Source organism: Gossypium raimondii, chromosome 1, assembly GCF_025698545.1.
Source record: "Gossypium raimondii isolate GPD5lz chromosome 1, ASM2569854v1, whole genome shotgun sequence".
Taxonomy (NCBI): Eukaryota; Viridiplantae; Streptophyta; class Magnoliopsida; order Malvales; family Malvaceae; genus Gossypium; species Gossypium raimondii.
This window is the reverse complement of record NC_068565.1, coordinates 14,472,842-14,538,161: the sequence shown is the minus strand read 5'-3', so window position 1 is coordinate 14,538,161 and position 65,320 is coordinate 14,472,842. Positions and strand designations below refer to the sequence as shown.

The window sequence follows — 65,320 nt, the reverse complement described above, 5'->3', positions numbered from 1 at the left end:
TTTCTTTTTTGCTACAAATAAGAGAAGAAGATGATTGAAATGTCATCTTTTTCTTTTATTTTTTTTCTTTTATACCTTAATTAAAACTAATTAATTATACTTTATTTAATTAAACCTTAACTAACAAAACTAAATATTAATTAACTAAATTGGTGGATGAAAGATGTCATTCACCACAGTTTGGCTAAGTAATAATGGTTTATTTACTCATTTAGTCTTTCAATTAATTAAAATTCATACCAATTAACTTTTACCTCTTTTACAAAATTATTGTACCTTAATTAACTATCAATTTGACAAAATTAAGGGGCCAAACTTCAATTAATCTTTACACTAACCTCGTAAATATTAAATAAATAATATTTATAGACTCGAACATCGAGAATAGAGTTCCAAAACTGTCATTTCTAACATAATTGAAAAACGAGCTGTTACACTTTGTCTGAAGCATCGGAGCGGATGACTCCCAGAAGATAGAGACATAGATGTAACTGACTAGATTGATGGTATATCGGACATGACCCAAGAAGAATAGGTCTTAAACTTTTTTTTTGTGAATTTATTCACTTGTGATGTTTATAGTGTGGCATACTTTAGTCTTGAGTGGATGATGGACTATGTATCGTGACTCGTATACTTCGATGTAAGTAAAAGCTTGAGGTAAAATTGATAAGAAACCATAAGTTGATGCATTGGATATACGACTTCTTCAGTGTTTAGCACCATTCACAATAGTGGAATTCATAGCCTAAGACATGGGTAAATGATATCCTCTCATTGGCATTACATGATAGATGAAAAGTAAACGTGGCCACGGGTCGTTTGTCTTTGTGATAAATGACTTAATTACTATTTGATAGTAATTGACTTTTCATGAAAGAAGATGTAATGGTTACCATGAGATAAAAGAGGATCATATTGGGAGAACGAATTTATCCCAAATAGATTAATGATATCCTATGAGGGTAACACATTTATGACAATGTCATTAGAGAACCACTGATCAAGTAACTTTCGTAATTGTATGTAATTGGGGAGAGCTCAGTCATGATACTAAAGTAGAATGACTTTGTGACTAAATGAGTTTATAATTAATAGGTGAAAAGTTGGAACTTAATTATAAATCATTTAAGTCCTAATCACATATGTCAATTTGGTCCCTCCGCTAGCTCGTTGAAACCAAAAAATGAATTGCATGTTGAATCAAACGAACAAAAATAAATAAAAATGATAAAGTTAAAGAAATGAGAAACATTGGAAATGAACATAAATGGATAAAAACGCATTTTACTAATTCAACTAGGGTTTCACTTCCTCTCCCTATAAATAGATGGCACCAGTAGAGCTAAAAACATAAGAAGTGATATACAACTTTGAGATACTGTTATTCTGCTCGAAAATAGTGAGAATTTATTTCTAAGTATAAATTCTATTTTTCGAGAAAAATAATTCTACCGATTTCTATAAGAGAGTGATTTGCTTTCCTACTAAAATTAAAGGAAATATTTCTAATTTTGTGTTTAATTCAAAATTGTGTAAGCCCACACTCGAAGCAGTTTGTGGCATGAGAATAGCCGAGAAGGTTATTCCGTTGAAAGTTGGGAACAACAAGGATTCGTCTCGCTCAAAGCACAAGTATATTTCGGGAAAAAGCTTATTACTATAAATATCACAAATAGTCTCGATTTTCAAACCAGATTTTTTCCAACAATTCGGTGGGTGAGTTATTATAAAGGTCAAATTGCTGAAGCTTTTCACAAAAGTGCTAAGACTCAAATTCAAAATGTGGAGAACATAAGCCTATTTATATTAACAATTAATGAAGAATATTCGGTTGCCTCTCAAACTTTACAGGTTTTCTCAGTACTTATAGGCATAACGGTTGTAGCCAACAATACAACTAAAGCCTTTGGAGTAGTGGTTGCAATAACATCGGAGAATCCTCACTTTTAATAATAGGAAACACACTTATGGTGAATAGTTTAAGGCATTGCCATTTGTTAATACTATGACAAGTTTTGGGTTAGCTAGGAGATATAAAACTCAATGAGGTCACTATTATTACTAGGAATAAAAAATGAAAGAAATTATTATGTATTTCAAATTCAGTGTATTAAAAATTAGAGATATTACATTCATATATTGCTCATTTTCGAATCTATTCCAAATATCAATTGAATGGAAAATACATCCACTATCAAGAGAGACAATAAGATTAATATGCTATAAGAGGAAGTACCATGTTTCAATTCCATGGCATTAACTATGTTTGTTTATATTTTCGTTAGATGTACTAAATATATATATATATATGTTTTTTTTTAATTTTGTAGTTTTTTTTATGAATTATAAAAGGAGGACAAAGCTTAACAATAATGTGACTAGTGCGACTTAAACTCAGTCCACACCTGAGATGATGAACACCTTAACTATCATACCAACATACAAAATTCAGTTTTGTAATTATTTTTAAGGCGGAAGAACATGAGACCAGAACAAATGGAAAAGATACAATAGGCAAGCCTACATAAAAAAAAGTTTCTAGACTTCTCTAGTCAATAAACTAGATTCACAAGTCGATTTTTAAATGTCAATAAAATTTTTCGATCATATAACACCAAAGAAAAAGAGAAAATATCACGCATTTCCATTTTGTACTTATTGTAGGGATAAAAAGAAAAAAAAAGAAGAAAAAAAAGTGTGATTCTTTTAGTTACACGCGACGTAAGAAAAGCAAGCAAAATTTGCAACTAACACTAACACAAAATCTATAATATATGTTCCCATTTTAATGGTCTTGATATTTTGTAAAATGATGTATTTTTCAAACAAGGTTTGTTGTGTTCTTTTAATAAATGTGGGTCCCAGGCTAATAATCTGTCGTGTGGCTAACCATAGCTGAAGGTCCCATTATAATCTTATCAGCATATTCCCCAATGTTACCGCTTTCACACTATCTTCAGAATCTTCCTTTCAATCTATCCACTTGGATTTACAATTAAAAATTATTAATATTTATTGGATTATAATACAAATTTGTATGAGAAATGAATTTTGTCATGAATTAGAAATAAATTTATTATTGTACAAATTTTATTGTTTCACTTCTATTTGATTGAATTTTATACTTTTTTTCTTTTATGATATATGAGTTTTATTTTTTCATTTTTTATTTCATTAAATAGAAATTATAATTTAATTTATTAATTTTTAATATTTATAAGTTAAATTATTTTTAACTACTAAAATAAAATATTTGAAAGTATTTTTTCTTTTTAAATTATGTTTTCATATCATTAAATTTAATATTGTGTGGTAAAATTTAATTAAAAAATTAAATTTGGTTTAATAAAATTTAAGAATTAATAGTAAAATTAAATCATATAAGAGTTAAATGATAAATTTACTTATATTTTTAAAATATAATAGTAAATATCAATAAAAATATAATATGATGACAATTTTATACTTTAAACCATTTTTATTTCAATAATAAAACTAAATTAAACATCATAAATTATGTAAACTTAACAATTAAATTTTAATGAAATTTTATTCATTTGATAGCTTAATTTTGAATTAAATCCGGCCAGGCCAAGGCCAGATAGATGCTTAAGTTTAAAGAAAATTTCAATGATGTTGATTAAAGTGGATATTATCGACTGCTTGGTTTTTAAATCAATATATATATCCTTTATAATAATAAATTAAATTAAATATATATATTTTTACTATTATTATTTTAAAATATTATTAAAAACAAATATTTTTTAATGATACTTATCCTAAGATAAGAGATAAAAGCTGAAATTACAGCACACGTTTCAAGGAGTTTAGTGAAGACGTGTCATAAGAAGAGTGGCCCATTTCACCTCCAGCCATAAGTGGTGTACGAATTGGGTCTAGCAAAATTCCAAATTTTGGATAAGGAAACATAAACTGCTGCACTTCTCATATATATTTTAATTTTTAATTATTTCCTTTTTCTTGCATTTCTATATTTCTTTGCCATTAAAAAGTCTGTAATATCACCGCTGGACCCCATCTTTTCCCAATTTCTCGTCATTCTTTACGATAAATATGTTCTCTCTTCTATGATTATATCATTTTTTCTTTCATATTTTGACATCTTTATTGGATAGTATCGTTTTGTATTGATATTGGTATGTATTATTATAGGTTTATTTTAGTGTATTATTTCGAATTTATTGTTATTTTTAAAATATTTAATATATGTATATTAAAAGGATTTAAAAATATTAAATAATCTCAAGTACAAAATAATTATAAAAATTAAAGTTTTGGCTGAAGTGAGAAATAAAAGATTTTAAAAATAAAGCTTGAGTTTAAATCTTATTATATGTAAATTTTAAAACATAAAAGATACTCATCAATTATATAAAATAATTTTAATAAGTTTCAAACATACCATTTATCATTAAACAAATTCAAAATAAAAAGTTAAAAATTATTCCATAAATCATACAATAAAATCATCTCATACCAATATAACAATTCAAATTCAACAAATTTAAAATAAATAAATAAAATTTAAATTTAAAATATATTTTATAATGATTTTTTGGTACAAATAAATAATAATAAAATTAAAATAGATTTTAAAACAATTATTTTTACAAATAAATAATAAAAAATTAAATATAAATATAAATTTATTTTAGAATTAATTTTTTTTGGCATCGACTGGTACGAATGGAATCAATCGATACGCACCAATACGGTCAATATTGACCGAAATTTGCACCAAAAAAAATTTAAAATATTTTGTTCCGATTTACTACCAGAATAGAATATTCCGACCAACAAGACGATGTCGAAACAATACTGACCACCATGATATCAACATATAAATGAGATATAAAATATATATTTATTTAAGACATAACAAATTTTCGTCGAATTTTATAATTAGTTAATTTAGACTTTCTCGATAAAACATTTGAACTTAAAAAATTAAAATAAAATAAACGTTGTTAAAAATTATAATAACTAAGTAAAAAATAGAGTAAAAATATAATAAATATCACATTCAAAATAACAGACAATTGTTGAGATTAATAAAATATAATGTATAGTAATATGAATAATTAATAGCTAATAAAATAATTTCCAGCACATTAAACATATAACTTCAATAAAATATTGTTGAAAACAAAAATAATAAATTTTTATTTATTTTAATTAAAACTTGAGAAAGACCTTTAATTTTGTTGCGGGCATTCGGCGAGACGTTAAATTGGGTGGGAGATATTGAAAGTATAGGGATTCGGGAGGGAAATGAAGTCACTGTATGTTTTAGATAAAAGCGGAGAGATACAAAAATAGAAAGGCCAGCCACGTTCGCTCTATAAATAATCATCTCCTTTCTATCGACACACGACCCTTCCGTTACGTCTCAAGCTCTCTCTTCCTGTCTTCGTCTACTTCGCCTCTTTCTCCATGGATCCCTACAAGGCACCCTATCTTTTCTCCCTTTTTATTATGATTTTCATTATTAATCAATTGCGCTATTTCTTTCTGATTCTATTGATTTATTTATTTTTTAAATCGAATCGAATATGATGTATTTGTATGTCTTCTTTGATTCTTGATGATTTTTTTTTTTGTTGATTTCAATCCTGTATATTCTTTAAGATTTGTTCCTTATCTTGGGCTATTAGAAATTAGATGATAAATCATGAAATTTATTTGACAAGCATTGCAAATAATTATCTGTAGTTTGCGAATAATCGTTCTTTTTTGGTATTCTAAATTGGTTGACACAGCACCGTCCATCAAGTGCTTTCAATTCACCATTCTGGACTACCAATTCTGGCGCTCCAGTTTGGAATAACAATTCATCACTCACTGTTGGACCCAGAGGTATATATGAGTTTCCCCCCTTATTATTATGATGAAATTCCTGAGCTACTGACTGTTTATTAGTCATGATTTATCTTCCATAATAAGCATCCTCGTTGTTTTGGTGTACTTATGTTGTTCGTATTTCATCATATGGTTACCATAACCAAAAAATCTTCTTTTTTACTTTTGGGCGGGTGCCTGGGTTTTCTCTTGGCATTTTGTGGGGGTCAATTGTAAAACTTGATCACTATGTTGAAGTTTTTGTGAGAGGAATATTTTGTCTTTTTAGTAGAAGGTGTTGACAAGTTGGAGCGCACTGTTTTATTTGACAGGTCCAATTCTGCTTGAGGACTATCATCTGGTGGAAAAGCTTGCCAATTTTGACAGGGAGCGGATTCCAGAACGTGTTGTCCATGCTAGGGGAGCAAGCGCAAAGGGTTTCTTCGAGGTTACCCATGACATTTCTCACCTTACATGTGCTGATTTTCTGCGAGCACCTGGAGTTCAAACCCCTGTTATCGTGCGATTTTCAACCGTCATCCATGAGCGTGGAAGCCCTGAAACCCTCAGGGATCCTCGTGGTTTTGCAGTGAAGTTCTACACCCGGGAGGTATGAGTTCACCTGCCACCTCCTTTTGTCACTAAGCTCCTTTGGTGCGTTGTAATTTGTACAGGAAAAAGAGGTTTAGAGCACTTGTAACTTCGGTTATTAGCAAAAACATGCTCTGAAGAAATGTATGTGCATATGCATGTATTACATTCATAATTGTCTTCTTTTGGTAAAAGTCTTAGTTCGTGAATGAAGTCCTGAGTTTATTATGCATTACTTTTATAAATGTTATTTATTTGCCAATGTGTTGATCAGTTCTTGTTCTGAACTTTTTATATGAACTCAGGGTAATTTTGATCTTGTGGGAAACAATTTCCCAGTCTTCTTTATTCGTGATGGAATGAAATTCCCTGATATGGTCCATGCTCTTAAGCCCAACCCTAAGTCCCATATTCAGGAGAATTGGAGGATCCTTGATTTCTTCTCACACCATCCTGAGAGCTTGCATATGTTTACTTTCCTCTTTGATGATTTGGGTGTTCCACAAGATTACAGACACATGGAAGGTTCTGGTGTAAACACATACACTCTGATTAACAAGGCTGGCAAAGCACACTATGTGAAATTCCACTGGAAGCCCACTTGTGGGGTCAAATGCTTGCTGGAAGATGAGGCAATCAAGGTTGGAGGAGCTAATCACAGCCATGCCACTCAGGATCTCTATGACTCAATTGCTGCTGGCAACTATCCTGAGTGGAAGCTCTTCATCCAGACAATTGATCCTGACCATGAAGATAAATTTGACTTTGACCCTCTTGATGTGACTAAGACCTGGCCTGAGGACATCTTGCCCCTGCAGCCTGTTGGCCGCTTGGTTTTGAATAAGAACATTGACAACTTCTTCGCCGAAAATGAACAGCTTGCATTTTGCCCTGCCATTGTGGTTCCTGGAATCTACTACTCAGATGATAAGTTGCTCCAGACTCGTATATTCTCCTACTCTGATACCCAGAGGCACAGACTTGGGCCAAACTATCTGCAACTCCCAGCCAATGCTCCCAAGTGTGCTCATCACAACAATCACCACGAAGGTTTTATGAATTTCATGCACAGGGATGAGGAGGTACTTTGCTCTTTTCCATTAATTTCTCCTAGCACAATAATGGATTCCTGAATGTCTAAAATGTGCTGAACTAAATATATATATGCTTCTTCTAAAGAGCAACATTGGTTTTAATGCATGCTATAAGTCATAATGGCCGGAGTTCTGATCCAATGCTATGACACTGTTTTCCAGATAAATTACTTCCCTTCAAGGTACGATCCTGTTCGTCATGCAGAGATGTTCCCTATCCCACCTGCTGTTTGCACTGGAAGGCGAGAGAAGGTCAGTTCCTGTACTTTCTTGTGTCTTATTTCAAAGTAATGTCTTTAATTTCAACCGTGTTTAGCAATGCAGTTCATGTTTGTTCAAGTTTATTAGCCTATAATGTATGTTTTGTTTTTTGTGCAATCTGATTTGACACAACAATTTGCTTGATTTTGATGGTTAAAATTTAGATATAAAAATGCAAAAAGGAGTTTGGAGAAAAATCATGGTTTAAAGCAGTAGCAAAACAGCATGTTTCGGGCTTTTTCTTGGTTTAGGATAGAGGATAGAGACGATATTTACTCTTTACTTTTCAAGCTTTGCTTTGTCATTTAAACATTTAGTAGCAGTTTTCGGTTTTATCTACAAATTGCTCTACCTTTTGTTTGAGAGTAATGTACTTACTAAGTCTTATGGTCACAGTGCATCATTGAGAAGGAGAACAACTTCAAACAGCCCGGAGAGAGATACAGGTCCTGGGCAGCAGACAGGTATAATTGGGTTCTCTGCTTTGTTAAATTAAAATAAATGCATGTATTGGACTTCTGATCGCTAACTTCTTATTTTCTGCTTTGCCTTGCTGTAACCAGGCAAGAACGATTCATCTGCCGCTGGGTTGATGCCTTGTCTGATCCACGTGTGACTCATGAAATTCGCAGCATATGGATCTCATACTGGTCTCAGGTAAAAACACTCTTTCCTGCCACTTCACAAAGTATATATCCGTTTGAGCTTCATAGGTCCAATCTTTAGAATTAGATTTACTGATAGTTTCATGGATGACTGGCATGTGATACAGGCTGATAAATCAGTGGGTCAGAAGTTAGCATCTCGCCTCAATGTGAGACCCAGCATTTAGACATGGAGTTGCGGAGGATGAGTAAAGGACTGAAATGTAGAAAGGCCATCATCTAGTTGTTTCGGAAGCATAAACTTATTGTTGATCCTTTTGATCTGTGTGCCATAACCGAAATAAAGTCTCATATACTATAAGTTTTACGCTTATGGTCCTAATTAATAAATGCCGTTTTATGTGTACTAGTATTATTTATGAAAGCTGGAGAGATGCAAGAGAGGAGATAATTAGGATAATAAAACAGCAAATCCCATTGGGCTGGACCGTCAAATTTAGAGAAGGGGAAACTTGGATCCGTTTTTCACGGATATTACAAATTATTTATCCAAATAAATTATTAGTATTTATTTGAATACTTGAATCTGCATCATCAAATACTGAAAGTGTTGGTATTGGGATGAATCGAAACATTTTTTAATCAACCATAGTAAAATAAAAGCTAACCGCTAGTTGAAGTAAGTAGGTTAGGGATGTAGACAATAGACAGAGCTTATAGGGTATGTGGGTTAGAATAAAAAATATACTTTGTCAGTGTCACGCACCGCGCTTGTACGTTTCTTCCAAGTTGCTGCGCTCAACCCAACTTGTCTTTGTGGATTGTAGTCGCCTACTCTCTCGCTTCCCTTTCTCATACCGCACCCCAGCCACAAATTTTATACACATTAATCTTTGCCCTTTTTAGGCTTAATTAAAAAGTTACCCTTCAACTGTACCAAATAAATATTGCTGGTATCTATTTACTCTCAGATATTTTCTTTTTTGAAATTTTATATGAAAATCGGAAAAGAAAAAAAATGATTTTTAATTAACTTTATTACAATAATAATTGGAGTTTTACCCAAAAAGAAACCAGATTATTTTTAAAAAAATCACAATGATTCTGTAAAATAATCATCTAATCTCATTAACCACCACTTTTATTTATTTATTTAAATTTGGAAAAAAAGAGAGTTAGGTTTTTTTAGCTCACTAAGATTCCATTCGATTGGTTAAAACCCTAACCTTAGGACCAAGAAGCAAAGAATAAGACTGTCCTCTGGCGAGCTTGAAATCGCGAACAAGAATCACCTACTCTTAACACCATAACAAAAGAGAAAGCTTTGGCAAAGATTACCAACGGCGTTGGCCATACAGGACTCATCAGCATGGTCACACGACGGGTCATCGCCACTCGCCGCCGTCCTTAGACGCCTCTGCAGCTCCTATATTGCCCTTCTCAATTAGTCATCGTCGCTCCGCCTCTGCGCTGTTGACATTTTAAATTCAATAATAAGTTGATTATTTTTAACTAACTTTATTACAGTAACAATTTTTTTTTCCTTTTTCTAATTTTCATGTACAATTTCAAAAGAAGATAAAGTTGTATGGTGACGTTGCAGGCGTTAGTCAATTTTTTTTTGACAAGCTAAATAAGGCGTAAAAGCCGGGTTTTTTTAATTAGGCCTTTAGGACTTTTTTTAATTAAGGAAATAGGTTGGTTTTAGAAGAAAGAAATGAAAAGTGGGTGCATTTTCTGTATAGTTGGCAGGAAAGTGTGTCCAGCTAAACGCACTTTTCCTTTCTCTTTCCTCTCCTAGGTTAAGGTAATTTTCTTAGGGTTATGGTTTTTAGATTTATGAATTAAGATTTTTTATTGAAACCAAAAAAGTTCATAAGTAGATTTGAGCGGTCCGGGATGTGATAACGTGCCTCAGAACAAATACATTTCATATGTCATGGCAGGATAGGACCATCACCTCAAAAACTCATCGTGCGAAAATCAGGTTTCGGGATAATAATGCTTGATATGATCAATGGTCGAAGTCTAGGTGGAGGTCCCAGCCGGCGGCCGTGATGTGGCCACGGGTTCAAGTGGAACTGGGGTTTAGGTGACGGTCATTACATGGTCAAGAGTTTAAGTTTTTTGGATACCTGCAAATGGTGCCCTATATATACCAAACATAATATTGGGGTCATAATCATATGAAAAAACTTTGGGGACATCCAATGTAATCGATGTAACTTTTTTTTCTCTATTTCCAAGTAGTCAGTATCTTTAACATTTTATTCTTATCCAAAGGCTAACACCGAGCTGGACAGAAGAAGGCTCTCAGGAGAGTGGATATTTTGGCACAGTAGAGGTCAAACTAGGTTGGCACGGCAGCGAATGTAGTTAAGGGTGAGAAAATTTCGATTTGACTCGAAAAAATCGAAAAAAAATTAAATTTCGAGTTAAACGAATCAAGTTATTTAAATTAATCGAGTTATTCGAGTCAACTCAATTTTTTTTTGAATTTCGAGTTCGAATTGAGTTTGGTTTTTGAACTAGAATAATTCAAATAAACCGAATATCAAATTATAATATTTTACATTTTTATCCCAAACTCCCAGACCTTTTTACTTTCCCTCCAAAACTTTTACTCCCGTCCCCTACCTCCTACTACCCCAAACCCATTCCACCCTTCCCTCCCCCCCCCCCCCCAAATTTTACTCTCCATTTACTTTCTCCCCCAAAATTTACTCCTTCAACCCACAAAACTTTTTATTTTCCCCTTAAAGTTTTACTTCTCACATTTTATCCCCAAATCAAAAATTAAAATCATCCAAAAAAAAAACCTAAACCTAAATAGTAATAATTTTATTTATATCTACTATTTATATTATTAAATTAAATTTTACATTTTGTACTATTTATATTATTGAATTGTTTAGTCATATTGAATCTTTATAAATTTTTGTTAAAATTGAATTATTGATGATGCCATAAAATATTCGTGTTAAAATTTTATGTTGGTATCAATTTCACATTTTATCTTTAAGATAACTTTTATTAAAAATCACATTTTTACATTTAATATATATTTTTAATTTCAAAATACATAGTGACAAGAAATGAAGTTAATTCAAGCAACTAATAGGGTAAAGAAGCTAACCCATATATAAAAGATTAATAAATAAATTATGAGGGGGTGAAGTTAATAACAAATTTAATTACGGTGGAAAATTGTGATTACGGTGAGTGACAGTGATTACAATGATCCAAAATATATATTTTTAATTTAACTTAAACAAATATATTCGATCCGAATTCTATTTCACTTGACTCGATTCAAGAAAATTTCAAATCAAGTTAGGATGATAAGATAGGATTCGTCAACTCGATTAACTCAAAATTTTTTCATTCGGTTCGATCCGATTCGATTGAACGCTCACCCCTAGTTGTAATTATTAATGGGTTGTTTAATAACGATAATTGTTGTCACCCCGAAAGGAGCTTCACCTTTACTGCACTGCAACAACCGCTCCCCACCTGAGAGTCCTCTTACGTCCACAATGGTGCCGACCTTCGAATAAGAAGGAAGGTTAAAGGTACTAATTGCCTGAAAATAGAGAAAAAAACTACACCAATTATAGCGAAAATCCACAGAGTTTTTTCGTATAAATATGCCCTCAAACTTCTATTTGGCATTTATAGGGCATCATTTTCAGGTATCTGAAAAAATTGAGCTTGTAATCGCATAACGACCGTCAACTGGCTCTCTCGTTATATTCCGGTCCATTACCACATAACAGTTGTCGATTGAGAAATCTACGTATTTCTCCATGCATAAAGCAAAATCACCTCTGAACCCGAATTCCCAAGATAGGTTCCGAAGATAATGGTCCTATCTCAGCAGGATATATGAAATGTGTGCGTCTCAAAGTGATACCACATCACCGACGATGCGTCAGGTACTTTTAGGCATGCTTTCTCTAATATTTTTATTCTGCCATACATTAAAGTAACCTTTGCAAAATACATGGGGAGCACGTTATGTGGTGGGTTGAAATTAAATGACTTCTGAATGCGTTTTGAATATTCCAATGCACTTGCAGCATACAAAATTAAACGAATGCGTGCATTCATGAACGGATTTTAAAGCACGTATTTCCTTTCTCCCTATATTATCCTCCTATAAAATTGATGTATTTTTAACAACTTAGACACACATGAAATAAATATCAAACAACGAGTAGTTACCTCGCGAGAGTTGTGTGTACTTCTATGGATATTCTTTTACTTATTTTTTTTCTTTTGTTAATCCAATTCGTGACTGATATTAAAATGAGTCGACAAGTGAAACCTGTTATTTACTACGATGGTCAAATCTGTAATACAGAGGTCAATGTGGTGTTTGTAGAAGCGAAGTTTGTGGAATTAGCATTCAATCCTACGATTAAATTGTGTGAACTACGGATTAGAATCAAGAGAAAAGTCAAGGGATTGACCCAGAGAAGAATTTTGAAGTTGCAATGCACACTTCTTGCCTCTGTTGACCAATATTGGTATGAGTTATTCAACATGATTGGCGAGGTCCATCTCGAGATGGTAATATCATCGCATTGCTCAAGCGAAAATATTGTAATGGAGTTATACGTCGAGTTCGCCGAAGCTGGTAGATCTAGCCCATCTTCGACCACCATTGCGGCAAATATGAGAACCGAAGCTGAAGCAAAAAGTCTTAGTACATAGTTGTGCGGTAGGTTCACTGGCCTGTTAAAAGCGGCTACTACGATGTTCTTGAAACATATATTGGCAGATGCTCATCAATCTCTGGCACGGATCGAAACTTTGGTGCCCAATATCGGTCGAGATTTGAGCATAACCCGTAGGCATATGTGACATTTCTTCTGTTAGAGCCGATGATGAACCCGTTGTGTGACTGCATCCCCTTTTACACTGTTACTAGGGCAGTCATTGTTGCCTCTTTGGCCAAATTTGCCTACTCCTCGCCTCTGATGATAGTAAATACGGCTTCCCGACAACTCTAAACTACGTAATGTAATCGGTATCTACTATCGTGTCTGCAAAGAAAAATGGTTCGTGGACGAGTAAAGATTCCATCCTACGATCTCAAGCCTGGATGTGCTCCTTGTGCTTCTCTGCCCAATCCTTGTCGTTCTTCCTCCGCATGTCCACATTATGTAGCTCCTTCATGTCTTGCGGTGGCAGTGGAATCCGTTTCCTCCACCCAAATTGCCGCAACAACCAATTCGGTTCGTGCATTTCCACCATGACGTACACTACCAATGACACTTTCGCGTTTCGCATATCCTAGCTTCCAAGCACTTCCGGTGATATGCAAATAACGTTACGTATGATTTTTTTACTAACCATTATGTAATTAATATAGGTTTGAAAGAATAAGTAACTAACGTCGACTTTGAAGCATTGATCTAATAGTAGCCTAAAATCTTCAAGCTCCTTCGACAATCCCACATAACTCGGCCCATGGTTTCATCTGTACAAGCGATATGTTAGTCGAAACATATAATAATAAAAACATTTACTGTACAAACTACATATTTATTAATAAATTTAAAATTTTTACCTTGTCACCAACAAAAACACGTATAAGTCGGTCACTTTGAGACGTAGAAACGATAATCGCCACTAGGCCTACGACTACAGTAGGAGCAGACAACCACCGATCGACATCGCATTCGGTACCGTGACTCGACATAGCTCCTGATATAACGTGGACAAGACGACAGACCTCCAACTTAGTTTTCTACATTCGATGAAGTCCACTAGATGTAGTAGCCACCTTACGTGCACCAAATTTTGAGATTTATCGGGCATTAAAATTCCTCCAATTAACCTCATGATGAATGCTCGGGCGTATTGTTCTATGACCTCCTTCGTTAGGTCTTTAGGAAGCTCTTTGAAATTATCCTCCAAGTGGTTGATCGATATTTAACCATCGTCAAACCTGTTCGAGACCTTCCTCAACATTGCTCTACAAAGGTCCACTTTACCGAGAATGACGGTTGATCCCGTGATGACTAGCCCATCCATCGGCAGACCCAATTGTAACGCTAAGTCCTCGAGTGTGATTGTACACTCGCCGCATGGAAGGTGGAAAGTGTGTGTTTTGGGCCACCATCTTTCCACCAACATGTTGATTATTGTAGGATCGAGTTTGCAGCCCCTGAGCACGTGAGATGTATGTAGGAATCCAGCCTCTTGCAAATAGCCACGAATTTGAGGGATCGGAAGCTTTCCCATATTATGTATAAACCCCTTCCAAAACATGATCATTCGTCTATTTATAACATAACAAAGTGTGTTCCAAATTATCAAAAAATAATTAATTAAATTTAACATAGTTGAAAATAACAAAATTTAAAATTTTGTCTTACCATTGCTGATATGGGTAATAGAAATATGCTTTTCGTAGAAACGAATTAGAGAGGTGGTCATTCGTGAAAAATTAATTTGAACGAAAAAATACGAGATAATTAAAAAATATATTTTTAAATGAGAATATTGATAAGTTTAGAACAAAAAGTTTGAGAGAGTTGAAAAAAGGATTTGAATGAAAAAAAAAATTTTGGGGGGTATTTATAGGGTAAAAAAAGTTACCATTGGCCCTATTAATTTTTTTTTACTGTTGGCGCGACAACATTTAAAAAACCGTTGATTTTTCACTGTTGAGGGAAAGCACGTCCAGTCGGGTGTGCTTACTTATCACCTATGTAAAAAGTACATTCAGCTGATCTATTTCCTTAATTTTAGAAAAAAACGAACCAAAGGCCTAATTAAAAAATAAAAACGGTTTTTACGCCTAGTTTTGCCGGTTAAATGGGTAACGACACACTAAATTAAGAATTAAAAACAGATATAATTTATGAGTAATTTTATAAATTTCTCATATAATAATATCTTATTTGATACTCTAGAAAAGGACTAGTTTTAGTTTTTTGGGTACATCAGAATACATTAGGTAACATAAGATTTTTGTTAATTTTTAAATGGTAATGAATCTTTCAAACTACACTGCTGATGTGTTTTGTTTGAATGTATGTAAACTAATGAAACTGAGACAACTTGTCCCCGTTCCACCATCTTCATTTCAAATTGAGTTTTGTTTTTCTTTAATAAATAAATAAATATGTACGTTTTTAATTTAATAATTGAGAAAATTACAAAACCTTTGTTTATTTTATTTTATTCAAACAATTTTTTAATTAACTCAAATAGCGTATTCGGTATAGCGAATATCACCTTTACATCACAAATAAAAATAAATCGATACATTTATTACAAATAAAAAAAGTATTTGATTTTATTGTGTTATTTTTTTGACACAATGTTTAGAAAGTTTATAATCCCTCATCAACTTATGAATATGAGGATAATATGCTTCAGCACACTTAAACTCACACATTAATGACAGTGCATATACCAATTGGACTAAGACTCAATCAACAATTTTAATGTGTTTAAAATGATTATAATATAAAAAGAAAATTTAATGTTATTTTAAATTGCATAAGAATTGCCTTGATTTGGATTTAGCATAATTAATATGATTTAAGAAATTATAAATTAAAAAATCAGTTTTAGAAAGCCAGCAAGACTGTTCACTCTAGTTAGCCTTAGAATAAAAGAAAAATCCAACACCAGGCTAGGCTAGGCTAGGCTAGTATTAAAACAGTTTAGCTGAGGTGAGCATCAATAATAATATTAAATAATAAAAAAAAAGGAAAGAAAAGAAGTAGAATCATCTTACTTTTTAATGAAAACAACCCCACCACTATGTTCCAAAATTCTATTTATTTACTGCATAAATCAGTCTTAATTCCTAAGTCATAACAATTAAACATTGCGTGTACTGTATTCCCACCCCATTACCATTTCTTTTTTAATTTTCTTAGTGATGAGGTAAAGTGTCAGATTAGAATGAGTTTTTATCAATTGAATCTCTTAATCATGCATTGAGATTGAGATTCCAATTTATTATACATTCCATTTACAAAAATAAGGATTTTAACTTTAAAGATAAAAAAAAAAGATTTGAAACGGTTTTAGGGTTTTAATTAAATATTGTTGGGAAAATTTATTTTTTTGAAAAGATTTTTTGAACCATCCTCCTCTCAACTTTCAACAATCAAAAGTATTGTTTTCGTATCGAATTTTTGTTTTTGAACTTTATAAAAAGTTGTGTACAATTAGGGGATATTCGTAAATTTATTACCTTTAAGCCTAGATTGGTGATTTAAGATATGGTGTGCCGAGATACTTCTATTATTATTTATACGCCTAATATTGTCATCTTTCCCGCGTCAAATATCTAATTCTATCAATCGAGACACCCCTTTTTGTAAATTGTACACGGCTCTCTGCAGATGTTAGGGACAAAGCCTCAACATGAAAATAACGTATTCTATTATTGGGGATTCGAGTTATGTGCTTGAAGGATGATACTTAGTCTATTGGAGCCAATTCCCCCTCAACAAATATGTTAAAATATATATTATTTTTAATGAAAGATAAACATAAGTCAATAAATTTTTTGAAAGAGTTGTATAAAAAAATAACAATTTTAGTTTTCAAAGGGCAGACTAGAAACAGTTTCCTGGGGAACACAGGAAAGAAAAGGAAAAGTCTAGGATGATGATGTTTCCAAGTTGGTCAAATTGATTGGAGAGGTCTTAGCCCTCACTAGCGTGGATGCCATAATTCTCCACTTGCATTTGCAACTATATTATATATAATTTTAGATCTTCAATTCTAAAATCCAATTTCTAAATGAAAATTCTTATTTTCTAAATAAATAGGATTGGAGTCTACTCAAGATTTTCACTTTTTAACATGGAAACTTCAACACACTGTTAAAACTAAGGAAATGAATGAACCCTTGGAAAGTACCACTCTTGTCTCTGAGTCCGACTCACTCGGTTGGAGGAGCCTTGGCCACCCATCGTGCACCAGTTGTTTACTGAATAAATAAATAAAAAGGGGATTGTTAATGTTTGTGGAAATAAATTAATGTAGAGAGGGAAGCTGGTGATGGTTAAGCAGAGCATCTCTATTCTCAAGGGACGTCCAAGTGGGTAAACACTCAGAAAGCAACCATTTTTTTTACCACTTGAAGGAAGAAAATCTGATTCCACTTCCCTTATTTTAGTAATTAAATAGTAAACTCCATTATTCGTCATCAAAGCATACTTGTTGTTCTTCTTCTTCACCAGCGGTGGGCTGGAAAAGGTTGACTTTTCATCGAGAATATCAAGGCCCAATGAAGGGGTTTGTTTATGTATGACGTGGGGTCAGTGCTTCAATGGCAACAGAATCTTCATTCATTCTCATTTAACCAGGAATCATATTGAGTCTATTCCAAGGCAGCCGCAGATAATAACTATGACCCCCAGACAGGTTTTTTCTTAGAGAGGTATGAACAGAGACAGTCTGTTTCAAGCTTTCTTTTTTTTTTTTTTATGAGATCTTTCTTTGTTGCTCCTCCACGTTCTTGTTTTTGCTTCTTCAGACAGTTTTTTTTTTTTTTTCTCTTTGAACTACTATTTCAACTTACAAGACACTAAAATAATAATAAATGTTCCAGAAAATAGAACATTTTGATATGGTGATGTAGTATCCGTTTGAGATTGGGGTATCTTCAAGAATCTCCGCCTAGTAAATATACAACATCTTGAGTTGCTGTCTTGTCTTTTTATTTTTAAAGAAAATGAAAATCTCTTGGTTTTAATGGTTAATGTTCTGGGCCATGTTACTCCATGTTATTCCCTTACGGTAAAGTGAGAATCTTGAACCAAAAGTGCTGAAGATATCAGCTGACCAACTGGGAAGAATATGTAGAAAGTGGGTTTTTTTTTTCAATGTTTGTTCTTTTATTCTCGCTATTTTGAATTTTCATCATGAAATATGGTGCTCCTTAGATTGGGATTTATCCTTTGATTGATTCTTGTTCTTATTTCTTGTATTTTTTTCCCCTTTCTTTTGAGTTGACTGATACTAGATGTGGAACAGCAAAAGAGAAGCCTAATCTTTATGTGACGCACATTAATTATTCCTTATCCTTTGACATAATCTTTTGCTGCTTAGAGTTCTCTGGAACTTCATTATTCTTATGATCTTGTCCTAGTTGGTGGTATTCCTCAAATATTTGATGGGTCATTATATTTTGAACAGATTCTCTGGTGAAGACTGGAATTGATACTGGAAGGTTTTTTTTTTTTTTTGCCATCCTCTTTGATTTCTAAATTGAGTGGAATAACGTTGCCATGGAAGATACCATTTTCTCACAAGGCACCATGCTGGGTGGACTACCAGATTCAGCAATGGATTTCGACTACATGGACGAATTGTTGTTAGATGGATGCTGGTTAGAGACAACACAGGGATCTGATTTCCTTAATCCTACTCTACCCTTTTCAAATAATTTCTTTGATCCTGCATTTACATGGCCTACTTCGGAGTCTAACGCGGGTGATTTGGGCGGTGGCCTCTCTCACCAAGGAGAGAACCAAAGATCATTGTTGTCTGGAAATTCACATTGGAATGAAGCTCAAGGTGAAAGTTTGGTCAGTCCTCATTTTAGCCAAAGTCACAGTCTAGATAGTGATTGTGTAACTGACGGTTCTGAGCCGAATCGAAGATGGTGGATTGGACCTAGAGTGAATTCAGGTCCTGCAACCAGTGTAATGCAGAGGTTAATTCAAGCACTTGGTTATATCAAAGCTTTTGGAAAAGAGAAAGATGTCCTTGTACAACTATGGTTGCCTGTAAATAGAGGAGGTAGACGCTTTCTAACTACCAGTGAGCAACCTTTTTCACTCGATCCAAACAGCCAAAAACTTGCAAGTTATAGGAACATCTCTGTCAAATATGATTTTCCAGCAGAGGAGGATTCCAAGGACATAGCAGGATTGCCTGGTCGGGTTTTCTTGAGTAAGGTTCCGGAGTGGACTCCTGATGTTCGATTCTTTAAAAGGGATGAATACCCAAGAGTAGGTCATGCTCAAGAACATGATGTTCGTGGTACCTTTGCCCTTCCTGTTTTCGAACAAGGTAGTGGAACTTGCTTGGGTGTTATTGAAGTTGTGATGACAACCGAGAAAATCAAGATTCAGCCTGAGCTCGAAAGTGTTTGCAAAGCATTAGAGGTCCTTTCCTTTACCTTGTGTTTTTTGTTTTGTTATGTACTTGGTTCTTGCTCAATAAACACTCCTTATCCTGTTTTTCTTTGCAAGCAGGCTGTCAATCTTCGGAGTTCTATAACTTCTAGAACTCAAAACATAAAGGTAATTGTGACAGTTATGGAATAAGTTCAATTGTTAAGAGTTCTAAACTTCTTGTTGTACTTATGGGTTGGACTTATGTTTTGTCAGGCTTACAATAATTGCTACCAAGCCGCCTTACCCGAGATCAAAGAACTTTTAAGGTGTGCTTGCGAGACACACAGATTACCCCTAGCTCAGGCTTGGGTTCCTTGTATCCAGCAAGGTAAAGAGGGTTGCCGGCATTCCTCTGAGAACTACGTTCATTGTGTGTCTACTGTGGATGATGCTTGCTGTATAGCTGATCCTAGTATCCAGGGTTTTCACGAGGCTTGCTCTGAGCATCACTTGTTAAAAGGTCAAGGTGTTATCGGGAGAGCATTTTTGACTAATCAGCCGTGCTTCTCGACTGACATAACTTCCTTTAAGAAGACTGAATATCCTCTTGCTCACCATGCAATGATGTTTAATTTGCATGCTGCCGTTGCTTTACGGTTCAGATCCATTCACACTGGTAAAGCAGACTTTGTCTTGGAGTTCTTCTTACCTGCGCACTGCAGAGATCCCGAGGGACAAAGGAAGATGCTTAATTCACTATCTATCATTATACAGCAAGTATGCTGTAGTTTGCGGGTTGTAACAGATAAGGAGCTAGTTGAAGAAACTGATTTGGCAGTTAGTGAAGTTGTAGCGCCTTCAGATGGCTTACCTATTAGAGAAGAGTCATCGAAACGGCAGTGCACTAATCATCATTCAAAGAAACTTTCTGGGGAAAGTTCATCTTGCCTCACTAAGGTTCAAAAGAGTAGTAACACTGCCTTGGTACTCGAGAAAGAAAAGCCAAGGCCGATGTTGGATGAAAAACTACCTGAGGTGGAGCAGCATCAACAACATATTAGCCTACAAGAAAGTGTTGAGTGCGGAGATTCTACTTTTAATGAGATTAGCTTTTCGAGTGTGACAATGGGAAAAACAAGTGAGAAGAGGCGTAGCAAGGCAGAAAAAACTATCACTTTACAAGTTCTCCGCCAATATTTTGCTGGAAGCCTAAAAGATGCAGCAAAAAGCCTTGGTGGTAAGTGTTACTCTGTAAAGCTAAAATTTATTAATGTTCGGTTGCTATTTTCTTTCTGGTTTATGGGCTTTATGTGTTTTGGAAAATCTCGTTTTATAGTATGGTCAAATAATGAAGATAAATGTTATATGTTCTCTATTATTTCCTTGTCATTTGATGCCATTTCCTGTTTTCCTTTGATTTCAGTGTGTCCCACTACCTTGAAAAGAATCTGTAGGCAACACGGAATAAAGCGCTGGCCATCTCGAAAAATCAAGAAAGTTGGACACTCCTTACAGAAACTCCAACATGTCATCGACTCAGTACAAGGTGCCTCTGGCGCTTTTCATATTAGTAACTTCTATGCAAATTTTCCCGAGTTGGCATCTCCAAAATTGTTAGGAAACAGTGCATTATCAACCTCACCACTGAATGATAAGCCAAAGCAAATAAACATACAGCCTGAGGGTGGTAATTTCCTGTCCCAAGCTGCTCTCTCAAATTCACCTTCCTCCTCGTGTAGTCAGAGCTCCAGTTCAAGTCATAGCTGTTCGAGTGGAACACATAGACCTTCAAATTTTAACATGTCTGGTAAGGAAGATCATATAATTGGAGACAACTCTGGGGATGGTGAACTGAAAAGGGTCAAAAGTGATGTAGAGTTGCATGCCTCAAGTCAAGAAGGACCAAAGCTGTTCCCAAGATCCCAGAGCCTTAGATCTCTTAAGGAACAGCTTATTTGTGACAATCTTCAACCCATATCTAAGAATACGAGCCCAATTGCTCATGATTTAGAAGCTCAAAGGGTAAAGGTCACATATGGAGATGAGAAAATCCGGTTCCGCATGCAGAGTAAATGGCGGTTTAAAGATTTATTGCATGAAATCGCAAGACGGTTCAATATAGATGATATAAGCAGATTTGATCTGAAGTACTTAGATGATGATTCTGAGTGGGTGCTATTAACATGTGATGCGGATATGGTGGAGTGTATTGATGTATGTGGATCGTCGCAGGGCAACACAATTAAGTTGTCCTTGCAAGTTTCACATCATCATTTGGACCAGTTTTCAGGTAGCACTGGATCTTGATGAAGATCTAAAGTTGTAGTATCAGCATGTAGTAGTGATATGAATGCATTCTCTCAATGATTCGGGTTTTTGGCTCTTAGTGTGATGTTTCCGAGAGCAGAAACCTTAATGCTCCTAGATGACGGTAACACTTTCGGATGCAGTGCACTGTATATTTTAGTGATGAGCAGAGCAGCAAAAGCTGCTATGTTACAAAGAATACTAGTAATAGTAGTAAAGAGGATATTTTTTTGCAAAGATTTTGATTCCTTTTATTGATAACCAACAAAATGTGGAATGGGTATTTAGTTTGTAAGGTAGGATTCTTTTTTTCTTGGTTATTGTTATGGTGACTATGGTGATGGAGCTAACATCTGTATAATCAGTTAATATTAAAAAAAAAAAAAACTATAGTTTTTGAAATATTGAAGCTTCGATTGGCCAATTTCAAAGGGGTGGAATGCTATCAGCTTGTATGGTTGGAGTATTAGAGGTGGGACTTCCAAATAAACTCATCCAATGGGAGATGTATTTATCGACAACAATATGTGTTTTGTGTTTCTTTGTGCTTTTCCATTGCATTAGGAATTGATGTTGCTATTTGTTGTATTTGTTATGCTTAATTTAACATTTGATATCTTCTAATTTGGTACTTAAATTTATTAAATATTATATAAATTACCCAAAATATTAACTGTATTAAATTTTTTGCTATGCTATAAAAATATTGTCAGTATTAGAGGAAATTCATGTTAAAAAAATAGGTATTGAACTATACTTAATTAATTAATATTAAATAAGAAAAAAGAGTTAAAACCCCAAATCAAAAGAAATTTATTATTTTCAATTAATAAAATAATTAATTAATTAATTAAAACTTAAAGTAATTGAACATATAAAATAAAAAAATCAGTTTTGTTACTATATTAGAGTAATTTGTAAACGTTTGACAAGTTCAATTACTAAATCGAACAAAAAAAAGATTAAGTAGTAAATTAGGAAAAAAAGTTGAGTTTAGGTACCAAATTGGACCCTAAAAAAGATTAAGTACCAACTTATGAAAAAGTGTACCAAATTAGGAAGAAATGTTATATTAACCCTATTTGTTACTGCAAAATAGACCTTCTTTCTGATTACTTTTATGTTGGCAATAAAAGTAATGTTGGGGTGGGAATTGTCTGATGGGTATGGTTATTGGGTTAGGAGGTCGTAGGGTGTAAGAGTATGGTTTTTATGGGTTGGGTCTGATTGGAGTCTAGTTCTAGGTTCAGCCCATCTTTATGCCAGCTCGGTCCATAAACCCGTTTTGTTATTAAAAAAATAAAAAAAATGTTTTATAACTAATATTTATATATTTTTATAATTAAATTTAAATTTAAAATAATTTTTATTATTTAAATTGTATTTGGTTGGACTTACTGGATTGAGCAGACTACCTAGCCATAGGTCTATTAGTAATTTGTATTTATTTTCATTTTTATTAGCTAACCTACAAACATCCCATTAACTATGGTTGTTACTAGTTTTTTACATTTTAGTTTCAAATTATAATTAATTAAAAGTTATATCATTAGATTATTAATCAAAAGTTATTACTATTCATAGAATGAGTTATGTCTCTTATTATTAAAAATTATGTTAATTATTAATAAAAGTTATAATTACTCAATTAATATGTAATGAATAATTACATTCATTCTTAATAGATGCGACTATCTAAATAGGCATTTATTGAATAGTTATATTTTTACGAAGAGATATAAGAATTCCTATAAGTAAAGGTGGAGTTTCATTTGCATGATATGTAAAAATGTTCTTTCTATTCTCCTCCATTTTCATATATTCAAATATAGTTCTATAAAGAATTATTACAAAAGTTCTTTGTAAAAATTGATACTCTTACTATAGTTCGCTTAATGCTCAGTGGATTGTTTGCCAGTGCAAAACACAAACGGTTAGTGTTCTTCATTGTGTCTTTGAGGTTCATTAGCTAATAACTCTTTTGCACATCAAAATATATGCGGAAGCAAATAAAACATTAAAGATAATGAACTGGTTACACGTCTTGAAGCCTTCAGTTAATTTCTCATAAGTTTATTTTATCTCTCCACACCAACAATTTTAAGATTTTACTTTCTGCAAATTCATGAGAAACTAGAGAAGGTATACCAATTCACCGCACGTTCACATGCCCTTATAAGCATGGCACTATGAGAATGACTATTAATAATGGAGCAACATTGAGGCCAATCATCTCATGAACTTTTTATTAAAAAAAAAAGATATTTATAGAACAAAATGTATGTAAAATTTATTGTTTTACTTCTTTTATTTGAATTATATTTCAATTTTATAATTTTATAGAAATATTACATAAAAAGTATCAGTGTCTCATGCATTAATTTTTATGAAAATCAAATGCTAATTTATTATATGCATGATATTTTTAATATGTATAGTTATGATTGGTATAGAATTATATATTATATATTATATACATTTATGTATATAACAATCGTGAAAGAAGAAAGAAAAAGTTAATGAAACTTTTAAGCAATGGAAGGAAATGATGTTTCGATTGGTATCTTAAGCTGAAAAATTATGTTTGTTAGGTGATTTCAAATATGAATAATCATGTTTATTTTGTAAACTTTCAAACATAAAATGTTATTTCTTTTTGAAAAGGCACTTATGTGTCCATTTAAAAGTATTGAAAGATTGTGTCACACCCCAAAAATGGTAGATTCGAAAGAAAGGCGAACAAATGCGAAGGTTTTCAGTCTTGGGGCACTTTGGTAGTTAGTCTGCCAATTTATAAGCTTCGGGCGAACTAATGTTTGGCGCATAGAGTATTCACCCACAAAAGTATCTAAGGATTTATTCTCGTAATATTCTTCAATTGAAGAAAGAGTACGACAAGTGAAGAGTATGCCTCAGAATGTTGGTTGAGCATGACGCGCCTACTAAGTATATGTTAAAGTTGTATGGGTTAAAGTGTTTTTAAGGCCACACCATATACGAGTTATTGCCATAGGTATGGTACACCAAGTTTGCTCGAAAGATAGGCAAGATGGGTTCTATAAAGTGATTGGTTGAGGGTCAACTGAATGGTTTGATCAGTCAAATAGCATCGGTATCAGATTTTCTTTTATATTTTCTCTGATTTTTGTAGGACATTTAAGGGACAAATTCTGTATGCATTTGACACTTGTCAAGATCCACTATGAGGTATTGAGTATATATATGGTAAGAAGGGGAACGTTTAGATGGTTTTTCTTCCTTCCGTTCTATGCTTTAGCTTTCTTAAGATTAAATATTCTCTTCTTTCTCGTTAAACTGGAAGCTAAGGTTTCTAGAGTCATCGGCGGATGTTTCAACCTCCTAATAAGTCTAGTATCTCTGCATGTTAGGATTTTGAAAGAGTAAAAATGTTATAAAGCATAAACAGTAATATATGAATAAGAGACCCTACATGGGGGTCGTTTATAAGTGAGATGATAACAAATTACCTATAAATGGGTTTTTAATGGTGAATCCATATTCTTTTAAGCAGTTGCTGTTGCTGATTCTTGAAGGACGTTCAGGTTTAGAACTTTGAGATGTAGTAAAGGTGAGTCTTTATCTTGACTCATGAGTAGTAATTTATAATGGAAAATTGGATGTAGATGTCGCAATAGATAACTTGTTTTTTAGTGGTGTCAAAAATAATAGTTTTAGGGCCACCAAATCTGACGAGTAAGTTTGTAAATATTATTATTTAATATTTACGAGTCAAATATATTTTTAAAAAGGTTTTTGATTTGATACATTATGTTATATAAGCTATTTATTAAGTTCAAGTGGTATAACCCTAAGGTCAAGTGGTTTTAAAAAAATGAGGTATCGTGATCTCGTTTCTAAAAATTGAGTCATAAATATTTTAGGAGTGTCATTAAGTTGGTATTAAAGTTTCGTCGAAAAATTTTAACGTTTCGATAGTTAATTAATTAAAAATGACTAAATCGTAAAAGATGTAAAATTTGATCACTATTTGATTTGAGTGATTAAATGGTTAATTGAATAAAGGAAAAGGGACTTAAATAATAATTAGACCATTCAAGGGTTGGTGGACGTTAGTGTGCTTATAAATTGTTAATGTTTGATCATAATTACAAGGGTAAAAGAGTAAATTATTAATTATGTATATTATAATCAAAACATGACAAAATTAATTATTTTCTTCATTTGAAGTTCTTCAAGTAAACCCTAAAACAGAAGGAAGTATATTCGGCCAAACTTCGGCTTGGTGATTAGGTAAGCAAACTTTGCCTATTTTTAGTAATTTTTATGTTTTTGAGATCGTTACAACTAGGTCCAGCTAGCCCATATCTTCGATTTTGAAATTGTTAAAGTTAAGTGATTTTTGATGAATTTTTTATTAGGGATTAAATTGTTAACATAGTAAAAATATAAGGGTTTGTTGTGAAATTATTGCAAAAATGGGCTGTATTGAATGCCATGAATATTTTGATAGCATGGGTTTGGTTAATTTGCATGTTTTAGACTCAGGGACCAAATTGAATAAAAGTAAAACTTTAAGGGCAATTTTGTAAAAATTTCAAAAATGACTAAATTGCATAAAATCTATTATTTTACTATCTAAATTAATAGATTGAATGAAGTTATTAATTTAGATCAAGATCGGGTGGAAAATCGAGGAGAATGAAAAATTACCAAAATGCTCTTGTATTTTGATATTTCTGCAATTTAGCCAGGTAAGTTCGTACGGTTAGAATTTAAAGTCAATATGAATTTTTGAGTAGATTAACATGATACAACTTGTTTATTTATTTTTAATTGTTGATAATTAATGGTAATTTGAGATATAATATTGAATTTGATTACTTAGATTGGATTGAACGCGAGACAGAGTACAATCGTGATTTGGTGTATTACGGGGGATTGGAATGGAGATGATTATGGGGTGATGTATATTCATATGACCTAAGTAAATCGAGGTTCAGCATTTTTTGCGAACTCTCGTGTTATACACTTTGTTTGGTGTGTTGGTTGGATTAGCTCTTACGAGCATTAGTGTGTTGGAGGGATTGACTCGTGTGAGCATCTAGTGTGTTTGTTTGGATTGATAATGTACTATTATTTATAATTCATTCTTCTTATAGAAAATCTTGATAAGGTAAATTATTTAATGAATTTGAAATATTTGTTATTTACTGACTTGAACATAAATGAATTCATTGATTGAGATTGTGGATGATGCTTAGGTTTGTGTTGAGCTTTTGGTTGCATTAGATCATGTTTAATATTAATGATATTCATTGAAATGGTAATTGGCCAAATGGAAATATACTTATGTTCATGAAAAGGTGGTAAGATTCAAAAAGTGTAATTTCTTATAACATAAATGAATTCATCGATTGAGATTGTGGATGATGCTTAGGTTTGTGTTGAGCTTTTGGTTGCATTAGATCATGTTTAATATTAATGATATACATTGAAATGGTATTTGGCCAAATGGAAATATACTTACGTTCATGAAAAGGTGGTAAGATTCAAAAAGTGTAATTTCTTATAAAATGGTTTATCATGTGATTGACCCCAAATGAGTTATATACATAAATGCACTAACTTGTGTAGTGATGATGGTGATTAGGCTTATCTCAAGCTTAAGATTATGATTGATGTATATGCTTATATCGATATTATACAAATGAAACGATAAGTTCATAATTGAAATATGATATGATGAAAAAGGGATTGATGAGTTGAATAATGTACTTATATTTGTGAAATTACGTATGTTATGGTTGAACTTACCTATGTTATGAATAAATATATTAATTAATTAATTGATGTTGTTATTTAAGTTTATGCTTAGTAAATGGAATGGAAAGTAAGTAAAGGAAGTTATTCGTAGTTTTATGAAAATGTTAATGATGGTGTAAAATGTTTTATAAAGTCCTCTTATGTTAGGAATGAATATATATATGATGTTGATAGACTTACTCATTTATGAGTTGGTGGTTATGTAGTTGATAAATCTTGAAGCACTGGTATAACTTTATATTTATCATATAAAGTTTATTATTGAATTAGAATATTATGTTTAAAGTTTGTACGAGCTTACTAAGCATTCATTGCTTACGTAGTTGTTTATCTCTTACTTTACAGATTATCGAAAGCTCGATTGAGTTAGAAGCTAGTCGGAGATCCATCGCACTATCCATCAACCATATCGGTAGATTTTGATGATTTTGAGTCATGGTTATAATAGCATGTATAGGTGTTTTGGGTTTGATGAAATGGTCATTATATATATAACTTGTAAATTTGGGACTTTGATTGATGAATAGGTTGTTATGTTGGCATGTAAATGTGATGTTATAATTGTTGACATTTTAACATTTTGGTGCTTAAATGGTGAAATGATGGAATGGTAAGTTAAATGCATGCTATGAAATGTTGTTTTAATATGCTTGAAGGTTGCCATTGAGGTATGGTTTGATATGGAAATAGATAGTGTACATTGAGTTAATAAATGGCTATTTTGGTAAGTTTGAATGTGGTTGGCATATAGCCAAGTTTATTAAGGTTTAGTGATGATAGTTGTTGAATGGTCAAATTGGTATATTTAAGTATGATTGGTATGTGAACATTGTGGTAAATGTTGGTATAAAATTTGTTCCAATGCTTGGTTGATTTATGGCTAAACTTAGCAAATGTATAATCAAGTTTGATTGTTGTGATTGAGGTTCCTTTTAGGCGTATTGGTTGTATGATTGAATACTATGATGATCTAACTTTAATATGCATGTGTTAGGTACAATTTGGATGCATGAAAATAGGTGCATTTGGATTGTGTAAGTGACCAAGTTTTGGGTGGGGAAAATGGCTTGAAATAACCTATTTTTCGTCCACACGACCTAAGACATGGGCGTGTGTCTTAGCCGTGTGTCACACACGGCCACGCGACAAGGTCGTGTGTCCCTTGTAGTTTTTTTAAAGGTTGCATTTTGAGAGTGACACGGCCTAGCACACGGGTGTGTGGCTTGGCCGTGTGAACCAAGTCAGAGAGTTACACGGGCACGGACATGGGGTGGGACACAATTGTGTGTCCCTACTTCGAATGCAACACGACCTAAGACACGGGCGTGTGTCTCAGCCGTGTGAGTCACACAGCCTGGCCACACGGCTGTGTGACCCCTACAATATGAAATTTTCCAACTTTTTCCATGAAGTTTTAAATATTTTTGATTTAGTCCCGAACCGTTTCTAAAGTATTTCTACGGCCTCGAGGGCTCGAAAAAGGGACGTTATGCATGTGTTTGAATGGAGTATGATGTGTTTTATAAATAATTATAATCGAACTTTTAAGTCAAAGTTTTCTGTAATGCTCTGTAACCCTATTCTTACGACGGATATGGGTTAGGGGTTTCATATAACTGGCGAAAATATGTATGTATGAAGCATCGTAAAAAAGCATTGCATGTTTATAAGTGAGCTATATAAGTTGTTGCATGAATGAGATGATGTATGATATGTATGCATGCAAAAGCAAGTATGGAAGAGTATGAATTAGTTAGGTGAGTGAATGAATCTGGGTAAGTGTAATTGATGTTAAGTGAATAAATCATTCAATTGTGATGCCTCCGGTAGGACAGATACATTGCTAACCAGACAGGCAGATCATGTCGACGACAAGTATACTCATTGTGTAGCCTTGGTGAAATGTAAACTGGATTGGTAAAACAAGACATGAGGATGTGTAAGTCCATGTGGCTGAGACCCATGACATAGTACGACAATGAAAATATTAATGGTGTTGCCTTTGGCGAGATGTAAATTGGACTGACAGATGACCATGTGAAGATATGTATAAGACCATGAAGGAGAAAACCATGACACCTTCTGAGAAAGTCCGTCGGGATAGTAAACACATAACTCTTTGTGATGCTTGTGTGGCGTGTTCTGCTAAGCCTTAGTGACGTATTCTGTATTGCCTTTGTGGTGAATCCTGTAACGTCTATGTGGCGTATTCAGTAATGCCTACGTGGTAGAATTTGGTTAATCACCTTTGTGGCAATATCTGGGAAGTTTTGTGCTTTCTTCGATAACTAACTCTATGATAAGGATCTGATAAGTCTGAAGATAATTTGATTTGGTTAGTCTTGTGATGAAATTGAATGAGCTTTAAGGGGTATTTCTTGAAAAATAGTATGCATCTGTATTTCTAAAAGGGGAATCTGCCATAGTAGTATGTTAGTACAGGAAATTGACATATTCGTAGTTATGAAAGGTTTAAGTGTTCGCTAGACCTAAGCTTGTCTACACCATTTAAGGAAGTAATCTAAGTTATTTGGTAACCGCCAAATCTGAATGATTTTTAGGTCTCGTATAGAGGCCATTTGGAATTGAAGTCTTTTCTCAAGTTGGGTGTTCTCATGTTATGTAACTTAGTCGTATGAAATTCTTCTAAATGATCAGGAACGTTTCATTATTTGTATAAGTTATAATCTGGCGTTGCTTCAAGATATAATATGATTGGTAATTTAATAGCTACCAGAATCAGTATAAGAATTTGCTAGAGTTAAGATCAGTATGGAGTTCAACCTAAGAGATTCGTTAGTTTTATTATCCGCTAAAAGTAGTATTTGTGAGTACCCATCCTGGGGGGTAAAAGTATTCTATGTCTATTTGAAGGAGAATCTGTCCAAGGTAGACTCTGTATGGATATTCTTCTGAGAAGAATAATTGTTTTTCTAGATAGGAAATAAGATCTGTATTGACTAGTAAGATCTAGAATTAGCCAAAGAGTGAAGGGTGAGTAGGTATGTTAAGTATGGATGCTGACGTATATGTATATGTCTAGTGTTAGGAAAGTATTTGCCAAAGATAGAGATGAATTCTGAAATATTCATGATAAGGAGTTCAATTAGAAAGGCAAAATATTCATGATAAGAAGTTCAACTAAAAAGGCTTTGAGGTAATCTAGATTAAAACTCACTAAGCTTGTGAGAACTTATAAGTGTTTGTTCATGTTTCAAGTTTTGCTGTAAGAGTGTGTACGCCAGGAGAGACCAAACTGGGAATGTGCTAGTGTCGCGGCAAGTTGGGATATTATGCATACAAAGGACATCTTAAAAGTGTGGTGTATAGTACATTGCACCATAAGAGTGTTTTTAATAAAGTTTTATATTGTAACAATGGACACTATTTAATACATGTTTTCAACTACCAATTACATAAAATTTCAAAAACTTTTTAATTTTTTTTCTTTGTTGACCCTGCCCATAGATTATTTTTTCCCTCTTCTGTCAGCGAAAATCATTATATTCTTTCACCTTTGTCTGATACACATCAGGATCTCATACCATGAGGTGAAAACAGAACATTATTTCCTTTGGATTTTGGGGCTTCCTATATGGCAAATGCCACGTGCAAGTGTTTCACCAAAAAGTTACTTCTTTGATCTTGTAGACGAGAAATATAAAGTACCGGACAAATTTAAGTAACGAAAATTAAGAAGAAAAAAAACAAATAAAGATTACGTAGGACGAATACGGTGAACATGTCCGAAAAATAACAGAGATATAAATCTCACAACAACTCTATCCCAAGTATTAACTTTTAAATTAGATGAATCAGCTACCTTATAATATTGACAACAACAACGACAGCACCCAATATCATTTTTCTATTACTTTCTTCTTCTTTTCCTTCTCTAAACAAACCTTTACATGTTGGGATGGGATGGGATGGGGACAACTATTCTCTTTTCCCCCCCTTTTTAAGCCTTTGCTCTGGTTGTACATGCAGTTTCTATATCAGACATGGTAAAACTCTCTACAAAAGGAGTTATGAACTGTGTGAAAGATCATCAATTATGGCTGAGATGAAACCGAGGGTCGCTCATCTTGCTTCTCAACTCGTATACATCTCGACGGTGGACCGACCATGCTCAACACCACCTGAATAAAACATTTGGTCAATGCTTTTGCTTTGGAACTAAACTTACTGCTTGGCTTTCTACATTATTTCATTTCACCCTCCATGAAAGAGGGAAAAAAAAACGAGGGCTTACCGGCAAAAATACAAGCCCGTGTAAGAAACCTAGAAGGACTAAAGCTAGGTACATCTGGAAGTAATAGACCTACAAAATCCAAAGGAAAGAGGGTAATGGATTAAAATTTTACAGAAAAAATGAAAGGGTCCCATAATTAAAAAGTCAATGAAGGAATAAATACCACAAAAACTTCCGTCTTTGAGAAGCAGAGTACCAGCACCCCTACTAGCTTTGTCAAAGTGATTCCACTGCAATAATTAAATCAGATAATGACAGTTAAGCAAGGGAAGACGGAGTGGAGCGTGGGTGGGGGGAGGGGGGATGCTTATAAGTTTAGGAACAGAACCTGAAGACAGAAGCTCCCATCGTTCCCAGAGCCTCCTTTACCCTTTCATTTCTATTCCCGCTGCTTACCTTCACAAGGAACTTGTAAGTTTATATCAGCAAAATTATGATGAATGTGGTAAAGATCCACACAACAAATCAGGAGGATGAACCAAGATTAAATGAAAAGCCGAATGATACTAACTGAAAATGCATGTGTTATATGCACGCAGAACTCAACAGCAATGCCCACTGACATAACAAGATTAACAACGGAGACCGCGTTGAGTTGAATCCCGAGAATTGCCATCACACCCTGAGGAGTTTAACTTTGTAAGAGGGTATAAGATAAGCAAATGGAAGAAGTTTTATGGTGACAGTCAAAGAATAGAATACCATAAGATCAACGAGAATCATTGCCAACACCAACAAAATGATCGCTGAGGTCCACAAACTATATTTGGGGGAAAATGCCAAGAGATTAGTAATAATTATACAGGTAAGTAAAAGAAAGAAATATTATAGTTTCATCTCTCCAAAGGTTAACGATGACTTTAGATCCAAGTTAAAAATCCTTTTGCTGATTTTAAATAGCTGAATCTATCATCTACTTTAAAAAAAAAAACGACTGATAAGGACTTTGGTATAATAAGTCAAGGGACAAAATTAGGAAGCTAACCTGCATGTAATAACTAAACAAACAATAAATACCGCACCTGCAAGCAATCAAACAGAAGAAAATAGAATTGACCATTAGAAATAACAACAAAATGACAAGCCATAGAATGCTGAGAAATAAAGACGGAACAAAACTAAATAAAATTTGAATCATTAATTTGTACCAGAAATGCCTTAAAACTAAATAATTTCAGGAAAAATGTGTATTAATTTATGACACTTTTGGGTAGGTTTCTGCAAATTACTAACCAATCGCAATTGCAAGGTTGATGAGAGCTGTCTTCCATATATCAAGGTATTGCTCAAAGAACATATAAAACACGGAATATGGGAAGATTTCCATCTGCACCAGAAAAGCTCAGTTTACAAACAGATATTATCTCATCACTAGCATACATTTAAATTTGCAAATATATTCAAAACAAGAGACAGCTTGCATGAGAAGCTCAATAACTTCCCATTCGATGTTGGTTGAGGAGAATTAATGAGGACCATAAAGTCGTATGATAAAGACTAACAATTGTACCGTGCAAAAAAAGAGCTAGATAAGGGTACCCAATTAAGCAGAAAAAGCCATGTTTTTCTATTAAAGGACAAATATACAAACCAAAAATTTAAGACAGAATATAACAATTGATATCTTACCTTTAAAGAATCTGAAACCCTTGATGCAAATTTTCGAGCAGCCCTCATTGAGTTAACATAATCAATCTAAAACAAATGAAAGCCAATTAATGGTGCTGCTGCAATACAAAATAAAAAGGAAAATTACTTAACAATGACTGCCTAACTGAGTATTAGTTCTACCTGCTTATTGAGTGGTGTATGGTAGGTGCGGAATGATGATGCCTTAATGATACCACTTTCATAGCCTGATAACAAAATGTAAAACCAGTGACTACCAAATCCAAATTAGAATATGTATCATTTACAGATTCTATCTCAAAGTAAAATAGGCAAGTGAAAATTGTCAACGAATGGTAAATTGGGTGCAATTGCAAAAGAAAGATCTATTCAAACAAACCTGTGACTTCCACACTGCTAGTGTAAGCACCATGTCCGCCTTTTGAACAATCAGCAGAAGGCAAAGCATCAAGGAACCATGGAAGTTTCTCCCTAAATTGGGCTGTAGAGGGGCGATCATTATGTAAATCTGAGTGACGGAAGCACTGAAACATCACATAATTGTTAGTCACAAGAACTGCTTATTTTCATGTTGACAAATATTACAGTAGTACCAAAATATCAGGCAGAATATAAGTATATTACCGTAGTGCAATCTTTGCACACTTCACTCAACCCACAAGCAGTGTCATTGGGAGAGCAACAAGGAGGCTGGAAGAAAGAAAATTTAATTTCAGTGAACCAAACCATATCCAATTACCATAAATGAAATTCTTGGAAAACCTAATTCTGGCATGATATGAGAAACAGGATAGTGAACTCAGTGCTATCTTCTAAGAAATGACTACTGTTAAGCATAGCCAAGTATTAAGACACTAGATAGGGATATCTGGTTTTTCTGCTCAACAATGGAAGCACCATTACCAAAAGCCACTTAGCTGTAAAGCTATCCCCCACAGTCTTGGAATTAGATAAAAAATTTTAGAACCAAATTTCCTTCAACCTATTATAGCAGTAAAGTATTTTAAAGAAACATGTAATTTGAGGTTCAAGTGGTTATCTTTTCACAAGCAAAACACAAATCAGGCCCAGCAGATTAAGTCCAAGCTATTAGATAACATAATTTGGAAGGAACAACTCATTACTGGGGAATGAAATATTTTCAGCATATCACAGGAGGTGAATTAAATCTAACAAGTACCAAGAATAATAGGATAATAACCTGATCATCAGGGGGACAATAACTCCCATTAGTAAATTTCCGACAGCAACCAAATGCTTCTGGAGATAACCATACAAGAAAGTCATCAAGCCATGAAGCAGCTGGCTTAGCAATATAGCTTGATTCTGGTGTCAAGGATGCTCTAGCTATCTACAGAGGAAACAGGATAAAGCTGTCATATCAAACAAAGTCCATGTAGCAACAACAGGAGGCAAGTTTTGTTGATAATCTTAAAAGCATAAACATTCTTTAAACTAAATAGAAAAGCATGGTTTACTAAAAAAAATCTATATCATGAATGAGCACTCAAGATAGAATATACCAAACAATTTTACCTCATTTAAAAGAGAGTCTGAGTTACATTGGCTGATGGAGCACAACTTATTTGTATCTATTGATTCTGAACTGAGGATAGAAAAGCATCAGCATGAAAAAGCATATTTATCAACAAAATCAATTAGATGAAAACTTGAATAACTCCATTTCTTTTTCTTGATGAGCAATGAAGATTCACATCTTGGACAGCAAGTTTCTACTTCTTAAATGATAACACCTTCTGTTATAGAAGGTAACAGAAGAATATTCACATGGAGCTCTAATAGACTCGGCCTAAAATGGCAGTTTTCTGCCATTAGTAGTAAAACAAATTCCATCGTGTTCTTTTTCAGATGTTTATAATTATTCCAGATACAATTTAGACAAGAAAAACATACGCTTTTAGAAGAGCCAATATTAAGCTATGTCATTTATGTTATTGAAAATTCTCTACATGCAAGGTTCATCATGTTTGTGCGCAACGATACAAAAGTGAAAAACAACCAATACTTGAAGCAGATGTTAATGTCTCTTATGCTTTGGACCAGGTAAGCATCCATTTAAGACAGAAGCAGATACCATGCAGTAAACTAAAGAAAAAAAGAAACTAGAAGGTTAAAATATGTTGTTAGTCCTTGTACTAGTATAGAATTTGAGATTTAGTCCCTAAGGTTAAAAAATTCAATCCTCCTACTTTTTCAATTTAAAAACCTTAATCCAATCATTATTATCGTTTTTGATAGTTTCTGTCAAATTTTTCAATTTTTCATATTTATTTTCTGTCAATCATATGGCATGTCATATGAGGGCAGCCTAATCAAAATTATAAGTTCACAAATTGACAGAAAATACTTACGATTTTAATGACTGGACTAAGATTTTAAATAAAAAAGTAGTATTTAGTTTAACTCAGGGATTAAATTTCAAATTTTGTCAAAGTATAAGGACTAACAGCATAATTTAACCAAAACTAAAAATAACATGGAAATACCTATAATTATAGTTCTTCACAACAAAATACAGCGGTGGTCCAATTCTGAGATACTCTGAAACATTATTGAAATAGCCCTGCGGGATAAAATGCACCAATTACTGAAGGATAAAAGAGGATATCATGCGATTCATTTCTCCATTCAGTTAAAAGGAAACAAAAATTCAACCTGCAGATACGAGTCTTGGGGAAGAACAATCTTTTGCTCCAAACCAGGCTCAATACGGGTGGACAGTGCCTAACAAATTTGCAAGCATAAGAAGTTTACTTCAACTCAAACAAATAAGTAGTAGTAGTAGTAGTAGTAGTAGTAGTAATAATAATAATAGGCCAACTTGACAAAGTTAAAGCAACTTACAATGCTAGCCAATGCAAAAGCAACAAAAACAGCAACCACTATAATTTTCACCCCCCAAAGATTGAGAATGGGAGCATGTACCTCCTAAAAGTGAAACAGACACAAATTAATAAGCAAAACAAATGAAAATTGTTTCAAGAAAAGGTAAATCACCTTGTTAACTGTTGACACCAAAAAATTACAAAAATTCTGAAGTAGAAACAATTACCTTCATATATCGAGCCAGTAGCCCGGGTTTTCTCCCACCAATGCCTAAAGTTTTTCATAAGCAATTCTGTAGTTAGACTTCATGACAGTTTTACAATGAATGTGAGAGGGTTTGAAGTATTAAATAACTATGAAAACTAGATCTAATATAAAATCAGTTCAAAGAATCAAGATCATCGTAACAATTACACTACATGATTCATCAATCATACAACTCCAGTATCCACCAACTATACCTTTCTCAGATTCAGCATATGTTGATGATGCTTTTATACATGGAAAACAATCAACCCTTCTACCCTCGGCTCGCAAAAAGTCGAAAACTATCAGAGAAACAAAAGCAGTGACCTGCAGAAGGAAATCCAACAGAACAGCCAGTGCTGCAATAGAATGCACGAGTGCAAGGGGAATGACGTAAGCAACATGAAAGAAAAAAATATATTCTATTTTTATCACTATAAAATGGACAAATATGTAAACCTGCAAACATGGAGAAAACACGGCAGGCGGGCATAGGAATGAAACTTCCAACTGCAAACACAAAAACCTCAGATAGACTAGCAAGGGTTATGGATGGCCCCACTTCCACAAGTGCATTGCTTATCCTTCCTTCTAGAGGTAAGTCCAAAGGTTGCCGCTTAACAGAGTGCACCAGTATGCACATATTATCCACACCAACCTGTTACAAGATAAAAAGAGTTCAGAAGGTGAGCTACGACAGAACTTGGCAATAGAGAGATAGAATTTGCCAGGCAAAATATTTGATGTAATTGTAATATAAAAATCCTCCAAGTCAAAACACATGATAGTTACAAAATTAACATCATATGAATTTGAAATATGCTAAAGGAGGAGGGCACTTACTGCAAGAACAAGAAAAGGAATAACTTCCATTATGATTAGAGTAGATTTTACTCCAATAGCACTAAAAAATCCTACAGATCCAAGAACTGAGAGCATGACAAGCAGAACGCCAGAAAGGCCAAGCAATACCTGGAAGACAATCAGTACACATCATAGAAGATAAGTAACAGAAAAATTTTCAGACATTCATCCAACCCTAGCAGGGAGCTTTTTTGATCTTGTTAACCTAAGTATTGCAGTCCTAGATTCAAAGGGGTGCTTATTTATTGCTCCGTCCAAGCAGAACCTCAATTCATCAGATAAAGCATGACTTAGAAATCCTCAAAACCAAGAGAAACTCATTTATTAGATATAGATTCCTGAAAGCATAATTAGTCATACTTTGTCTAGGTAAAAAGGTCGCCTAAAATAAGTTTCTGTAAATTGGAAACAACATATAAAAGAGGTCTAGAAAAAGTCATTCTAACGGTTGGATTCTAAAAAAATAACCAATCTATCTCATTTTCTTTGTCCTTTCCTTCCTGAGATTATATCAAAATGTTCGTTCACCGGATAAAAAGTCTCTCTATTGCTGTTAAAAGAAATACTAATTAGGGGTAAACCTTCAAAAAGCTGTTCAGAGTGCATTTATGACTGTTAACCTTATGCAGTTAAATCTGTCCAGGCTCGAATTCTGTAGCACTTGATCAGATAAATTTCAGTACCCCTCAACAGAAAAGCTTAAGCTAGAATAAACACCCAAAAAAAGAACAGAAGGAGATAGGAAGAAAAATAATTCAAAAAAGAATATATTTTCCGTAAAGAAGAAACATGAATAAGATACCTTAGATGAAATGTAAAAGGAAGATAATCGAGGTGTATCACCCAAGGTCAGAGATATGTAAGCAAACATCACAAGATAGCTTATCTGCAATAATATAAGGCAGCAGACACAAGAAAGCAGTCAGAGAAAATTTCCAAAGAAAAAAAGTCACATTTACAAGGTTAATAGTTTTATTCTAAAAGAAGCTAAAGGCAGGGTTGTTAGAGATTCCATTAGTTACAAAAGTTAAGCTTCTATATACAGGACTCAGGTATCATGTTTTCAAGCCATAATAGAGACAAACACCTACCAATATCGTTATGGCATCTGCGGTGCTCTCTCTTTTCAACTCTTCCTCAATGGAGCTTTCCGAAGAAAAAGAAAATGTCAAATTTCTAGACTGAACCATAGGCAACAACTCATCCTGTTCCATAACATAGAATTGTATGTGAAACTCACTTATTTGAGAAATGGCAATACAAGGCAAGTGCAAGACAATAAATAATCCTTGATATGATGCAAGTACAAGTACCAAACCTTTGCTAACTGAACAAAGGCCTTCTCCCAAGCAACTGCTTTTTGAGTTTCATTCCCTTCTTTGTCCAAAGCATTGTTTACCGGATAAGTTACTATAAATGCAGAAGCCTGTATGATAAAGAAAATCTTAGGTTACCACATCCAATTATATTTTAAAGATCTTACATCCAATGATCTGACTGTATTGACAGATCAGGAAAGTAAAATTAGCACCTCAGTATAGTTGCTTCCAGAGAAACCTCCTAATACAGTGCTAGGATCTACTGGGGCTTTAAAAGCACTCATACATGATTCTGCAGAGGTATAATGCTGAAAGAATACATAGCATGTAAACATTAAAGGTCAACTTAGGTGACAAAAAAATAGAGTGAGACAAAACTAAAAGAATCAACAATTTAATTTTACTGTTAAAATCTATAACTTGAACATGCCTTAGAATAGAGGCTGGTTAAGTAGTTAGAATAGAGGCTGGTTAAGTAGAATCGTAAAGAAGGAAATTACCTTTAAACCAAATAAATAAAGAGGTATTAGGATATACCTGAAAACAATAGTTCACGTGTTCCAGTCGATCATCAGCATCATAACTTGGATCCATCTTGAAATACTATCAAAAGAAACATGATAAAATAAAAATAATAAAGAAAAAGGATCAGAAAGGAGAACTTATAAGGTGCTCTGGCAATTCAATGATGAGTTACTTGGTGCTAAAATATAAAACACAACAGAAAATGACAGATCATTATCTATTTCAGAGATAAGTCAAAAGTATAACACGAGAATCAAAACACAGGCAGGTGGAAGAGCAGAAAACCAGGCTAAGTTCATGTCACATGCATGTAATTACAAAAGAAGCATGGATTGTCATAACTAACAAACTAATAAGACATAACATCAAAATGTTTTTCACTTCTGAAATATGCATATAAAAGGGCAACTAAATTGTCCATATAAAGTGATATGAAGCATATTGCTTTTCTGCTGAGATTGAACAATTTATGATGACATCCAATTCATCAGTTCCACTTCCATACTTTTACATTTAAATTGCCAATTTATGATTCTATATGCTTCACTCATGCCAGATACAAGACAAGCACGGTACCTGTATAACACTTTGTGTGGCACAATCCTCCCCCATTGGCTTCATGCAAATATCTGTCAAAGATATCATTGAGCCAGAATAATTTGCCCGGATTCCATCAATCTGTTAAGTAAACTAAAGGTGTTTAAGTAAGACCTTTTTAAGAGAGCGTAAATGTACAAACAATTACAATTCAGGTCAGACTGTGTTATGTTAATCCAACCTGACAAATTAAAGTAGAACCAATACCTTCTTTTGAATTTCAAATAACAACTTAATATTTTCCTCAGTCACAATGCTGGGTGATTTACCATTCAAGGCATCTGGAATTGTTGCTAATATTAGCTGAAAAACATAGATAACATTAGTTATTCCAAAGTAATATGGTAAGACACATGCACCTGAAAAACAAAACCAATGCTCAATCCGATGAACATGAATTTAAACCATCAGTTATATAATCTCCCATTAGTGAAGAAAATAAAAGGAATGTGATAAAATGTTGCTATGAGGAAGAGAACTATACAATCAAATTTGATTTAAATAAATAGGAAAAGGAGAGAGGAAAAGATTATTATTTTTTAAATGTGAAATGAGGGCTATATGGAAATTATATTGCACATTGCTAAATCCAATGAAGAGGAATTTAAACCAATGGTTCCTATAAAACTCTCATTAGAGAAAACAAGAAAAGAACGTGAGAAAAATGTTGCTATAAGGAAGAGAATCATATAAACAAAGTTTATTTTAATAAATAGTTAAAAGGAGAGAGGAAAAGATCAAAAAAGATGTAGTGAGGGCTATTAAATATAGAAATGATATTGCAGGCAGATGGTAGAACCCTTAAGGAACTAGGAATATCTTCTCCGAAAAACAATTAGCAGGAATGTTTTACTTTAAAGAAAAGATGTAAAAATATAAAAGTTGACAGTTGCAAAAGTATGTCATATAACAAGAAAATTTTACTTAGCAGACCTTGACCTCAGAATCATTCTATGATATTCACCCTCTTACCAGCAATCAACAATAGGTAACCGTTATTAAAGAAAACAATAGGGGAACCAGATAACATGGTAAATAAGGGAAAATAGAATAAAATAAGGCAAAACCTGCTCAATTCTGTAAAAAGGAGCTAGGTTGCTGTCAAAAAACCGTTTCTCTTCCGCAGCTTTACTCCCAGGCCCTACCCATAGCTGACATTGTATTGATAACATATATTCAGATAAAAGAAAAGTGTACCAAAAGAAGCATGTAATCAGAAGTATATCAAAATCAATCTCTGATCTCAAAATGCTTGACAGATAATCATAGGTGGTTATTTATAGTCCACAATGATGAGCAATGATGCACAACTATAGAGAGGTTCAGTTTATATAAAGATACATCTAGCTATTCAGCGGTCAAATAATACCTTCTCTGGCCGTGTTTCCACCTTGAAACGGACTAGACCCAAGCAAAGTACAAGAACCATTCCCACTGACAAACTCAATACTAGGGTTGGATGTCTGGCAACCCATAGTCCATATTTCCTGAACATAAGTATGTAAGAACAAAATCACAGACCTGACCGTTGCTCAAGTGATGTAAGCTTATATGCATATAGAAAGTTAACCTGTAAAAATCTGACATGTATCCTTGCACAACAGAAAGTTGAACCCCAGTGCTACTTTGATTAGCATCCTCTAGCCTCTGAACAAAGAAAATCACGTGAGATTTAATAGGAAAAGCATATAACTAAACTAATAAAAAGAAGAAACAAAAAGGAAGAAGAAGAAGAAGAAGAAGAAACAAAAAAAACTGTGACATGGGAAGGTTGTTAAATAAGAATTACAATTTTGTAAAATTCTATGCCAAACATGAATGCAATAACCTAAACAGGAATATCGAGTGAGAAATAGAATGAAATCCAAGGTCAGCACAAAGTAAAAAAAAGCACCTGCATGGGGAGATTGTCAGCTTTTTGCCTACTAAGAGAATGAGATTCACCACCCTGAGCTGCATCTGTAAATGGTTTCATTCTAAAAGACCGGCTTCTTTTTCTTGTCCGGTGAAACACACCCCATCCGAAGAACATAGAAACCAATACAATATAAAGGATGGCTAAAGCTAAATCAACACATTTGGCCTGCAGATTTTCAACATAGATACTTTATTAAAAAAACCTGTATTATAGCTCAAATTAGGAAACTAACTGTGCTTTCATATGAATTAAGGAATTCTCATTCGGCAAAATAGATAAAAATTAGATAATACAAAAGTAATCCCTCACCTTAAGAGATCCAATTTGAACTGAACATGTAGCCGCTTTATTGGAAGTAGATATAGCTGTATTAGAACAGACAGGAGATGAAGGACAATCACCACAAGAACAGCCCAGTGAAACATCTCTACATGAATATGTAGATACATTCATAGGCTTCATCCCAGATGATTCAGGAACAGTTGGCAGGAACTGAATGGCATATGGTGAACCTGGCATGTTGTTCGGCGCTCGCCTACCAATGAAAGCAAACCACTCTGCCAGAACCAATAAAACGGATAAAGATACTGAGACATGACATACAAGTCTCACAATATGAACTTGTAACTATCACCTCACCTTTAAAATTTTTAGCACCAGCACCAATAAATTCCAAAGCACGAGTATTCATGGTACCAAACTTGACATCCTTGCAAGATTCATACAACCCCTCACCAAAATCATCAGTTATGAAAAAGTCAATTCCGTCCACAGTCGAGTTATTTTTTATCTGTAAAGAGAATAAGATATATAAAGTAATTTATCATCTTTGATATAAAAATATATCCATAAAGAAGTGCCCGGCCATCTGTTTAAATAAGCTTACTTAAGACATTGTGTATGATAGCGGTGAATTCAGATTTTCACCCGTAAAATAACGTTTGAAACTACAATATGATAAAAGATATCATTGCCAAGTTCATATTAGTCAATGACATTGCCAAGTTTTTAGAAGGCATACACCAAGCCACAATCATATGACAAGATATCAAGTTTTCTTAGAACATGATCATGAGGATTAGTTAGGATCCCTGACCTTGGATATAGAAGTCACATTGATGAACAAACTTTGATTTGGGGAGCATGTGAGCTCACAGAACAGATTCAAAAAGTTTCTCAAGCAAGCTGGACAGCCTACAAGAAAAGGAATTGCCTGCAATAATGCACAAAGGAAATAAATAATGTTATGAAATGATGAAATTTAGGAGCATGCAATCGACTACCTCCAATCGATCAAAACCGACCGTGATGCTCAAATGGAATTCATTGTTTAAAATAGATTTTAAGCTTCCAGGTCAGACACAAATTTTATACTTCGGATCAAACTAGAAAGGCAAAGATTAGTAGAAAAGTTAATCATGCCAAATAACAATCTAATGACATCAAATGCCACATAAGCGAAGCAGTAATCATCAACTCGCCCTAGGAAATAGATGTCTAATAATGCAAGTCAGCATACCAACAACAGTAGAGTAGAGCAGAGCAGAGCGATAAATCTTACCTGCTGGACTTGACTCCGTAGTGTGTCAAATTGAGCTTTTGTACAACAAACGTTTCCAGTAATTGTGGGGCACAAACTTTGAATCTTTGACGAAAGTAACTCATCAGGCTGAGAGGCGTAATAAGATGTAAACGTCAAATAATTACACTTATATTTTGTAACAGGTTTTTCCAAAGTTCTTCAAACCAAAAAATAAAACCAAAAAAAAAAGAAGATACTTGTGCAAATTGGCCCATGGAATATAGTTCATATCTTGCGAGACAGTCAACTGCTATTAACCATAATTAGTACAAAATTTATATGAGACAGTAATGAGCAACTAACCTTTACTGCTGGAGAACCATAAGGACAGTTCACTACTTTGCCATCACTTCGCTCTCCACAAATGTCATACATTGCACAATATCCTTCAGAATGTCTCTGCCTAGACATATCAAACACAAACACGAAAAAAAAAACAATTAATGATAATTTACCAATTAAAATTTTCAAACAAGATTGAGAAAAACATTTGTCATTAGTTATTGTATAGATTGTTAGAAAGCGCAAATTTAACCACGAATTGTTGGGGCTATTATTTTACAGGAGAAGATAATAGCACTAGAAACGTACGACACTCGCGTTACAATGACAGCTCAGAAAAATAAATTTGAGCTGTATTGAATTTTATTATTTTTCTATTTTGTAACAAACTTAGCAGAGGTAAGCATGAATAAAAAGTCTTACCTTCGCTCATCATTGCTCGTCTGTGCAACGGCCACTTGTACAATTAATAAAACCTGCAAATAAAAAAAAACGGCAAATTCAGTTGAAATTAACGAGGACAATTGAATCTTTTTTCTTTTTGCTAAAACTTTCGCTAAATTGAAATGCCAAAACGAAAGAAAGAAAAAGATCTGCTCATGATCCCGTTAGCTAACAATTATATGCGACTTATTTTGTTTTTCTTTTTTTTTCCCATTTTTTTATGGAAGATTATGACCAAAGAAACAACAAATAATTGAAGATTCTGTTTCTGATAGAAACAGAGGAGGCAAAATATAACTTGAATTCTGCATTTCAAGCTTCGATTTCATTTTGAAAACTGAAGGAGAAAAAAAACTTGATCAAGTGAAGTATTGACAAGCTTGACCAAAAATAAGAAGCACAAAATCTGATTGTAGATCTCTCAGAGTACAATCAAGAGTCCAAAAAGGAAAGACAATGACAATTTTTTCCCGTAAAAAGAAGAGATAAAAATTAAATGCCAAAAAGAAGTCAGAATTGAACAGAAAAGAAAAGAAAAAAGAAAGTAAAATTGGAACAGTGGAAGCAGAGAATGAAAGCGACGGAAGCGCTCGCCTGAAACAAAGCAATGGATAAAAGAAATCCAGTTCTTCGGCGAGAGAAGTCCATGTCTTTTCCCTGCAGAATTGCAGCTTTGGTAGTTTGAGAGAGGAAGGCAGAAATTATTTAGAAAGAAAACTGGTGCAGCCGTTTTGTGGAGTGAAGGTGTGAGGGAGTGAAGGAGGGAGGGAGGGAGTGAAAAAAGGAAAACTATATTTATAGCTACTTTGGAGCCAGAAAAATACTCGTTCACACCTGCCAACCAATTTAAATTGTTTCTCCAACAATTTTAAGGTAAATAATAATGAAATCCTTGGCACGGATTTATGATTGAGGACACGTATTCATGCTATTTACGATAACACCCTCGCTTTCGGTTGGCTTCATTTGGTATTTGCGTGGTTTGCTTGGTTTCACTTTGTAAAAAGTTATTTTAATTAAATCACTAACTGTGGTAAACATATTTTTCGATATTTTCTATATTAAAATATTTCATAATCGAGTTAGTATTGATTGATGGTGAGATTATGTTATATATTTTATAAAAGTTAAAATGTATTTTAGTTACATTAATTTAATTTTTAAAATAATTAAATTAAAATTTTATTATTTTTGAGTGTATAACTCAGCAACTACTTGCGTCCTCCTTTTGTCCCTAAACTCAATCTCAACAATTAATTGTATTGATAATTAAAATAATATTAAGATTTAAATCAAAATAAATATCAAATAATAAAATTTAAACTAAAATAATATTTAGACTAAAATCTATCTTTCATATACGGTTAGAGGTGTTCATGGGTCAAGTCTAAGTATGATATTAATATATTTTATACTTGTTCAATCCGAAATATGAGTTTAAAATTTTGCTCAAACTTGTTCATATTTACAAAAGACTAACCCAAGCCCATATAGGCCTTCCGATATTATTTTTAATTTTTTAAAATATATATTTATATTATATTATTTTGATGTTTAATAATTTTATATATTTTTATTTATTGAAATTTTTATATAGTCATCTTAACATTATCTTAATGTTTGCATTAGAGTAGTATTATATATTTAGTATAAGTTTATTTTTTTAATGTGTTCTAAATTACACAATATATAGAAATAACATAATATAAAATATTATAACCTTAAAAACGGATCGGGTTCAAGCATTGAATGTTCAAGCCCGTGCTTGAATTATATTTTAAACGGGCTTAATTTTTTTATCCAAGTCCATTTTTCGTATATACGATAAACTTGGAATTTGAATCTAAAATTGTTATATTTTATTAAGAGTGATATAGGAATATAATAATTCACTAAATCGTTACACTTGTAATTTGATGCAAATTATTTGTTGATAAAATATAAAATTAAAATAATAAAGATATGAAATGGTTGAAAATATTTTGCGCTTGGCTAATGTATTTAAAAATAGTAAAAGTCAAATGCTGTACTGTGAGTAGTAATTGAGTAAATAATATTAAGAAAAGCATAAAAACATTGGGTAATAACTAATTTGGGGAAAACATGTTGGTGATTTTATATTTTGTTACACAGTTGGAAAGGTATAACTAATAATGATGAAGAGCGAATGAGCGTGGTCGGGTAGGGACCAGAGGTGGATTAGAAAATAATCAGTCCATGTCACTCTCACATTCGCAGTTGTGGGAACTGGCTGACCCTAATTATGCGTGATTTTCAGACACAGGGCGATGAGGTTCCACTGACAAGCCAAAAAAAGGTCGTCAGCTTCAAAGCCTGCCTTACAGTTCACAGTTTTTGGACACCTTGGAATGCCATGGATGCTTCGATTTTAGTGTGAAGGTTGTTGAGTGAAAATGACCCAAGTCTCTTGTTGTTTTAAATTATTGGCACATCACTCTAATTTTAGGGTGACTTGTAAGTTTTTATTTGAGGCTCCGAAAAAAATTGTAATAAAATGTTTATGTTTTAGCCATTTAGCAGATTTTAATTTTAATCATTCATTTAAATTTTTTATAATTAATATATTTTTTTAAAAAGAAAAAATTCTAAATTTTTATAGAGAATTGAATTATTCAATAATAATGATAAGTTTTATCCTATAACTTAATTTCGTTGTAAAAGTTAAGTTTTTAAGTAAAACTCAGATTTTTCCTTTTACTAAAAAAATCATTTTTAAAAGATTAAAAGATAAAATGATTTTTCTTGTAAAACCAAAGTTATATATATATATATATATATATAAACGCAAGGTGTTTTATTTTTATTGAAAAAACTAAAATTCATTCTTTAAAAATACTTAATTTTAGTCACCAATTTTAATAGATTTTAGTTTTGGTCATCCATTTCATTTTTTATAATTTATTTTGTTCTTTTCAAAAATAAAAAAGTAAACTTTTATAGAGAATTGAATTATTCAGTAACGATGATAATTTTTTTCTTATAACTTAATTCCGTGTAAAACTAAGTTTTCTATGTAAAAACTCAAGTTTTCCTTTTACTAAAAAATTTGTTTTAAAATGAAAAATTAAAAAGATAAAATAAATTTTCTTGTAAAATAAAATAAAAACACAAGTAATTCCTTATAATCTCCTGTATCCTCTTTTACTGAAAAAATTAAAATTAATTCTAACCATAAAAAAGATAAAAGGAAATTAAAAGATTAAAAGACTTTTCCTTATAAAACCTAAGTCTTTCATTTCAAAGCTAGATAATTCCTATAAAATCTCATGTTTTAATTTTTAAAAATAAAAAATTAAAAAGATGAAATGATTATTCCATGTAAAACCCATGTTTTCCAATAAAAAAATTTCAAGTTTTCCCTATAAAATCTAGGTTGTCCCATTTGAAAGTCACTTTTAAGTTATTTAAATTCTATTTTTATATTAAAGTAGTTTATTTGTCGGATCAATATATTGAAGCATATTAACGTGTGAGTGTATTAATTTATTTCATTTTTTTCATGGAATGAATGCCTGTTGATGAAAAATAATGTGGATAATGATTTATTTTAATTAATGGTATGGTTTTAATGTAAATGTAATTTTATCGGTAAACATTAGTTTATAATACTAAGTATAATAATTTTTTTCTGCAACAGAAGAATCAGATTAGGACTATTTTGAATTATATATATATATATATTTTTTTTTAATTGTGTTTTATTGTTAAATTGTTGTTATATTTTATAAAAATTGTTAACATTGATTAAATACAAATTTAATTATATTATTAAAATTTTTTAAGTCTATAGTGTTGCTAAGAAAATGATAATAATTATAGTGAAATAAATGAGAAGCTAATATATTTGAAGGGTAAGACAAGAAGAGTAATAAATATCATAATTTTGATATGATAACATTTATTTTTCATCCATTTTATATTACTAGAATATTATTTAATATATCATTCCTCTTTTATTCATAGGTCTATTACTTTGTAATCACATCTCTTAATACTCCTTGCCAACCCCTTCTTTTTTCTTAAAACTTTTGTACACATTAATGTAAAATTATGTTTCATTCCATTAGAATTTTATCTTGATTTTCTACAAACATTGTTTTCTATATTTTAATGAATTTTATATCTAAAAGATTAATAAGATATATCCTTCAAGTTTTTACAATTTTTTATTTTAATTATATACACTTAATCATACATCTAACTTCGCCTCTGCCTCATTATTGGTGGTGAAGCCCATTTAAAATGGAAACTTTTTTATTTAGATCATGTATAATTTATAAAATTTTAAATTAGTAATGGTAAAATTGTACTTTGCCTCCCAAAATGATAAAAATTTGATTTAGTCCTTTAAAATAATAAAAATATAAGCTATAGAAATGATGAAATTGTATTTTTACAATTATAAAAATATAAAGAATAGAGATGGGAAATAATAGAAGTTTGTTAATTGGAAATGTTTCCTTAGTTAGATAAACTTCCTAGGGTTGAGAAAAGAGGTGGGAAATGTTTGTCCTAACCTATATCACACAAAGTGAGCGATGTGAAATGGGTGTTGAATTAAGTATCCACAAAATTATTTGTTTTTGGAAAGTTTGATTAATGAAGCCGCCTAGCTCCTCTTACAAAGAAATATACTACTTCTAGAATGCAAGGAAAGTGCCCAACCACTCTACTCCACTCCCATTGCGTTTAAAGAAAATAGTAATCTCAGGTTTTGATTGGTTTGGAAAATGCAGAGTGGAGGAAGCAGTAAAAACGCCTATTGCATTAAGATAAAATCACATGAATTGAATTGTGTTGTTGCGTTGGGGTTGTGTTCATCCTGAAAGGACAATGCTGACAAAACCCTTTCCACTTTTTATAATAATAAGAATAATGATATTATCATATCTTAGTTATCAGATGTGTGACATTTTAGCATCGCTTACAAATATATAACATAACTTATACGCAACAATAAATTGACTCATCCAATCCAAGCAGCCTTCCTTCATAAATAAAAATAATCATAAAAAGAAAAACAACCTTAATTCTATTAAAAATAATTGAAAGATTAATTTTGTTTACAAAATATTCTTGAAAAAATTTAAAAAAGCTCATCTGATAAAATTTGAAATTAAAAAAATTAAGAATTTTAGGTTTTATTTGGTTATATAAGCATAAAATATTTTTAATAATTTTTCAAATATTAAATTTAGTACTCTGGCTTGAATTCATATTTTATTATAGAAAAATAAAACAACTTATGGCAATAGCCTCAATTATTAAAAAATAAATGGAAATGGAAATAGAAAATATATTACAAAAACCAAACTGAGCCTTAGGTTTTGTTTGGTTTTAAGAAATAAATGTAGTTTTATTTTTTTAGAAAATGAAAATATGTTTGGTTGAAAAATTTAAAAATAAAGATGAAATATGCCATAATTAGAAAATAATAAAAATATATTTTCAAATTTTTACAAAAATAAAAAATTTTAACTTTAAATGAATGGGTCCTACACAAAAGTATTTTTAACAAATACATATTTTCAAATATTAAATATGCTATTCTAGTTTATAAATATAGAAAATTTTATTTTATTTCTCATGTTTCTATTATAGAAAATTAGGTATCTAAAATATTTTCATGTTTTTATTATTGAAAACATTTTATTTTTATTTTTATTAATGTGGTTTTCAATTTTCAAAAATGGAAATATTTTTTTGAAAATGAAAATAAAAAAATATATTAAAATGTAAATTTATCATTTCAATTTCAATGGTTATATATAAAAATTTTCATTCATAATCTAATTATGATTTAATTAATTGATGAGTTGAGCTTACGAATAAATATGAGAAGGTTGTGTTTAACTCTGATTTTAATGAGTTTGATATTTACATTTTGATTTAAAATAAAAGTAATTTAAGAATAATTGATAACGCTTTCAAAGTTTCAACTGTGAATTAAATTGGATTGCATCTTTGTTGACCATGTAAGATGTTAACCCCAACCCTTCTATTATTTGCCATAACTTACTGAAATATCTTAACAAGATGACTTATTTTAGAATATAAGCTATTAATTAAAATAAAATACTATTTTTATTAATATGTGTTATGTAAGGAAATAGTTAATCCACTTCAAGGTATATTTAAAATTTTACTTTAACCTAAGTTCATGTTTTGTAGAGAATAGAGTAATCATTTCCATTTCATGATACGGATGAAAGAAATTACCATGTTTATGCGAGTCCATAAATTTAGAATATAAATATGTATAATTAACATTGAAACATAGAAATCACATATTTAGAATACAAATGAAGGGTATGTGCATAAGCATGCTCGAAACCACATCCTCATGCTTAAAATGAAGGGTAATATGTGCTTAAAGGCATTTGTGTAATTTTCCAATCCAAGTTTATGGCCAATTGACTCGTGATGTCAATTTTCTTGTCACGCGGGCTGGCTACACGGTCGTGTGACCTTGTTTAGGGCATTTATCAATCGCACATGATCTGGGAAGTTCCCACACAGCTTGAGACATGGTTGTGTCTTCCCTGCTTCTAAATTGTGAATTTTGTCACACAGGCACAGAGAGTTACACGGTCTACCCACACAGTCATGTACCCTAGTTACATGGGCGTGTCACTCAGCTATATGGCTGTGTATTTTAGTCACATAGGCGTGTCCCTCAGCCACACGACCATGTAACCCTGTCACATAGTCTAAACCTTCCCACATGGCCTGGCCACACGACTGTGTGGTTCTCTTTTTACAGTTTTTACTCCTTATTCGTTAAATTATTCATTTTAGTCCATGGTTGATTTCTCGCACGTTTAAACCTCTGTAGGTATGTTTGGGACATGAATACTGATTATTGGTTGACAGTGATGAGTGTTTTTGTGATGGATATGTTTACGCATTTGTACATATGTGTATAAGTTTTAGTTATTATGATTCGTTGAATTAATTTTGTGATATGGGATGGATTGAATGTGTTAATAAAAAAAGTGTGCATATTAATGATTTCGCTAACTTGTATTGGTCGTGGTATGATGTGAGTTATCAAAAACTGAATATGTGCATGTTTGATTCAAAAATTATTCGTATGAATGATGTGATTTGCATATGAATTGTGTCTGGGATATTAATATGAAGAGAAGGAATTTCGATTTGGCAGTAAACCTGCATTTCCATATTATAGCGATAAAATCGCAATTATGTTAGCAGTTTGATTGCATAACATACAAGTGGCACATGACCACTTTAAGGTGTGATTTGGTTAGATGGGTCCACCATAACCCAAATATTGGTGTGTAGAGGTTGTAAAGGGTTTAGTATACCCTTATTGGTGTGGGCGTGGGATTTATGGAGATAGTACGTAGCGGTTGGATAGGTAGGTTGTTCGCCATATTGCATTTGTATATGATATTTGCACATTTGTAGCGTAAATTACTATAATGTTTTATCTTGTTATGATGTTTGAGTACGATTTGAATTTTGCTTCTATAAGTTTGAGCTATTGTGTGTTACTATATTTGTTTGCTTTTTTTCGACTTTGCTTATTACATTTGTTTTAGACTCACACTGAGCTTCGTAGCTCACCCCCTTAGTTTTCTCTTTTTAGGTAATTCACGAGGTTAGGTCCGTACTTAGTGAAACGGAGGTCTCAGAGTTTTTCATTATGGTTTGGTTTAATAAGTTTTTACTAAGATTTAATAAACTATTTTCAATCGGATTTTAATTAAGTTATATTGATTGTGGTATGAGTTTTGAATTTTGGACTCGTAAAGTTTTGGGTTCTTAGTTTTGAATTAAAAACTATAATTCCATGCATGGGTTTAAGCTAACCGAAATGATATTTTCTTTAACAAATGTCCATTCTAAAGTAATTGTTTATGGTTTCAAGTGAGAAGAAAGATTTTGATTTTATGTTGCAAATTTTGGTTTGGAACTTCAGTTAACAAAACTTCTAAATCCATTTTGGTTACAAATTTAATACATGACCTGTTAATTTGGTTTCAAATTAATTTAAGTGATAATTAAACTAATGTTTGGAAATCGTAAGATGAATTACTATTGAATTTTGTTAAAAGCTAGCAAAGGTGGCTTTAGAAAGGAAATTAAGAGATTTGTTCGATGTTTGTTTTAGGGCCATTTTGGTGGCCAATGTGACTTCTGGAATCCAGCCAAAACTTCTGGGTCGGGTTTTGCAGTATTACACATGACACCAATTCAATTAGGGATTTATTAATAATATAGATATCAAAAGACAAAAAATTCTTATAAATATCAAATAGTGAGAAAGTACCAGCAATAACATCAGGAGCAGTAGCCTTCTCTCTAACTCGAATAGCATAAGTTCTAGCAGGTGAACGAGCCTCGAATCTCACAGATGTATATTTGGTTCCACCTCAATTGGCACTAGTACTATCACCAGTTTTCGGTCTTCTACCCTTTTGTGGAGCTAACACTAACTTTACACTTTGTTCCTTGCTTTCGTCTGGTCTTTTCGGAAAACTTCTTCTTAAATGTTTTTTGGAATTGCAAAGAAAGCAAGCTCCACTTTTCAATCTACACATACCCTTGTAATTTCTTCCACAATGTTCATAGACAGTTCTATCTGCATTTCGAACACTTCCAACACTAGCTATCGACGTAGTCTGGGGTCGCAAAATACTTGGTCTCGGCCTATCTCTCTTGGAAATCCCTGACAGAGTGGAGAAATAACTATGAAAATCTCTCGACTTTTTAAATACAGGAGTCGGGAAAGATCTAGTCATACTCTACTTGTTGGAATCTCGAATCTTGGATTTGGCTTACTTTTTCTCATTACGCATATCATCCATTTTCTAATCCCTCTCAAACAAAGCAACAAACTATTTCAATTTTAGAGCTTTCACTAACATTTGAATGTCTTCATTCGATCCCCACTCGAAACAAGTACACATTTCAGCTTCAGTAAATACGAGTTCTCTGGCATACTTTGTAACATCCTAAAACTAGTAGTTTTGATTAGTAGAATCGAGTTATTAAACCGAGGGGTTGTGTCAGATATAGTAAATTAGGGTCGATAATGAGTAATTAAAGTATTAGAGTAACATAATCAGATTTTTATTTTATTAACTAGCTTAAAACAAAAATTAATTTTGAGTTCTAACTTGAAAAAAATGGATTTTAATTAAGTTAGGACCTAATTGGAAAAGGAAAAAAATGGAGTGACTAAAAGGGCAAATTGCCCAAGTTTTGAAATTAGTCTTCTACATGGAGTATGCCACCGTCTTCTTCCCTCTCTTAAACCCCGAATCATTCAAAAGTTTTCGAAAACTTAAAATTGGAGAGTTCTTTGAAAATGAATTCATTCTTTCAGATTTATTAACCTCCCAAACACCAAAATAACCCCCAATTTCTAATGAAAATCGAGTTTTATTCCCCAAATTTGTCATTGTTCTTCTTGAGTTCAAATCCCGAATTAGAGTTGTAGATCATCATTTTCATCAAATTAAGGTAAATTCTGAATTTTTAGTATTAAATGAAGAGTATTGTTAATTCAAATTGAGTTTTAAACGATTATATTTAGATTTGCTGTTTTTCAAGTAAGCTTAGATTCAAAAATGGAAAAGTCGAAATCTTGAGTAAACCCATGTTTTTAAAGTTATTTTTGATTCATTTTAACTTAATTAAAACGTATTTCACTTCAATTTGATAGTTCATAACTGAATTTTTAAGAATCAAACATCCCTTTTATATGTTCTTGAAATCTTGAATTTTTAAAAATTTATAACTACGGATTAGGTGAAAGTAATAGTTTAAATATGGAATTAAATGACATTTAGGATGTTTGAAATTGAAATTGGGGATCAAAAATGAGATTAGAATGTCGAAGCTTCAATTAAAATAATTTTTATTTTATCCGTGGATTCCGAGCTATTCGACGTCGATTTTATCCTTCCCCTTTTTAATCGAGGATTTTGATACGACGTTAGCTGCGGAATTAAAATAATTAAAATAAATCAATACAACACAATTCATTTTCACATTGAATATGTCAATTTGTACTCAACATTTGCTTAAATTCCAATTTAGTCCCTAAACTGAGACTAATTTTTATTCTTCACGTTTAATCCTATATTTTTATACTAATTTCACTTTAAGCTAAATTTAGCTCTCCATTTTCAATTAAACCCTTAAATTTTGAATTTTTCACAATTTAGTCTCTATTACTCAAAATTTACAATTTGTTCTACAATTTAATCCTTTTTCATTTCTAGCTTAAAATCTATCAATTAAATCACTAATACTAAAACTATTCAACAATAACAATATCTAAAATCTTAATCAATATTAAAATTTCAACATGGGTCGGGTAGTACTTAACACTGAGATTCCAAAAATATAAAAATTACAAGAAAATGGACTAAACTGACTAACCAATTGAAGTGAAACTTAGAAACCCTTATGGCCGTGCATTTCTCTCCTTTTCTTCTTTCTTTTTTTTTTCTATTTATTTTGCATGTCTTCTTTCACATTTCTCCACTTTCTATCTAATATAATTTTACTTATTATATATTATATAATACATAAACATACTTTTAACTTTTAATTTATTAATTTATTAATTACTATAATATATATAACAAGTTTACATATAATATATATATTTCATCATTAATGTCGTCCACTTAATGGAACAAAGGCATAATTGCTTCTTTGGTCTCTTTAATTATTTTAATATCATAACCAACTTTTACCCTATATGCGATTTAGTCCTTATAATTTAATAACTCTTAAATCATGATATTCACTTAACCAAAATCTAATTAACTACATAAATAACTTTATAAATATTTATTAAAAATATTTACAAGTCTGATCTATGGGAATGAAGTCCCAGAAATACACTTCCCGACACCCCTAACTAGAAGGTCGTTACATGCAGCCTGAAGGGAAGCTCTGATAAACTCCTAGCGCACTCGATCGTAGGCTTTCTCAAGATCAACCTTGATAGCCAACTAGTTCCTGGTTTTCTTCTTAATTCTCATGGAATGGAACACCTTTTGAGCAATAATGATGTTATCTATAGTGCTCCTTCCCGCAATAAACCTAGATTGCTCTTGGCCAATAATTCTTGGAAAAATCAGTTTAAACCAATTCGTAATGATTTTCATTACCAACTTATAAAGAACCGAACATAGACTAATCAGTCAAAACTGAGAGAAACATTCTGGATTCGAAACCTGCAGGATGATGACTATTAATGTATTATTTAAGTCCGGATCATTTTTCTCTACAACAAAGAGTCTCTTGACCCACGAGCAAACTGAATCCCTAAGGCGCTCCCACTGACTCTGAAAGAAAATGGCATGTAAATCGTCTCTTCTTGGTGCCTTTAAAGGTCCCATCTCAAACAAGGCAAACTTTATCTCCTCATTGGAAACTAGAGGTGAGGAAAATCCAATTCGAATCGAAAAACTCGAAAAAAATTCAAATTTTGAATTAAATAGTTCGAGTTATTTGAGTTAATTGAGTTATTCGGATAAACTCGAATAAGAAAAATTAAATTTTTCGGTTTAACTCAAATATGAATTACACAATTTGAGTTAACTAAAATCCAAATAAGAAAAGGAAAAACTACGTCATTATGATAAATGTTAACCTTTTCTAAAGTTAAAAGTTAAAACCATTAAGTTATAGGGCAAAACTATGTTGTTTTGATAGTTGTTACCCATTAAGTTAAATGGCAAAACCATTATATCATTTATTTAGTTAAATAATCTTGTACTTTGTCAAGTAGTTAGATAATCGGTCCATGTAAACGCAACATTAAGTATAAATAATAGGATTCGTTAACTCGACTCGACTTGACTCAAATTTGTTTTGACTCGACTCAATTTGAAAAAAATTCAAATTGAGTTTGGTTGCTAAAATAGGATTTGTCAACTTGACTAACTCAAAATTTTTTGACTCAATTCGATTCAACTCGATCGAATACTCACCCTTATTTGAAATAGGCTTATTTAGCAACTGAATCTCATCATCTCTAAGCTTAGGAAACGAACTCGGTGGAATTTCCCTCGTCATCACCTGTTCCTCACCATACAACTTCACAAAAAAATGAATCGCCTCAAGAAACAATTCTTCCTCATAAAAATGTATTAAAGTTTCATTAAGAAATTTTAATATTTCTATAGTTAATTAATTAAAAGGACTAAATTGTAAAGGATGTAAAATTTGATCACTATTTGATTTGAGTGATTAAATGGCTTATTGAATAAAGGAAAAGAGACTTAAATGGTAATTAAACCATTTAAGTATTTAGTGTATGGTTTTAGGCAACTAAAAGCATGAATTTTGGATGATATTTAAGTGGACAAAACAGTAATTTTATAATTAAATTAATTAAAAGAAACAAAATGCTAAATTATCATCATCTTTTTGGTTTTCTTCTCCAAATACAACCGAATGTCCATGGAAATGTAGCTAGGTTTGGCCTTGGTGATTTCCTTATGCATGGTAAGTAATTCTTACCCGTTTTTAGTAATTTTGATGTTTTTTTATATCGTTGCAACTAAGTTCAGCTAGCCCGTACCTTCGTTTTTGAAACTGTTAAAGATATTGAATGTTTCCATTGATGAACATATGTTATTTTAGATATTAAAGGGTGAATTTGAAGTGTTAGTTGGTATTTAAAAGTATTTTGTTAAGTAATTTTTGATAAATTTATCGATTAGGGACTAAATTCTTGAAATAGTAAAAATGCAAGGACTTGATGTGACATTTTTATAAATATGGGTTGTATTGGAAGCTATGAATATTTGGATGGTATGAGTTTACAATAAAAATGGTTAATTTGCATGTTTTAGGCTTAGGGACTAAATTGAATAAAAGTAAAAGTTAGGGGCAATTTTGTAAAAATTTCAAAATGACTAAATTGCATAAAATAAATTGTTTTACTATCTAAATTAATAAATTGAATGAAATTATTAATCTAGATCAAGATCGAGTAGAAAATCGAGGAGAATGAAAAATTTCCAAATAGCCCCTATACTTCGACATTTCTGTAATTTAGTCAGGTAAGTTCATATGAACTATAGTCACTTAAATTTTGATTAAATTGATTGTTAATGTGTTGTTCTAATGTAAATGATGCAACATGTATATGTGTTATTATGCAATTTATCATGTCATGAAACGATAGAAATCCAATGACGTACGACGATTATCGAGCTCGTCTGAACCTTAGGAATTCGTAGGACACAAATGACATGTCATTAGAGTTTTCATGTTTTCAGTGCTGGTCTTGAATATCCTACCGATGGCTGAGGTCCGACATTTGTTGCGGATACTCCACAGCTCGTGTGAGCAGCATCGTGTAGCTTACATTCTGACCCACAACTAGTGTGAGCAGACCCATTTCACAGCTCATGTGAGCAATGATAAAAAGGAAAGGAAATGTTACAGTTATATGTTAGCACACTTAGTGTGAGCTATCCCACGTATCCAATGATATTCTAAACGGTTCAACAAGCATGAAAAAGGAAAGGAAATGTATGCATTCAAATAAACTATGTCATGAAATTATAAAAGGGAAAGGAAAGGTATGTATTCAAATGACCTATGTCATGAAATTATGAAAAGGATTGAAATGGAAAGTTTATATGAAAGTATGTTATGTTTATGGAAATGATGCATTTAAAAGAAGTTTGTTCATGTACTATAGTTCATCTTATGTTTAAATGAATTAACATGTGTTGTTGATGTGCTTAGGCTTGTGCCAAGCTTGTGGTTTGATCTGATTAATGATGTACTTATATGTGAAAAGTCTATTTATGATATGGAATAATTTACCTATATCATGGATAAATACAGTAATTTGTGAAATGATAATACTGTCCAGACTTATGATAAGCATTTGGAATGGAAAGGAAAGTAAGTAAATAGAATGATTCATAATCTTATGAAAGGTTGATAATTATGTATTACGACTTATAAATCCCAACATCTTATATATGAAAAGTATATGTGATGTTGATGAATATACTCAATTGTGAGTTGAATGGTGTTCAATAGGTTTATACTATGTGTAACACCCCTAATCCAAATCCGTCACCGGAGCAGGGTTACAGAGCATTACCAGAGTTTACAGAATATATAACAGACATTTCATATATTTTAACAATCATATCAAAAATCAATCATAATGTCCCTTATATGAGCCATCGAGGCCCAAAATATTCATTAGAAACAATTTGGACTAAATCAGGTACTCAAAACATTTTGTAGAAAATATCAATATTTTCAAAGGTACAAGGGACATACGCCCATGTGACTCACACTGCCAAGAGACACGCCCGTGTCTCAGGCCTTGTGGACATTCGAAATAAGGGCACATGGTCGTGTCCCAGCTTGTATCTAAACTTGTGAGCTTACTGACTTGGGTCACATGGCCAAGCCACACGCCCGTGTGCTAGGCCATGTAAATAATTTGAGCATTATGTTTTGCAATTTAAAATATGCAAGGGACATACGGCCAAACCACACGTCCATGTGCTAGGCCGTGTGTCATAAACGGCTGAAACACACACCCGTGTCTCTACCTGTGTAGATGAAAATAGGTCATTTCCAATGCCACATTTCTCACCCAAATTTGGCATCAACCTAACCAGACATTTTTGGACATCAATAGACCATAATAATACATTCAAACCAAGCCAAAATCAAGTTTTATGCATGTAATATCATTTGACCAAAAATACATATAGGCATAATTGCATCAAATATTAACATACCTATAAGATTACTATCAATCAACCATATCAAACACTCACATAAAACATGTTATAGTCTCTTATATACACATCAGAACATATCCATCACAAGCCATTCCATTGGCTAGTTACAACCAAAACATTTACATGCCAACATTGGCTAATTAATCTATACATGTCATTATAACCAAAAATTAATTTACTATTCATACTGAAATGAGCTGATGGATAGTGTAAGATGTCTCCGACAAGCTTTCAACCCAACGAGCTTTTGAATTATTATAAAACAGGGAAAATAAAGCAGAGTAAGCTTTAAAGCTTAGTAAGTTCCTATAACATGGAATTTAACTTACCAGTTAATTCACATTTAATGTAAGCAAACTAAACATGCTCAAACCAATTTGGCTAAATGCCTAAACACATATCCTCATCAAGTATATTAGTCATGTAATTCATATAATAACTCATAATCACAAATGTACATAGTCATCAGGCAAGTTTCATACACATGTATCTTTCATCTCATTTTTCAACATATCAAGTAACATCATTTTCATGTATTTCAGGCATATACAGATAATAATTCATTTTGTACTCATTTTGTTTCATATCAGAATTTTTCCCGTTGAATCATTTAAATATCGATGGATACACAAGTAGTATACACAAAGTGTACAAAACTGTAATTCATCAATTCATATAATATTCATCAATTCATATTCAGGAATGCTCATGTGAGTATATAACGGGTAGCTCTTTTGAGCCATATAATAGGAAGATCATGTGAGCTATGCAACGGGAAGCTCTTGCGAGCCAATTATCGGGAAGCTCATACGAGCCATAAACAGGAAGCTTAAGAGAGCCAAATTTAGGAAGCTCATGCGAGCTAATATCAGGAAGCTCAAGAGAGCCATTAATCGGGAAACTCATGAGAGCCACATATTGGGATGCTCATAAGAGCTAAATAATTGGAAGTTCGTAAGAGCCAAGTATCGAGACTGTAATAACCCAAAAATTACTATAGTAAGAAAGTAAGATAGTATCTTTGATATAATAAAATAAGTAAAATAAGGAAATAAAGTGGAAAAAAGGGAAATTTTGAGTTATGTCAACATTGGGAAGTATAATATGACATATTAATTCAAGAAATGATTAAATCGCAAAAGTGAGAAAAATTTTGTTGCCCAAGAGTAAATACTCAAAATTTGAGGGGTTAAAGTGTAAATATGAAAAATTTAAAGGACAAATAGTGAAAATATTTTAAGGGTGGAATGATCTAGAAACTAAGGAAAATGGATGAACTAAGACCAAATTGAATAGGTGAAGAATTATGAGGGACTAAATCACAATTTTTCCAAATTAAGTTATGACTCAAGGATGAAATTTTAAAAGATCATAAAGGGCAAAATGGTCAATTAGAAAGAGAGAGAACTCTAGAAGGCAATGATGATATTAGTGATATTTTGATGATATTTTATAATTATTTAATTAGATAAATATTATTTTATTAATATTTTAATAAAATTTGAGGGGTTAAAGTGTAAATATGAAAAATTTGAAGGACCAATAGTGCAAATATTTTAAGGGTGGAATGATCTAGAAACTAAGTAAAATGGATGAATTAGGACCAAATTGAATAGGTGAAGAATTATAAGGGACTAAATCACAAATTTACCAAATTAAGTGATGACTCAAGGATGGAGTTTTAAAAGATCATAAAGGGCAAAATGGTCAATTAGAAAGAGAGAGAACTTTAGAAGGCAATGATGATATTAGAGATATTTTGATGATATTTTATAATTATTTAATTAGATAAATATTATTTTATTAATATTTTAATGAGATATTTTATTATTATTTTATTTAGTATAAAAGGAAAGAAAGATGAAGAACTTTCATCATCTTTCCATGCACCCACATGAGAAGAGAAGAAAAGAAAGAAATTTTCCTTTCTTTACAATTTGGTCCTTTTACCAAATATTCACCATTTTCACTTTGAAATCAAAAGAATTTCCACAGCTACCACGAGAGAAAAATAATAAGGAGACAATGTGGAGCTAGAATATCAAGTTATATTCAAGAAATAGAAGTTGGAGGAGAGATAAAATCAAGTTAAAGATTGAAATCTATAGGATAAGGTAAGAACATCAAGATTTTAATATATTTTTAGTTTGATATTATTCAAAAAGTATGAAAATGATGTTAAAGTAGAGTTTTATCATATAAGGTTCTATGTTCTTGATATTTTAGTGAAGAGAAACAAGAGGAAGTGGTGGGAATTATTGTAGAGAAAGGAAATGAGGGTGTTATAAATTTGGTTATCAACATTTTACAATAAAATAGTTTTGGACAGCAACAGTAGTCTGACTTTGAAAATTCATCAAAAAATTGTAGAAATTGAATTAGAGGTTAATTAAAGTATTAAATTAAAGCCTATTGAGTGTAGTTTTACCTAGAAGAAACGGTGTAGGCAAAAGAATATCATATTATGAGATATATGAATTTTTGTGAGATAGGGTCATATTGATTTCTGGTTCCCCTGTTCTGAATTTGAAAAATCATCAAAAATTGTAAAAAAATAATTAGGGGTTTAAATTTATATTTTAAAATTCTTGACGAGTCTATTTTCAAGAGAAATAAACAGAAACATCATCTAAACCCTGTACTAAAAGGTAATTAATTTTTAGTAAGCAAAGGTCAAAGCTGTTAAATAGCAGACCAGGGATAAATTTGAAGATTTTCTTGTACTTATTGGCTAAACTATAAATTCTGAAAATTTTATGGTAGAAATATATTTGAGTTTAGTTTTAAAAACATCAAGTAAATCTTAATTTAGAATTCTGTAACTCCATATATAAATAATTTATTGACTCGGACTCAAGTGAATAGCTTTGATATGAACATAAGTAAATAGTAGAATTATAGATAATATTACATATAAGTGTATTATATACATTAAGACTGTGGAATAGAGAGGAGGAGGAGGAAAATATATGAATATTCAACTAGCATGGGTTTTCATTAAAATGGCTAATTTGCATGTTTTAGGCTTAGGGACTAAATTAAATAAAAGTAAAATTTTAAGGGTAATTTTGTAAAATGTCAAGAAGGACCAAATTGCATGAAATGAATTTTTTATTGTGTAAATTAATATATTTAAATAAATTATTAATATCAAGTGAGTTTAGAGCTTTAATTTTGTTGTATGATGATATTATAAAGTGATTTTGTTAAATATTGATGTTAGGATCAAATTGTGAAAATGGTTAAAATATTAGGGTTTGATATTAAATTCCTATTTTATTAAGGGTTTTTGATATCCTAGAATATTTTGATAAATTATTACTTGAGGAAAATTAGTTGATTTGATAGATTAATTAGTTAAGGGATTAAATTGTAAAAGTTGTAAAATTGGGGTAATTATGTAAATTTGAAAAATTGAAGGGCATAAATAGTGAAATGAATTGAAACTAAAATATATGCTAATGAATGATTAATTTTATATTTTAGATCAAGATTTTGTAGATACTCGTTAAAAAGGAAAAACAACGGAATAGTCCCTGAACTCCTGCAATTATTACAATTCAATTCAGGTAAGTTTGTATGGTTAAACTTTAATGTTTATTTATTAAATTGATGAATGGTATTATGTATCTATTACTAAAAAATTATTGTTAAATTATGAAATTGAATTAAATGTTCAAAACAAGTGGAACGCAGGATTGAGTACAATCGTTCTGTGGCAAAGGATGAATTGACGGATAAGACCATAATTGGGTTATGGTACTATGAACGGAAGACCATGGTTGGACCATGACAGTGTTTATATGTAAGACCATAGTTGGGCTATGACATTCTGATGATAAGACCATAACTGGGTTATGGCACCATGAACGTAAGACCATGGTTGGACCATGGCAGTATTTATATATAAGACCATAGTTGGGCTATGACATTCTGATGATAAGACCATAATTGGGTTATGACACTACGAATGTAAAGGATGAATTGAAGGAAAATATAAAGGATGAATTGACGGCAAATTACCCAAGTAAACTGAGGTTCAGCATTTGTTGCGGACTTTCATGTTTACTTTCTGTTTAGCTCTCATGAGCTTCTGTTCAGCCTTCGGGCTTCTGAAAATGATGTACTCATATCGATAAGTCATTCTTCGAATGGTAAATAACAGGAGTTATTTTTGTATGATATATGTATATGAAGAAACAGTAAGAGAATGATATGTGTCATGATATGTATATATATCAATATCTTGATATGTTGATACATGAAAATTATGTAAATTGTGATGAGTAATAAACTCAAGTGTGATATGTTGATAAAATAAGCTTATCAATGTTGAATTTATATGAAATATGTTCAAGTATGATAACAAGTGTTGTTGTTGACGCTTAGACAAATGCCAAGTTCTTGGTTAAATGGTAATATGTTTATTATATGATGCATTAAAAGGGTAAGTGCTCAAATGAAAATATACTTGTGCCCATGAAAGAGTGGTAAGTTTTAAGTTATGCAATTTCTTATAAAATGAGTTATCGTGTGATTAATTTGAAAAGGTCTATGTTTAAATGCATTAGCTTGTATCTATGGTTGAATGATATGCTTATAACGGTGTGTTATGCATATGAAATGAGTGTGGAAATTAATGAAACACAAATTAAAATAAAGAAATTTTGGAAGAGTTAAAGTTGTTTAAAATCCCACTATGCTAAGAATATTATGTATAAGTGATACTGTAGATTTATTCACTTAGTGAGTTGTTAAACATAACTTCATGAGTATTGTGGTAGCATTATTAGATTATTCTTGATAAGTATAAATTTCATATTTGAAAAGGAAGTATTATGATTAAAGTTTATACGAGCTTACTAAGCATTCATTGCTTATGTATTTGTTTTCTTCTACTTTTCAGATTATCGGAAGCTCAATTGAGTTCGAAGCTTGTAGGAGATATATCAACCTATCCATCGGTTCTATCGGTATTTTCGAATGTTTTGATTTTGGTTATAATGGCATGTATAGGTATTTTGTTTAATGATGGCTTATATGTAGTGTGTTGAGTTTAGCCACTTATTTTGGTTTATTTTGAATGTCTAATTATGTCTTGTTGATATGTGTAATGTTGATTGTAGATAGACAAAATATTAGGTGAGAAATATGACTTGTAAAATGACTTATTTTCATCCACACGGGCAGAGACACGGGCGTGTGTCTCAACCGTGTGTGACACATAGCCAAGTGACACGGCCGTGTGTCCCCTGTATCTTAAATTTGCACAAAACAGAATGCTTACACAGCCTATCACACGGACGTGTGAGTTGGCCGTGTGACCCAAGTCAGTATCTCACACGGGCACAGACACGGGCTGAAACACGGCCGTGTATCCCTATTTCGAATACCCACACGGCTTGAGACACGGGCGTGCCTCCAAACAGTGTGAGTCACACGGCATGGCCACACGGCCGTGTGACCCCTGCAGTGTTGGAAACTTTAAATATTTTCAAAATTTTTTTGGGTTTTTGACTTAGTCCCTATGTGTTTCTAATGCATAAATTTGAGTCTCGAGGGCTCGTTTAAGAGACAATATGTATGATTTTGATTGGTTTCAAATATGAATACTAGATGAAATGAAATGTCTGATAATTAATTTGTAAACTCTGATAATGCTCCGTAACCCTGTTCCAGCGACGGATTCATGTTAGGGGCATTACAGGGACACTCATAGGAGCTGTGGTGTGTCTGCAACATATGCAGGACCACAACCAATTCGGGAACCCTTAATTACAATGTCATTTGTATCCATCAAATTTCTTAGGTTCAAACAGGAATTAATACTTGTTAGATATTTCTGGATATGTGATCAGTACTTATACATGGCAATTATACATTTCACATACATATCACTCAATTTAAACATATAATTATACAATTTAGTCACATGAACTTACCTCAATAAGTGTTCGTAGGTTTGTAATCTACTAATTCAATACTTTCTCTTTTCCCCGATCTAACTCCGTATTGTGTTTATCCAGATCTATATGAGTAAATTTAGCTCAGTTTAATACAATTCACATTCAATTCAATCCAATATACATCTTTGGAAAAACTACTATTTTACCCATATACTTTTAATTAATTATGATTTTGTCCCTAGGCTCAGAAAATGAAATCCATACAATTTAATCCTTATTCCAAGCCTGGCCAATTTTCATATATCACAATAGTAGCCCATGTATTTCATAAAATTCAAAATTTTTCCATGAATTTTCCATCTTTTCAATTTAGCCCTTAAATCACAATTTCATCAAAATTCACTTTACAAAAGTTGTTTATCTATCAACAACCTTTCATTTTCTACCATAAAACTTCATAATTCAACTATATTCA

General features: G+C 32.3%; 3 protein-coding genes across 4 annotated transcripts; 2 read left to right on the top strand and 1 right to left on the bottom strand.

Moving 5' to 3' along the window:
- The first annotated feature begins 5,309 nt into the window (after positions 1 to 5,309).
- Positions 5,310 to 8,822, top strand: LOC105783611 (catalase isozyme 1). Its single transcript, XM_012609178.2, has 8 exons — positions 5,310 to 5,475; positions 5,787 to 5,883; positions 6,198 to 6,475; positions 6,762 to 7,538; positions 7,713 to 7,802; positions 8,208 to 8,275; positions 8,375 to 8,468; positions 8,584 to 8,822. The coding sequence occupies exons 1-8, from the start codon at positions 5,461 to 5,463 to the stop codon at positions 8,641 to 8,643; spliced, it is 1,479 nt and encodes a 492-aa protein (XP_012464632.1). The 5' UTR covers positions 5,310 to 5,460; the 3' UTR covers positions 8,644 to 8,822.
- Positions 8,823 to 17,385: 8,563 nt separating this feature from the next.
- LOC105783598 (protein NLP4) lies at positions 17,386 to 22,065 on the top strand. Of its 2 annotated transcripts, none has more exons than XM_012609155.2 (5): positions 17,386 to 17,837; positions 18,596 to 19,569; positions 19,660 to 19,707; positions 19,795 to 20,758; positions 20,945 to 22,065. In XM_012609155.2, the coding sequence occupies exons 2-5, from the start codon at positions 18,688 to 18,690 to the stop codon at positions 21,826 to 21,828; spliced, it is 2,778 nt and encodes a 925-aa protein (XP_012464609.1). In that variant the 5' UTR covers positions 17,386 to 17,837; positions 18,596 to 18,687; the 3' UTR covers positions 21,829 to 22,065. The 2 variants fall into 2 exon arrangements, with proteins under 2 accessions (XP_012464609.1, XP_012464617.1); XM_012609163.2 differs by lacking the exon at positions 17,386 to 17,837 and adding an exon at positions 17,910 to 18,265.
- Positions 22,066 to 31,325: 9,260 nt separating this feature from the next.
- Positions 31,326 to 44,948, bottom strand: LOC105783592 (uncharacterized). The gene is made up of 39 exons (XM_012609142.2): positions 44,736 to 44,948; positions 44,121 to 44,173; positions 43,719 to 43,818; positions 43,395 to 43,502; positions 42,930 to 43,046; positions 42,473 to 42,623; positions 42,143 to 42,390; positions 41,810 to 41,998; positions 41,486 to 41,562; positions 41,285 to 41,402; positions 40,983 to 41,066; positions 40,123 to 40,218; positions 39,895 to 39,996; positions 39,331 to 39,396; positions 39,006 to 39,101; positions 38,793 to 38,900; positions 38,566 to 38,679; positions 38,277 to 38,360; positions 37,454 to 37,582; positions 37,070 to 37,268; positions 36,826 to 36,969; positions 36,591 to 36,634; positions 36,383 to 36,466; positions 36,194 to 36,262; positions 36,025 to 36,101; positions 35,054 to 35,123; positions 34,719 to 34,868; positions 34,142 to 34,207; positions 33,897 to 34,041; positions 33,680 to 33,744; positions 33,518 to 33,583; positions 33,122 to 33,215; positions 32,874 to 32,910; positions 32,591 to 32,648; positions 32,400 to 32,510; positions 32,217 to 32,284; positions 32,052 to 32,118; positions 31,889 to 31,957; positions 31,326 to 31,775 (listed from the first exon to the last, which is right to left on the bottom strand). Exons 1-39 carry the CDS (start codon positions 44,787 to 44,789, stop codon positions 31,689 to 31,691), a joined length of 3,864 nt encoding a protein of 1,287 aa, XP_012464596.1. The 5' UTR covers positions 44,790 to 44,948; the 3' UTR covers positions 31,326 to 31,688.
- Positions 44,949 to 65,320: the final 20,372 nt, after the last annotated feature.

Coding starts and splice junctions, on each gene's coding strand:
- LOC105783611 (XM_012609178.2), top strand. Junction 8,276..8,374: donor AGGTCCTGGGCAGCAGACAG/GTATAATTGGGT, acceptor TGCTGTAACCAG/GCAAGAACGATTCATCTGCC. Junction 8,469..8,583: donor GGATCTCATACTGGTCTCAG/GTAAAAACACTC, acceptor CATGTGATACAG/GCTGATAAATCAGTGGGTCA.
- LOC105783598 (XM_012609155.2), top strand. CDS start 18,688: ATGGAAGATACCATTTTCTCACAAGGCACCATGCTGGGTGGACTACCA. Junction 19,570..19,659: donor GTGTTTGCAAAGCATTAGAG/GTCCTTTCCTTT, acceptor CTTTGCAAGCAG/GCTGTCAATCTTCGGAGTTC. Junction 20,759..20,944: donor TGCAGCAAAAAGCCTTGGTG/GTAAGTGTTACT, acceptor CTTTGATTTCAG/TGTGTCCCACTACCTTGAAA.
- LOC105783592 (XM_012609142.2), bottom strand. CDS start 44,789: ATGGACTTCTCTCGCCGAAGAACTGGATTTCTTTTATCCATTGCTTTG. Junction 41,403..41,485: donor TACATGTCAGATTTTTACAG/GTTAACTTTCTA, acceptor ACTTATGTTCAG/GAAATATGGACTATGGGTTG. Junction 41,067..41,284: donor TGGAAACACGGCCAGAGAAG/GTATTATTTGAC, acceptor ATACAATGTCAG/CTATGGGTAGGGCCTGGGAG.